The sequence below is a fragment of the Psammomys obesus genome, unplaced genomic scaffold (assembly GCF_907164565.1).
Source record: "Psammomys obesus unplaced genomic scaffold, mPsaObe1.curated_primary_1811, whole genome shotgun sequence".
Classification (NCBI taxonomy): domain Eukaryota; kingdom Metazoa; phylum Chordata; class Mammalia; order Rodentia; family Muridae; genus Psammomys; species Psammomys obesus.
This window is the reverse complement of record NW_026596034.1, coordinates 61,816-133,904: the sequence shown is the minus strand read 5'-3', so window position 1 is coordinate 133,904 and position 72,089 is coordinate 61,816. Positions and strand designations below refer to the sequence as shown.

Genomic DNA, 72,089 nt, shown 5'->3' with positions numbered 1-72,089 from the left:
TTTTATGATAACATGTTTACAGTTGACATTAACCATTGAAAGAGATAGACCTCAACTATACCTAAGCCTACTGGACAGCCACATGCCCATAACACCCAGGCAAGCCTCCAGGATTGGAGCCGCCCTCATCTAGACTTAAGAAAATATTCATTTGAGTTTTAATTGTATTAGAATAAACTATCAGGTTATAAAACTCATGAGATTCATCTTGGTTTGTAATAAAGGAATATTAGGAACATGATCTATAAATGAGAAGAGAGGAAGAGGAAAAGGACAAAGGATAAGAATAGAGCCACTGCTTCCAGCTCATTGCCTTGGGATAGTCCTATGACTACAGTATAACTTGCGCTTTTGGTTACTGTAACAATATACAGGAGGCACAAAATAAGATAAGAATTTTTTTTCTCATAGAATTAGCCTGTAGGAGCGACAAGATGGCGGCACCGGGAGAACACTGTGTCTGAGGAGCAAGAAAGCAGTGTTGGCACATCGACCAGGAGACTGAACTCAGGGACCTAAAACACCAGCATTTGTGATTGCCAGGTGAGAGGAAAGCCTACAGTGTGGAAATTAATTGGGACCAACCTCAGCTCACCCAGTCAACACCTGGTAAATATCCTGGGGACCTGCAGGTGCACCCGCTGCCTGAGATTGGCGCACACAGCCTCCTGTGGCGCCCCCAGCCACCATCCAGGATCAGGACACACAGCCTCTGGCCCAGAGTGAGGTGCTCAGCCTCCGGACCAGAGCCCAGAGTGGAGACCTCAATTGCCGGCCCAGGGCAGAGTGCATAGCCTCTAGCCCAAAGCTGGGTACACAGCTGCCAGCCCAGATCAACGACCCCAGCCATCATTTCAGACTGGTGGGGGGGCACATCCTCTTGCCCAGAGTGAGGCACCAAGCCTCCGACCCAGAGCAGAGACCTTAGTTGCCAGCCCAGAGAGGGGTGCACAGCCTCTGGCCCAGAAGGGGACACACACTGCTAGCCCAGATCAGAGCACAGAGCCTCCGGACCAGATCGGGGCCCCCAGCCGCCATCCCACACAGGGACACACGGCTTCCGGCCCAGAGGTGAGGCACCCAGCCTCCCGACTAGAGTGGAGCCCTCAGCTGCCAGCCTAGAGTGGAGTGCACAGCTTCCAGACCAGAGCAGCGCCCCCAGCCGCCATCTCAAACTTGGGCGCACAATCTCCCAGCCCAGAGCAGAGCACTCAGCCGCTGGACCAGAGACTTACTGGGGCTCCTCTCACCTTCCCAGACAGAACTATGTGCCCCAGAGTACCAGACTGACTTTCCCTGTTGGGAGAAAACTCCACAGCTAGGGAATCAGCAGGTTCTTCAAAAGGGCTATACCTGGAAAACAGTGTAACAACAGCAGCAGCTCACTCAATTCAGAACGAGAAACCCAGCAGCAGGGCAGCAGTCTTGAGGACTTCTACGGGTGAAAGGAGAGCCCCCCTGACTAACAAAGACCACAGCTACTACTCATACAGGGGCAAGCAGCACTGGACACCCCAGCATAATAGAAAATCAGGAAGATGACCTTACATCTATGCTGATGAAGAGGATAATAGAGGAAACAAATAAAATACATAAAGAATTAGAGGAAGATAAAATCAAACAGATCATGGCTACCCATAAAGAAATGGAGGAAGTTAAAGACAAGCAGATTATGGCCATCTGCGAAGAAATACAGGAAGATGCAGCCAAACAGCTTGTGGCCTTCAGAGAAGAAACAATTAAATCACTGAAAGAAATGAAAGAAACAGAGTTGAAGGAGCTAAAAAAAAAAACAGGAAAATACAATCAGACAGGTGAAGGAAATAAACAAAACAACTCAAGATATCAAGAAAGAATTGGAAAAATTAAAGAAAACACAAATGGAGGAAATCATGGAGAGGAAGATATTTAGGGAAGAAAACAGGAACTACAGAGTAAGCATAACCAACAGACTAAAAGAGATGGAAGAAAGAATCTCAGGTGTAGAAGATACAATGGAAGAAATCGATGTATCTGTCAAAGAAAATGTTAAATCCAAAAAATTCCTAACACAGACCATCCAAGAAATCCAAAACAATATGAAAAGACAAAACCTAAGAATAATAGGAATAGAGGAAAAAGAAGATTCCCTCTTCCAAGGCCCAGAAAATATCTTCAACAAAATCATAGAAGAAAATTTCCCCAACTTAAAGGAGAGGCCAGAAGAATACAAGAGGCCTACAAGACACCCAATAAATTAGACCAGAAAAGAAAATCCTCCCGCCACATAATAATCAAAACAGTACGCATACAGAAAAAAGAAAAAAATACTGAAAGCTGTAAAGGAAAAAGGCCAAGTAACATATAATGGCAAACCCATCAGAATCACACCTGACTTCTCAACAGAGCCTATGAAAGCAAGAAGGGCCTGGACTGATATAATGCAGACCCTAAGAGAACACAGATGTCAGCCCAGGCTAGTATATCCAGCGAAACTCTCAGTCCTCATGGACGGAGAAAACAAGATATTCAATGACAAAAACTATTTCAAACAATACCTACCCACAAATCCAGCATTACAGAAGATACTAGAAGGAAAAATAGAACCCAGGGAAACTAACTACAATTCAGGAAAACACAGGAAACAAATAAGCTCACTACAGCAAAACCAAAAGTAGCCAAACACACAAACACACTACCATAGCCAACAGCAAAATCAAAGCATCTAACAGCCACTCTAATATCTAATAAAATAGACTTTCAACCAAAATTAATCAAAAGAGATGGGGAAGGTCATTTCATACTCATGAAAGAAAAATTCCACCAAGAAGACACCACAATTCTGAACATATATGCCCCAAACATAAGAGCACCCACATTTGTAAAAGAAACATTAATAAAACCGAAACCACACATAGATCCTCACACATTAATAGTGGGAGACTTCAACACCCCACTCTCAACAAAGGACAGGTCAATAAACCATAAGTTAAACAAAGAAACAATGACTCTAACAGAGGTCACAAATCAAATGGACCTAACAGATGTCTACAGAAACTTTCACCCAAACACAAAAGAATTTCCCTTCTTCTTAGCACCTCATGGAACCCTCCAAAATAAACCATATAATTGGTCTCAAAACAAGTCTCAACAAATACAAAAAGATAGAAATAATGCCTCGTATCCTATCTGACCACCATGGACTAAAGCTGGACCTCAACGACAACAGAAATAACAAAAAGCCTACACACACATGGAAACTAAACTCAATGCTACTCAATGACAGTTGAGTCAGGGAATAAATAAAGAAAGAAATCAAAGTATTCCTAGAATTCAATGAAAATGAAGACACAACATACCCAAACTTATGAGACACATGAAAGCAGTGCTAAGAGGAAAGGTCATAAGCACTAAGTGCCTTCAAGAAGAAATTTGAAACCTCTCATGTCAGTGACTTAATGGCTAACCTAAAAGCCCTAGAAAAAAAAAAGAAGCAGAAAAACCAAAGAGGAGTAGATGGCTGGAAATAATCAAACTCAAGGCTAAAATCAGTCAATTAGAAACAAATAAAACAAGTCAAAGAATTAATGAAACCAAGAGCTGGTTCTTTGAGAAAATCAACAAGATAGACAAACTCTTAGCCAAACTAACTAAAAGGCAAAGAGACACTATCCAAACCACCAAAATCAGAAATGAAAAGGTGGACATAACAACAGACACTGAGGGAATCCAAACATCATTAGGACTTACTTCAAAAGTATATATGCCACAAAATTTGACAATCTAAATGAAATGGACAGTTTTCTTGATCGATTCTGGTTACCAAAGCTGAATCAAGACCAGGTAAATCAATTAAATAGTCCTATATCCCCCAAAGAAATAGAAGCAGTCATCAAAAGTCTCCCATCCAAAAAAAGCCTAGGACCACATGGTTTCAGTGCAGAATTCTACCAGACTTTCAGAGAAAAGCTAACTCCAATTATCTTCAAACTATTCCACAAAATAGAAATGGAAGGAACACTACCAAACTCATTCTATGAAGCCATAGTCACCTTGGTACCTAAACCTCACAAAGACCCAACAAAGAAAGAGAATTTCAGGACAATCTCCCTTATGAACATTGATGCAAATGTACTCAACAAAATACTTGCAAACCAAATACAAGATCACACCAAAGATATCATCCACTATGACCAAGTAGGCTTCATCCCAGGTATGCAGGGGTGGTTCAACATACGGAAATCCATCAATGTGATCCACCATATTAACAAACTGTAAGAAAAAAAACACATGATAATCTCCTTAGATGCTGAAAAAGCATTTGACAAAATCCAACATCCATTCATGTTTAAAGTCTTGGAGAGATCAGGGATACAAGGCACATATCTAAACATAGTAAAGGCAACATACAGCAAGCCTATGACCAATATCAAACTAAATGGAGAGAAACTTGAAGCAATCCCATTGAAGTCAGGGACAAGGCAAGGCCAACCACTCTCTCCATATCTCTTCAACATAGTGCTGGAAGTTCTTGCTAGAGCAATAAGACAATTGAAGGAGATCAAGGGGATAGAAATCGGAAAAGAAGAAGTCAAAGTATCACTATTTGCAGATGATATGATAGTATACCTGAGTGACCCCAAAAATTCTACCATGGAACTCCTACAGCTGATAAACACCTTCAGCAAAGTGGCTGGTTACAAAATTAAATAAAAAAAATCAGTAGCCCTCCTGTATACAAAAGACAAAAGGGCTGAGAAAGAAATTGAAGAAACAACAGCCTTCACAACAGCCACAGAAGACATAAAGTACCTTGGTGTAACCCTAACCAAGCAAGTCAAAGAGTTGGATGAAAAAAATTTCCAGTCTCTGAAGAAAGAAATAGAAGTATTAGAAGATGGAAAGATCTCCCATGCTCATGGCTTGGCAGGATTAACATAGTAAAAATGGCCATCTTACCAAAAGCAATCTACAGATTCAATGCAATTCCAATTAAATTACCAACACAATTCTTTACAGAACATGAAAGAACAATTCTCAACTTCATATGGAATAACAAAAAACCGAGATTTGCTAAAACAATCCTCTACAATAAAAGATCTTCTGGAGGTATCTCCATCCCTGATCTCAAGGTGTACTATAGAGCAACAGTAATAAAAATTGCATGGTACTGGCATAGAAACAGACTGTTGGATCAATGGTACCGAATAGAAGACCCAGAAATAAACCCACACACTATGGACACACTTTGGACACAAAGATGCCAAAACCATACAATGAAAAAAAGATAGCATCTTCAACAAATGGTGCTGGTCTAACTGGATGTCTACATGTAGAAAAATGAAAATAGATCCATACTTATCACCCTGCACAAAACTAAAGTCCAAGAGGATCAAAGACCTCAACATAAAACCAGACACATTAAATTGGTTAGAAGAAAAAGTGGGAAATACCCTAGAACTCATTGGTACAGGAGACAAGTTCCTGAACAGAACACCAATAGCACAGGCTCTAAGATCAACAATCAAGGAATAAGACCTCATGAAACTGAAAAGCTTCTGTAAAGCAGAGGACACCATCATCAAAACAAAATGACTGCCTACGGATTGGGAAAGAATCTTCACCAACCCTCTATCTGACAGAGGACTAATATCCAGTATATATAAAGAAATAAAGAAGTTGAAAAGCAACTAATCAAGTAATCCAATTTAAAAAGGGGAACAGAGCTAAACAGAATTCTCATTCTCGATAGAGGAATATCAAATGGCAGAGAAACACTTAAAGAAATGCTCAACCTCATTAGCCATCAGGGAAATGCAAATCAAAACGACCCTGAGATTTCACCTTACACCCATCAGAATGGCCAAGATCAAAAACTCAAGTGACAACACATGCTGGAGAGGTTGTGGAGAAATGGGAACCCTCCTCCACTGCTGGTGGGAATGTAAACTGGTACAACCACTCTGGAAAGCAATCTGGCACTTTCTCAGACAACTAGGAATAGCACTTCCTCAAGATCCAGCTATACCATACCTAGGCATCTATCCAAAAGAGGCTCAAGTACAAAATAAGAACATTTGTTCAACCATGTTTGTAGCAGCTTTATTTGTAATAGCGAGAAGTTGGAAACAACCCAGATGCCCCGCAACTGAAGAATGGATACAGAAATTGTGGTACATGCACACAATGGAATATTACTCAGCAATTAAAAATAAGGAAATCATGAAATTTTCAGGTAAATGGTGTGATCTGGAAAAGATCATCCTGAGTGAGCTATCCCAGAAGCAGAAAGACACACACGGTATATACTCACTCATATAGTCATATAATATAGGATAAACCTTCTAAAATCTGTACACCTAAAGAAACTAATCAAGAGGGAGGACTCTGGCTATAATGCTCAATCCCCACTCCAAAAGGCAAAGAGGATGGACATCAGAAGAAGAAGAAAACAGGAAACAATTTAGGAGCCTCCCACAGAAGGCCTCTGAAAGGCTCTGCCCTGCAGACTATCAAAGCAGACGTTGAGACTTATGGCTAAACTTTGGGCAGAATGCAGGGAATCTTATGAAAGAAGTGGGAAATATTAGTAAGATCTAGGGAGGACAGGAGGTCCACAAGGACCAACAGAACCAAAAAAAATTGAGCATGGGGTCTTTCCTGAGACTCATACTCCAACCAAGTATCATGCATGGAGATAACATAGAACCCCTGCACAGAAGTAGCCCATGGCAGTTCAGTGTCCAAGTGGGTTCCATAGTAACGGGAACAGGGACTGCTTCTGACATGAACTGATTGGCCTGCTCTTTGATCACCTCCCCCTGAGAGGGGAGCAACCTTACCAACCCACAGAGGAAGACAATGCAACCACTCCTGATGAGACCTAACAGACTAGGATCAGAAAGAAGAAAAAGAAACCCTCCCCTATCAGTGGACTTGGGGAGGGGAGGGTGTGGAGTAGGGGGAGGAAGGGAAGGATTGGGAGGGGAGGAGGAAGGGAACTAGAGGGGGGATACAAAGTAAAGAAAGTACAATTAAAATTTAAAAAAATTTTAAAAAGTACTAGTCTGTAATCATTTTGCTCTGTTGCCTGGGACCTAAAATGAGAGAGAACATCATGGTGGAGGGAGAACATGATAAACGAGACTGTTTCCCTCATAGCAGCTAGTATACAGAGAGAAAAGAAAGGAAGAGACTGGGCTAAGAATGACTAAGTTGAAGCTTTCATATTCCATACTCTTACTAAGAACTCTACAGGCTGGAAATCATGCTTTCCTCTTGAAGGAGGAAACCTTCACATGAACCTCTTGAAGAAACATTTCATATGTAGGCCCTAATACTATTTGTATTAAATATTAGTGTTATTTGTGTGTGAGGAAGGTGTTACCTAATGAGCCATCCTTTATAAAGCTTTTCCTTATCATCAGCTAACATATTGGTGCCTGTGATGGTTAGTTTTAATTTTCAAATTAACACAATCTAGAATTTTCTGGGAAAAAATCTTAAAGGATTGTCTAGATTAGGTTGGAGCGTAGTCATGATTTTTGAGCTATTATTTTCATTATGTTAATTGATATGGAAAGACCATCCACTGTGAGTAGCACCATTCCCTTGGCAAAAACACCTTAATTATATGTGAATAAAGAAAAATATTGAGATGGCAAGATGACTCAGCGGGTAAATACACCTCTACCAATTCTGATGACTCACTTTCAGTCCCCAGATTCAAAGTAAGAAAAAGAAAGAAAGAAAGAAAGAAAGAAAGAAAGAAAGAAAGAAAGAAAGAAAGGAAGGAAGGAAGGAAGGAAGGAAGGAAGGAAGGAAGGAAGGAAGGAACGAATTCCCTCAAGCTTTTCTTTGACCTCCACATAATGCTATGGCATACACGGGTATATCAGCACACATACCACACACGTATGCATGTGCATACACACACACAAACACTAAAGTGTGTCTTTTTAGTAGAAAGAGTAGGATGAGATGAGCATTAGGAAGCACACGATAATTCATTGCTGTTGACTGTGGGTGTGGCTAGGTAATTTAACTCCCTGCTACCTTGACTTCTCTGTAGTGATAGGCTACAATCCAGAACCATGAGCAAATTAAGGCTTTCTCCGATTTGCTTTTTAAAGGGTTTTTATCATAGCAACAGGAAAAGCAGTTGAGAGTGTGGTTTTAATAAGTTTATAATCTGGTACCTTAGGAATGATAACTTGAATGGTTACTGTAGAGTGTGTATCTTTTAGATAATTGCAAGTGTATGTTTGAATGCTTTTTATGATAATTCATAAAACAGTTAAAAAGGTCAATAAACGTATGCATCACAGTAACAAGTGTTCTGTAGTAAGCAATACTGTTTTGTGACAACCTAATCTTTGAACTATATATTTTTTATGGGCATGACATTATTATTGATAGTATCAATCTTTTTTCTTTCTCCCTTTCTTTTAAATTAGCACACACAATAACAGTTCCTTGAGGCCTTTTTACCTATTGCTTGTTTTAGTTGATCCTCTTCCTCAGCTCCAGCACCCTGCCTCTCATCTATGTCCCTCTGCTCTGGTAGTTCCCTTTCTACTTTAACATTATATGTTCTATTATGCCACCCCCACTCCTTCATTAGATGCTCTTGTTCTCTGTATGTTTATTATAAAAACAATTGTGAAAGAACTAAATGAAAGAGTAACAGGTACTGAGTATGTTGCAGTCACTATTTCTAATTGTTCCTACAGCCATCCTGCAAGACAGATACTATGGGTGGAAGAGAAAAGTGACGAGCCCAAATCTAGGACCTTAACTAAGCTAACCAAGATGAGAATGGCTGGTAGGACCTTCTGGCTCCACAAGCCTGCCCAACCCTGTCTCTTTGTCTTCTCTCTCTTCTGTTTTAACTTTTCTCTGTCCCTCTCTATCTTCCTCACCCATCCTCTTCAGTCTGGAAGGCACATTTATTATTCTGCAATGTCAAACTCTCCTAGGGAGACAATTTTTCTACTGAGGGTTTCCATAGCCCTGATGCATGTGGTAGCATTCTCTTTCCTGCCTGTGTTATTTCTCATACTCACTTCTTGATTTTCTTGTATAGAAGAATATTAATGGAACTGAATAAATTAAGAGCCCTGGTGCTTCATCATCTTAACCATGCAGCTCATTAAATGGATACCTTGGGGAGATCAAGAGGTGCTTGTTGACAACTTCTTCAGCACAAAGGGCTTTTTTGATTGTTTGTTTTTCTTTATTTTCATGCCCTATTAACCATCAGAAACCTCATACTTTTATGGCTCCATATAAATACAGTAGCAAACATGGTAATTAAAGTTTGAAGGAGGACATGGTAGCTTTATATTTTTCTTTTTTAAAATTTTTTATTAATTACTTTATTCATTTTGTATCCCCGCATAAGCCCCTCCCTCCTCCCCTCCCGATCCCACCCTCCCTCCCCTTTCTGCATGCATGCCAATCCCCAAGTCCACTGATAGGGGAGGTTCTCCTCTCCTTTCTGATCTTAGTCTATCAGTTCTCATCAAAAGTGGCTGCATTGTCCTCTACCGTGGCCTGGTAAGGCTGCTCCCCCTTCAGGGGGAGGTGATCAAAGAGCAGGCCAATCAGATTATGTCAGAGGCAGTCCCTCTTTCCATTACTATGTAATCCACTTGGACACTGAACTGCCATGGGGTACATCTGTGCAGGGGTTCTGGGTTATCTCCACAAATAGTCCTTGGTTGTAGTATAAGTCTCTGAGAAGTTCCCTGTGTTCAAATTATCTTGTTCTGTTGCTCTGCTTGTGGAGTTCCCGTCCCCTCTAGCTCTTACTATTTCCCACTTCTTACATAAAATTCCATTCACTCTGCCCATCAGTTGTCCATCAGGCTCAGCATCTGCTTTGACAGTCTATACTGCAGAGGCTTTCAGAGGCCCTCTGTGGCAGGTTCCAAGGTTGTTTCCTGTTTTCTTCTGGCTTTCAGAGGCCCTCTGTAGCAGGTTCCGAGGTTGTTTCCTGTTTTCTTTTTCTTCTGATGTCCATCCTCTTTGCCTTTCAGGATGGGGATGGAACATTTTAGTTAGGGTCCTCTCTTTTGCTTAGTTTGTTTAGATGTACAGATTTTAGTGGGCTTATTCTATGTTGTATGTTTATATGAGTGAGTATATACCGTGTATGTCTTTCTGCTTCTGGGACAGCTCACTCAGGATGATCCTTTCCAGGTCCCACCATTTACCTGCAAATTTCATGATTTCCTTATTTTTCATTGCTGAGTAATACTCCATTGTATAGATGTACCACAGTTTCTGCATCCATTCTTCAGTTGAGGGGCATCTGGGTTGTTTCCAACTTCTCGCTATTACAAATAAAGCTGCTACAAACATGGTTGAGCAAATGTCCTTTTTGTGTACTTCAGCCTGTTTTGGGTATATGCCTAGGAGTGGTATGGCTGGATCTTGAGGAAGCGCTATTCCTAGTTGTCTGAGAAAGTGCCAGATTGATTTCCAGAGTGGTTATACAAGTTTATATTCCCACCAGCAGTGGAAAAGGGTTCCCCTTTCTCCACAACCTCTCCAGCATGTGTTGTCCCTTGAGTTTTTCATCTTGGCCATTCTCATGGGTGTAAGGGGAAATCTCAGGGTTGTTTTGATTTGCATTTCCCTAATGGCTAATGAGGTTGAGCATTTCTTTAAGTGCTTCTCTGCCATTTGATATTCCTCTACAGAGAATTCTCTCTTTAGCTCTGTTCCCCTTTTTTAAGTGGATTACTTGGTTTGTTGCTTTTCAGCTGGTTTAGTTCTTTATATATATTGGTTATGAGTCCTCTGTCAGATAAAGGGTTGGTGATGATTCTTTCCCAATCTGTAGGCAGTCGCTTTGTTTTGATGACGGTGTCCTTTGCTTTACAGAAGCTTTTCAATTTCATGAGGTCCCATTTATTGATTGCTGCTCTTAGAGCCTGTGCTGTTGGTGTTCTGTTCAGGAAGTTTTCTCCTGTACCAATGAGTTCTAGGGTATTCCCCACTTTTTTTTCTAGCCGATTTAATGTGTCTTGTTTTATGTTGAGGTCTTTGATCCACTTGGACTTCAATTTTGTGCAGGGTGATAAGTATGGATCTATTTTCATTTTTCTACATGTAGACATCCAGTTGGACCAGCACCATTTGTTGAAGATGCTATCTTTTTTCCATGGTATGGTTTTGGCATCTTTGTAAAAAATCAGGTGTCCGTAAGTATGTGGGTTTATTTCTCGGTCTTCTGTTCGATTCCATTGATCCACCATTCTGTTTCTATGCCAGCACCATGCAGTTTTTATAACTGTTGCTCTATAGGACAGCTTGAGATCAGGGATGGAGATACCTCCTGAAGATCTTTTATTGTAGAGGATTGTTTTAGCAATTCTCGGTTTCTTGTTATTCCATACGAAGTTGAGAATTTTTCTTTCCAGGTCTGTAAAGAATTGTGTTGGTAATTTGATGGGAATTGCATTAAATCTGTAGATTGCTTTTGGTAAGATGGCCATTTTTACTATGTTAATCCTGCCAAGCCATGAGCATGGGAGATCTTTCCATCTTCTCATATCTACCTCTAATTCTTTCTTCAGAGACTTGAAATTTTTTGACTTGCTTGGTTAGGGTTACACCAAGGTACTTTATGTCATTTGTGGCTATTGTAAATGGTGTTGTTTCTCTAATTTCGTTCTCAGCCCTTTTGTCTTTTGTATACAGGAGTGCTACTGATGTTTTTGAGTTAATTTTGTATCCGGCCACTTTGCTGAAGGTGTTTATCAGCTGTAGGACTTCCCTGGTAGAGTTTTTGGGGTCACTCATGTATACTATCATATCATCTGCAAATAGTGGTAATTTGAATTCTTCCTTTCCCATCTGTATCCCCTTGATCTCCTTCAACTGTCTTATTGCTCTAGCAAGGACTTCCAGCACTATGTTGAAGAGATATGGAGAGAGTGGGCAGCCTTGTCTTGTCCCTGATTTCAGTGGGATTGCTTTAAGTTTCTCTCCATTCAGTTTAATGTTGGATATAGGTTTGCTCTATATCGCCTTTACTATGTTTAGATATGTGCCTTGTATCCCTAATCTCTCCAGTACTTTAAACATGAATGGATGTTGGATTTTGTCAAATGCTTTTTCAGCATCTAGGGAGATTATCATGTGGTTTTTTTTTCTTTCAGTTTGTTAATATGGTGGATCACATTGATGGATTTCTGTATATTGAACCACCCCTGCATACCTGGGATGAAGCCTACTTGGTCATAGTGGATAATATCTTTGATGTGTTCTTGGATTCGGTTTGCAAGTATTTTGTTAAGTATTTTTGCATCAATGTTCATAAGGAAGATTGGCCTGAAATTCTCTTTCTTTGTTGAGTCGTTGTGAGGTTTAGGTACCAAGGTGACTGTGGCTTCATAGAATGAGTTTGGTAATATTCCTTCTGTTTCTATTTTGTGGAATAGTTTGAAGAGTATTGGAGTTAGCTCTTCTTTGAAGGTCTGGTAGAATTCTGCACTGAAGCCATCTGGTCCTAGACTTTTTTTTTTGGATGGGAGACTTTTGATGACTGCTTCTATTTCTTTGGGGGATATAGGACTATTTAGTTTATTTACCTGGTCCTGATTCAGCTTTGGTAAGTCAAATCGATCAAGAAAATTGTCCATTTCATTTAGATTTTCAAATTTTGTGGCATATAAATTTTTAAAGTAAGTCCTCATGATTGTTCGGATTTCCTCAGTGTCTGTAGTTATGTCCCCCTTTTCATTTCTGATTTTGTTGATTTGGGTGGTGTCTCTCTGCCTTTTAGTTAGCTTGGCTAAGGGTTTGTCGATCTTGTTGATTTTCTCAAAGAACCAGCTCTTGGTTTCATTGATTCTTTGAATTGTTTTATTTGTTTTTAATTGATTGATTTCAGCCCTGAGTTTGATTATTTCCAGCCGTCTACTCCTTTTTGGTGTGTCTGCTTCTTCTTCTTCTAGGGTTTTTAAGTGAGCCATTAAGTTGCTTGAATGAGCTGTGTCGAATTTCTTCTTGAAGGCACTTAGTGCTATGAACTTTCCTCTTAGCACTGCTTTCTTTGTGTCCCACAAGTTTGGGTATGTTGTGTTTTCATTTTCATTAAGTTCTAGGAAGACTTTAATTTCTTTCTTTATTTCTTCCCTGACCCAGCTGTCATTTAGTAACAAGTTGTTCAGTTTCCATGTGTGTGTAGGCTTTTTGCTATTTCTGTTGTTGTTGAAGTCCAGCTTTATTCCATGGTGATCAGACAGGATACAAGGGATTATTTCAGTCTTCTTGTATCTGTTGAGGCTTGCTTTGTGACCAACTTTATGGTCTATTTTGGAGAAGGTTCCATGAGGTGCTGAGAAGGTAAATTCTTTTGTGTTTGGGTGTAAAGTTCTGTAAATGTCTGTGAGGTCCATTTGATTCATGACCTTTGTCAGAGATATTGTTTCTTTGTTTAAATTCTGTTTTCTTGACCTGTCCTTTGTTGAGAGTGGGGTGTTGAAGTCTCCCACTATTAATGTATGGGGATGTATATGTGGTTTAAATTTTATCAATGTTTCTTTTACAAATGTGGGTGCTCTTGTATTTGGGGCATAGATGTTCAGGATTGTGATTTCTTCCTGGTGGAATTTTCCCTTGATAAGTATGAAGTGTCCTTCCACATCTCTTTTTATTAATTTTGGTTGAAAGTCTATTTTATCAGATATTAGAGTGGCTACTCCTGCTTGTTACTTGGGTCCATTTGCTTGGAAAGTCGTCTTCCAACCTTTTACCCTCAGGTAATGTCTATCTTTGTGCCTTAGGTGTGTTTCTTGTATGCAACAGATTGCTGGGTTTTGTTTATGTATCCATTCTGTTAATCTGTGTCTTTTTACTGGAGAGTTGAGTCCATTGATGTTGAGAGAGATTAATGACCAGTGGCTGTTAGATCCTTTGATTTTGATGTTGGCTGTGTTCATAAGGCTGTGTGCTTGGTTGCTTTTTGTTTTACTGTAGTAAGGTTAATTATTTCCTGTGTTTTCTTGACAGAAGCTAATTTTCTTGGGTTGTATTTTCCCTTCCAGTGTCTTCTGTAATGCTGGATTTGTGTGTAGGTATTGTTGAAATTTGTTTTTGTCATTGAATATCTTGTTTTCTCTGTCTATGAGGACTGAGAGTTTTGTAGGGTATACTAGCTTGGGCTGACATCTGTGTTCTCTTAGGGTCTGCATGATATCTGTCCAGGCCCTTCTGGCTTTCATAGTTTCTGTTGAAAAGTCAGGTATGATTCTAATGGGTTTGCCATTATATGTTACTTGGCCTTTTTCCCTTGCAGCTTTTAGTATTTTTTCTTTGTTCTGTATACTTACTGTTTTGATTATTATGTGGTGAGAGGATTTTCTTTTCTGGTCAAATTTGTTGGGTGTTCTGTAGGCCTCATGTATCCTTATTGGCTTCTCCTTTAACTTGGGGAAATTTTCTTCAATGATTTTGTTAAAAATATTTTCTGGGCCTTGGAGAAGGGAGTCTTCTTTTCCTCTATTCCTATTATTCTTAGGTTTTGTCTTTTCATATTGTCTTGGATTTCTTGGATGGTCTGTGTCAGGAATTTTTTGGATTTAACATTTTCTTTGACAGATACATCGATTTCTTCCATTGTATCTTCTACACCTGAGATTCTTTCTTCCATTTCTTGTAGTCTGTTGGTTATGCTTACCTCTGTAGTTCCTGTTTTCTTTCCTAAGTTCTTCCTCTCCATTATTTCCTCCATTTGTGTATTCTTTAATTTTTCCAGTTCTATCTTCAGGTCTTGAGTTGTTTTGTTTACTTCCTTCACCTGTCTTCTTGTATTTTTCTCTTTTTCTTTTAGTTCCTTCAACTCTGTTTCTTTCATATCTTTCAGTGATTTAATTGTTTCTTCTCTGAAGGCCACAAGTTGTTTGGCTGCATGTTCCCGTATTTCTTCACGGATGGCCATAATCTGCTTGTCTTTAACTTCCTCCATTTCTTTACGGATAGCCATGATCTGTTTGGTTTTATCTTCCTCTAATTCTTTACATATTGTATTTGTTTCCTCTATTATCCTCTTCATCAGCATAGATGTAAGGTCATCTTCTTGATTTTCTATTATGCTGTGTTGTCCAGGGCTGTTCGCTCCTGGATGGCTGGGTTCTGGAGATGCCATATTGCTCTGTCTTTTATTGGTTGAGCTTTTACACTGACCTCTACCCATTGGGCTGATTTAGGTATTGGCTGTTAGTTTCTGTGCTTCCTGGAGTCCTGAGGTAGGGAGAATCCCCTTGGCCGGAAGATGATTTTTCCTGAAGGAGTCCTTCTCTGCTTTTTGGTTATGGTCACTGTATGGCCAGTGTTTCTCAGGAGTTGCCACTGCTCACCTCAGGTTTATATCCCTGAGTAGTAGCTGTGGTCTTTGTTAGGCAGGGGGGGATCTCCTCTTACCCATAGAAGTTCTCAAGACAGCTGCCCCACTGCTGGGTTTCTTGTTATAAATTTAGTGTGCTGCTGCTCACTAAATTTCCAGGTACGGTCCTCTTGAAGAACCTGCTGATTCCCTAGCTGTGGGGTTTTCTCCCAACAGGGAAACTCAGTCTGTTATCCTGGGGCACACTGTTCTGTCCGGGAAAGTGAGAGGTACACTCAGCAAGTCTCTGGGCTAGAGGTTGAGTGCTCCACTCTGTGCCTGGTGAATGTGCACCTAGGTTGAGTTGGCGCCTGGGTGCCCTGCTCTGGAGGCTGGGTGCCTCACTCTGGACCAGAAGCTGTGTGTCCCCTGTCTGTGATGGCAGCTGCAGGCACTGCTCTGGTCCAGACACTGTGGGTGCAGCCTTCTTGAAGGACCAGGGATTCCCACAATTTTGACAGTCTAGCTAGGGATAACTGGTTGATCCTTGGCAAAGTATCTGAGGGCTGCTGTAATGGCTCTCTGGTTTTTGTAGGTCTGAGGATGCAGCTGTGTGTCCCAGTGCCCTAGGGGAACTCAGTAATGGTGGCTGAGCACAGTGCTCCTGCCTGCATTAGAGCCTAGAGTCTGCGTAAATCCAGGAAGTCTTTTGGTGCTGGGTGTCTTAAGCGTTAGAGCTGATGATCCCCTCTGCTGGGGCTTTCCTCCTGCCAGAGACACTCAGTCTTTGCTTTCGGGACCGCTGTTCTGTCTGGGGTGGCAAGTAGAACCCACAGGCACACATGCCCGCTTGTGGCTCCACCTTTCTGGCCGTTTGGAGCCTTGGCTGCTGCCTAAACTGGGTAATTTTCCCTAAACCTTTTCGGGGTGGGGGTGTCGGCTGAGTGCTCTGAGATCAGACCAGCCGTTTCCCTCCCTGTGGGTTTGCACCTGCGAGTGAAACGCAGTCTCTGGTGCCTGGTGCCCTGGTGCCCACAGTTCTATCTGAGGCAGTGAATCAGGCACACAGGCAGGGCTCCGTGCAGGCACCTGGTTCCTGGCTCTGGCTCCGGGCTGGCTCTTGGGGTGCCGCGGAACCAGAGTCTTTTCCAGGGTGTGTCTGGGTGACCTGAGGTCGGTCCCAATCATTTCCTGCTCCGTGGGGTTATCTCTCGACTGGGAAATCCAGTCTATGGTGTTGTGGGCCCACAGTTCAGTCTAGGAAAGTGACCAGATCACGCTGGCGTGTAGCTCTGGGCTGGTGACCAAGTGCCTGGTGGAACCAGGATCTCTTCCGTGGTTTAGCCGGGTGAGTTAAAGCTGATTGAATCCCCACCGTGGGGTATCCTCTCACCTGTGAAACACAATCACTTGTGTTTTATGGCCACGAGTTCTGATTGCTGGTCACTGTGTCAGTCCTGCTGTGCTGCTCCTCAGAATGAGAGTTCTTCTGGCGCCGCCATCTTGCCCCGACTCCTACATTTTTCAAATTAAAATGGCAATAATTTGTCCTCAAACATCAAATCAACTGACATATACGATCAGTTTCACTGGCAAACTAAATAAGCCTGTGCGGTGTATTGAATTTCAGTACTATGAATATTGTGGAATATGTATAACACTGAACACAAAAATTTAGTAAGGCTGTAATCTCTTTTTAGTCGTGTCTCAAATAGGATCTTTAGTGACTTTATCAATGTGTGCTGTGACCTTTGTGTGTATGTGTGTGTGTGTATGAATGTGTCTCTCTCTGTGGGTGAATATGCTCACACGTGGATGCACACATACATCGTCTTCTCTAAGCATGAAAAATGAAGGCTTTCTGTCCAGTTTGAGGATCAAAGCAGCACTAAGGTTTAAAAAAGTGGCAATTTTGTACATAAGCAGTATGAGAGTAGCATGTGCTTCAGATCCACAGAAGGCAGTTTTCTCTTGCATTTTCTTTCTTTTTTTTGTGAGAGATTTATCAGAAAGCACAGTTCTGAAGGTTCTTCAGGGTTAAAAAGAGAATGCTCTGCCTCAGTACTAAACATGTCCTGAGAGCCCACTTGCTATCCACATACCATGTTTTGATCAATGAAGACCCAGTCTTTCGAGTTGGTAAGGAAGGGATAAGCATATACAGGAATTAGAGGAATTGGCAGAGATGTGGACAGCTCTGATTCATGTGGGTGCTGGTTTATGTTTCCAGCTTGCTAAATTTGGATCTTGGTCATCTTCCAAATGCTTCTTGTTGAAAGCTTGTTTCTCAGGCTGTGGGGCCATTGGAAGGTGGTGGAGCTCATAGGAGGTAGGATCTAGTTGATAGAAGTTATATCAACTATGGAGTGCCTTTAAAGGGAATTTTGGAACTCTCACTCTCTTCTGCTTTCCCTGTGTCTCTGTGTCTCTGTCTCTGTCTTTTTCTCTCTTTCTCTTTGCTTCCTGGCTGCCATGAGGTGGGGAGCTTTCTTTTACCATGCTCTCCCATCATATTGTAATTTGTCAACATATTCCCGAAAACATGAACCAAAATAAACCTTTCTTTCTTATAAACTCATTTATCCCAAGAGTATTGTCATAACGATGGAAAGCTGAATAGCCGTAACTGCCATCTAGGTTAATATTTTAAATATGCACTTATGTGTTTTTTACACCAGGAGAAATATTCCTACAAAGTTGAATATAACTAGACTCTATGTTCTTCCTATTAGAACTGTTAGCTTTTCAGCTTGTCAGTGTGTAATCATTCTTCATGTCCAAGCTCAATGCCACTTCCTACAAGAAATTCTACCTATCCTCTTACTCTAAATTAGGATCTTTTAAATTTTTGCTGTTTATTTCTTTCAAAGAGCCACTTATAGTAAGTATATTATACAGGCTATATGGGATACAATACCACTAGTATATTTTAAGATTGCTTACCTGCTAAAAGTTTGCTTTTTAACATTCAACCATGGCTGTCAGGGCAAGTACTATATGCTGATGATGCAGCCCTTGGTGCGTTGACTGGTAAACATCCAGAGAGAACACATCTAAATATTTCCCCACTTCTTATTGAATTTATGAGATTGTCACAATATTTTATAACCAACCTTCTATTGGCCCAATGCTTTACCACTGCAAGTATTTTGTGGTTCCCTTCTATTGACAATAGGATTTAACATTTAGAAGGACTCAAAAGTTATTTGCCTTATAAAGAGAATCATTCGTTTGCATAAATACTCCATTTTTAAAAAGCTAATGTATTTGATCATAAATATTTCTTTCACACAGGGTTCTCTCACAACCGCTTAAATATATTGTAGCTGCAGGAAAGGGAACTTTAACCTTCCATAATCCCCATAACACTGTTCCATGGAATTTGGGGTACTTGTTTTCTTTTTGCTTCTGGATGACTATAGACAGTAATTTGGTCCCTCGAGATGCTGGACAATCGTTATGTAATGCAAAGCTACGGGGAAAAGAGAGGAAGCTTGATTAGTGCTAATTACCCTGAGTCAGGAGCTGTCTTTTTAGTCCGACAAGATGCAATAAAATTCCTTACACAGTTTGTCAACTAGTTAGAAAGACAGGGTTCCACCATCCAGACCAACACACACTGTCATTTTCTTTCCTGGGAAACAAAACAAAGCCAAGTAAGGAAACCATAGAGTATGTCTTGGCTCTGCTGTCACTGCTGGTTGCCATCCAATTAGTCTTTTTGTCCTTTGGTGCCAAACATCTTAGACAATTGGATATCCAGTTAGAAGACATTCTGCCCCGAATGCCTGGCTAATTATTGCTTAAAAAGTAAGCATACCATAGATAATAAGAGGTCTGGAAGCTGTTGCTTGCCAGTGTGTACAACCCCTCACCAGGTCAGGTGCTTGTATGGCTGTGTCTGTGATGCCCATGTTCCCTCCCAGAAGTCTCTGCTCACACACCATGTTCAAGGGCAGGGAACATGGAAGGCAAGCAGCAGTTTCTCCTTTATTCTCTTGTCTCTTGGCCAGAAGTAAGAAAGCTCCTCATAAGACAATGCAGCCAGTCCTGATGAAACCTGATAGGCTAGGGTCAGATGGAATAGGAGGAGGACCTCCCCTATCAGTGGACTGGTGAAGGGGCAAGGAAGAAGAAAAGGGAGGGAACGTGGGATTGGGAGGGAAAGAGGGAGGAAGCTACAGTTGGGATACAAAGTAAATAAACTGTAACAAACAAAAAAATAAATAAAAATTAAAAATAAAAAAGAAAATTCCTCTTAAGGCCCTAGCTTCTTTTAATGCCTCTTATATTTCATTGGCCAGAAGTGGGTTCCATGGCCACCCTTTCTGAAGAAAAGGAAAGCATTCCATTCCTCTGTCTGTAAGAAACAGAAAGTGGACAAACAGTTCTTCAGGGGTTTGGCTGCTCCAGTGGACACCTGGCAATATTTTTATCATATGGACTGACTTCATGTGGATGGTCTCCTCACTGTCACCAAGTGCTCCATCTGCTGTGGTGCCATGCTTTCTAGAAAGGAGCAGAATGTATTTTTTGTCATAATATTGCATTTTTATTTTCAAATGATTTGTTCTCCAACCCCCAAACATGGTGTTATTTTACTTGAAAAGTGCAGCTTCCCCATGCCAAAGCAATGCTTTCTGTTGTTTTGAGACAGGGTCTCTCTATGTATCCCAGGCTGGTCTTCAACTCTTTTACTTGTGCTCCTCCTGCAGCATTGCAGAGTGTGGGGACTACAGGTCTGTCACCGCACCTGGCTACAAGTTTTGCTTCTATAAATGAAGTCAGATTAGGTGATTTTATGATTTCCGATATTCAAGGGAAGGATTAGTGGATCTTCTTTTTTGTGGTAGGAGGATTGCATTTAGGATTTGTGCATATGAGGTGAGGGCTGTACTATTGAGCTCACTGTCTACTTTTCACCTTGAGATGGAGTCCTGCTAAATTGCTCAGGCTAGCCTTGAAATTGCAATCTTCTTGCCTCAACATTTTCAGTAACTAGGATTACAAGCATATGGGTGCCAGGCTCAGATTTTCTTTGTTATTTCTGAAAAAAAGAGGGAGATAGAAAATCCCCCAACATATTTTCATTAACATCTGTATATTCTAGGAGATAGGATCCTATGTTCTGGGCCCTCAGTCCACAGAGACAGATATCATCAGCCTACCCAGAGGTGTTATTTTGTGTTAGAGAGCTAACACAAAATAGACACACTATCCAGTATTAGGAATGCACTATTCCATCCAGAGAGATCACCTTCCATTAGGAAAGTACCACTCCATCACAGCTTTTCGGTCTCATTCATCAACTCATAGTAGAGAATCTATCTTTGACATCTTACCTGTGGTATTTGGAAGTCACCAAGTGCCCCTGTGGCGTGATGAGATTCACATTTCACATCACCAGCGGAAAAAAAAATAAGTACAAAAATATCCTTGGTTCACAATTCATTATACAATGCTACAGAGTTTCTCAGTACATTAACCTTTCATACGTAAGAAACAAATAGACTGTTTTAATCCTCCTATAACTGTGATTAGTTGAAGAAATTGATTAACCTTAACAATTTCAAGATTTTTTTCATCTGTTCATAATTGCATTCTGCAATTGGAACATTTTTAATGTATTTTTTAGGCAGTCTCGATTTGACCTCTGTGGAGACACTCTGCAGCTCTGGTTTTTATTTGCTTCTTTAATTGGTTTTGGGCAAGCACTTAGAAGCTCCTACTGACTCCCCCCAATGATACTTTCCCTTTTTCATACAAATGCTATCTCTAACTTATTTTTTGGCTGCTTTCACAACAATGCTGATAAAAGAAAGCATTTAATTGGGGCTGGCCTACAGTTTCAGGGGTTTATTCTATTATCATCATGGTGATTATCATCATTATTATCATCATTATCAGCATGGCAGCATGTAGGCAGACATGGTGCTGGAGAATCACTGAGAGTTCCACACCCCAATCAGGAGGCAGCAGGTACAGTGAGAGCCATTGTGCCTGCCTTGGGCTTTTGCTTAAGATTTTACATATATAATATTTCAGTTTGCCTTTTAAGTTATATATGATATGTTGTGATTTGCTACTTCAATGACTAAAGATTAAATTTATGAATTTTTACTATTAGATTACATGGATAGCAACTTAAAACGTTGCTACTAGACAGTGTTACAATTGCCTGTGTATTTCTTCTGTGAGACACCTAGAAAACTGCAGAGCCTTTGGCTCGGCACATAATTTATTTCCTTTGATATGGCTGAATGTTTTCTAGCTCAGATGTAACAATATATACTTTAACCAGATTAAATATTTCAGATTGCCAGTCTTTTCAAATTCTGTCAGTTGTGATGGGTATAAATCGTCTATTAATTACTTCTCTGTTGCTCTGTTAAAACACCACGGCCAAGGCAACTTATGGAAGAAAGCATTTATTTGAGCTTATGATTGCATCAAAAGCCCTTGTCCATATTCATTGTCTATAACTCCTTAGCATTTTATACAGTTTTCTCACCAAGTAGAATTACTTCTCCTGTATATAAATTCTTGTTGTCAAAATTCATGATTCGGCAAAATGGCGGCGCTGGGACGACTCTCCTTCTGACCAGCAGCACTGCAGGATCAGTACAGCAACCAGTAGTCAGAACTCTCAGCCCTAAATCACAAGTGATTGTGTTTCCCAGGTGAGAGGATACCCCACGGTGGGAGACTCAATCAGCTTTAACTCACCCAGCTAAACCTCGGAAGAGATCCCGGTTCCGCCAGGCGCTTGGTCGCCAGCCCAGAGCCACATGCCAGCATGCTCTGATCACTGTCCCAGACTGAACTGTGGGCACTGCAACATCAGAGACTGAGATTTCCAGTCAAGAGATAACCCCACGATGCAGGAAACGATTGGGATCGACCTTAGGCCACCCAGACATCCCCTGGAAAAGACTCGGGGTTCTGTGTGCGCCCAGGAGCCAGCCCAGAGCCAGAGCCGGGAACCCAGGCACCGGCACAGAGTCCTGCCTGCGCCTGACTCACTGCCCCAGATAGAACTATGGGCCCCAGGGCACCAGAGACTGAGTTTCTCTGTCGGGTGCAAACCCACAGGGAAGGGAACGGCTGATCTGACCTCAGAGCACTCAGCCAATACCACCACCCCGAACAGGTCTCAGGAAAAATTACCCAGTTTCGGCAGATGCCCAGGCACCCAATCCCCAGAAACAGAGAAAGGCAAAGCCACGTAAGTCTTTACCTGCGGATTCTACTCGCCATCACAGACAGAACGGCTGTCCCCAAAGCAAAGACTGGGTGTCCATGTCAGAAGGAAACACCACAGCGGGGGGATCATCAGGTCCAACGCTCAGGACACCCAGCTCCAAAAGACTTTCTGGTGTTCTGCTCAGTTCACAAACCCCAAAAGACCAGGAATAACTAGACTCCACTGTAAATACATGAGGTTCTTTTTATTGTAAATTAAAAGTTGCAGCTTGGGCCCACACCCCCCACCGCCGAAGCGGTGGGAGCCGAGCACCCTGTGCTCAGGTTAGTTAGGTGATTTAAAGATTCTGGTCCATCCCAACATGCCCAAGGCAGGGGCAATTCCTGCCTGGCAAGCATCTATTGGTTGGCTATAGGATGGTCCCCAGACTATAATGACCTGGTGTCCCTCCCTAGGGGGATGGGCCAGTTTCCTAAGCAACTGTGTCTCTAGTGGGTGGGGAAAGAATGCAGTAAGGCAGTCCTTCCCCTCAGGGTATTACTAGACTTCTCCCCCCACCTAGTTCAGGCCTTAATAAATAATAGCTGATTTTTAATCTTTTGGTCTCTCATTTCCCCCTTTCCCATGATCATTTGAAGACCCAATCTTGGGTCTTCCAGATATGACCCCTTATATCCTATAGATTTACCTTTTTATAATGGGATCTGAGTACCATTAGTGTATTGCTTTCAAGCATTTCTTTGTGAAAGCCATCAAGCAATTTAAAAAACAAGGCCCAAAGATAAAAATCAAAATGAGTAGGGGTCCCTTCAGGGTGGATATAGGGGTAGTAAGCCAAAGAGAACTATTATCCTTTTTTTTCTAGTGTCTCTCTAGGCTTTTATCCCAGTTGCTGCAATATTAGTTTCCATTTCAGATAAGCAGATGCCCAAGATAATAGCTAATGCCAGGGAGCCAGCCCCATTTGACTTAGCATTTCAGCCTGCTAGGGGGCATTTGGGCAAAGATCCATCTTCTGGAGCTTCTTCAGTGCTGACCATTGGACCGTTGGCATCAGGGGCTAGGGAGGCTGAAATGCCAGGCAAAGGCTGGGCAATGGGGCAGTCAGAATCACCTGGTTAGTTGATCCACCCGAAGAGGCAGGGAGCAATCTTGTCAGTTTCCAGGAAGTCCAGATTTCAGCTTGCAGTCCATAGCTGATCCCGGAACAGAGTCAGACAGGTGAAAATCTGCTGAGACAAATTCAGACTGGAGACAGAAATTAAAATTTGTCTATTAAATGGGAAAAGTGAGGAATCCCAAGACCAGGGAAAAACTCATCTGGGTTAAGTTTGAGCTATGCCAGATCCAGGTCACATAACTTTTTGATTTCCTGAAACTCATGTTTTTTTATTTATTTTTTATTTATTTATTTTTTGGCACACAAAAGTATATATATATATATATATATATATATATATATATATATATATATATATATCCCAGACAAGTAACATATTAGCAAATTGAATATAACAAAATTTTGAGAGTAACAGGTAAAACTGCATCCCACTGAATGAGTATCAGTTAGCTGTTTGTTTTATAACCTTTATAAACAACTTAAATGTGTCCACAGTAACATTTCTTTTGTGGGCATAGCTGTTGGTAATCAGCCATGAATAGAGCTTGGCCATTTTTATACAGTCAGCATCTACTTTTAGCCCCCATCTTCATGTTCACACTGGAAAGTTAGGCAGAAATACATTACTGGCTTTAGTGCTAAACCCTGGATGCTGGGATTTTTCTTTATAAAGTAACTAGAGGGAATAGGTTTACAATATTGCTGTGTCAAAGTCTACCCCAGAAATGGCAGCTATTAAGAATACCATACTAAAAGCTATGACTTTTGGGTCAGATATACACATTAAACAGATGTTTTTAACATGACGAGAAGCACCTTTAAGTCTATCTCCAGAAGACAACCAAAGGAAATTAAAATTTCAAGGTGGTGACTGAAAAATAAGCAGTCAGTGCTCTGTCAACTTATCAGAACTCTATTGATCAATGCCAAAACTCTGAACTTCTGAAATATTATAACATAAGCACAACAGTATCAAAGAGGGGGGAGAAATCTAAAGTATCTCCCATTTTTAATATGCTTTAAATATTTTTATATCATTATAAGTTATATTCATATGCCTTAAGTCATTTACTTAAGACTCCAATCTTTTTGCATTTATTAACCCTGAAACATTTTCCCAGACCAAATAACACTCCAGATTTTTATAACCGAAACTCTTATATCCACAGACCCTACATAAGCTCCATATTTTTTATATCCATTTATTTATCTTAAGGCAAAGGCAACTAACATGAATCCTGTGAGCAAGGCAAACCTATTTTCCATTCTAAATAAGATCTCTAGTACCTAGTAGTTCTAGCTAACTAATGAACTGATCAATGAGCTAACAGTGGATCTAATTGTCTGCTCTTTAGTTGCAAAGCTACCATTAGCTTAGTATAGCCATCAAATTGTTCAGAGACCTGAGAAGGATAAATTATAAGCTAAATAAATATGCCAATCCATGTGCCAATCAAAATGACAGAGATGACTAGTCATAACATCATGGGCAGAGGTGGTCCAGCCAAGCACAGATGAGAGACTGCTTCTGTGGAAAGAGGAACATGAGAGATTGACCTCACCTTGCCTCTCGCAATGTGAAACAATAGCTCTTTAGGTATCCACGCCTTTGTCCACAGTTTAGGCTGGGCCCTACCAGTGGGCCAGTTGGGGTAGTATTGCCCAGTGGTTAGCATACCACAATCCGGAGTCGCCTTCATCTGTTGTGCCCAAATCTTCTCGGACACCTTGAGGGAGCTACTGCCAGGATTTTGGGACTCTCTGTCACAATAAGCTTTCATGTTAAAATGCCATATTTATCAGATCTCTGGCAAGCTTGAGGGCCAGCATATCTGAGTTTCTGAGTTAATCTTTGTCTACCTTTATCTGCTCTAAACTGTGTCCTTTAAAACAGAATGCTATACTCTCTAATTCTGGCAATTTCCTTAAGTGCATCTTTTAGAACTATATTTTAAGTAGCCTAGGCTTAACCTTAAAAAAACCTAAATAAAGAGACTAGGTAAGGCTCAACTGCAGTATAACCTTAAATCTGCTCTTTCTGAACTAAAATCAAAGCAAACCTTTTAATCAGATACAGTTCATAAAGAGGCTAGCAAATCTTGCTGCTCCTACCACTTGCATTAAAATTGAACAGTAAAAAGCTTTGTACTTAGCACTAATCAGAGGCCTGAACATAACTGGTAGACCTACACAAAGATGGTCACAAATTCAATGTCTCCACCCTCTGTATCTCTGGACCAGCATGGTGGCTAGCCATGTGTTAGCACAGGCTGTGACTGACAATACCAAACATAGCCAAACACTGTGGAGCATCCACAATCCCCCACAACCAAAGTTCTAACATAGTGATCAAATAAGTTTTAGAACCAACTGCATAACAGAACAGTACAGAACAATTTAAAACTGCACGAATTATTTTAGCCATACCAAACCTAGCAGCCAGAATTCTTTCCCCTTAAAAGAGCATAAGAAAACAATGAAGAATCACCAGCCTTTTAAATGAATTATAACATATTTTTAAATACAGTTCTTTCTCAAATCATATTAACTCTCTGGCTTTTTATAATATATTCACTAACCTTCTGCAACATTTTATATACCTTCAGTTTCCTAGCTTCGTTCTTCTGGCTTAACCATTCTTATTTTAGACAAGCTATTTTTTAAATATCTCTTGCTCTCTCCCTTCCTTTTCAGACAACACAAAAACTCTCATCAAAATACTTTCCATCCTGACATGATTCTGCTGGAGCCCAGTGTCCATGATTTGCTTTTGATAGGAAAAGCAAAAACAAGTTACATTAATACAAAAAGAAGTTCTGAACCTGCTAAACTCTTTCTCTAAAATTACTTCCCTGTAGCAGATATGGTCCAAAGTCACATAAACAAACTCTAAGGAACTTAGAACAAGTTTAGGGTGAAAACATGTTTTCCGATAAACAAAGCAGCATAACAAGCAAACAGCTTCCTCAAGATACATTGTAAAAACTGCAATTTTCTCAATTAGCTCAAACCATATGGCTTGGTTTCATTTACTAAAATTAATAAAATAAATACCAAAATTTTTTGTTCTCCCCCAAAAGGATCAAGAAATTGTTTCAAATTTTCTGTTATACTACCCAAGATTATTTTCTAAAATGCCTGATAAACTTTAAACATTTTAGAGCTTTAAACATTTAAACATTTTTTAAAACCTGTTTTTGCAATATCAAACTAAAGTACCCCTTTTGTAGGAGAGGAGTCACAAAGCATAACCATAATTTTAAAAGTCAAAACCAGATTTTAAAACCAGAATTTACCAGTGTAAACAATTTAATTTTTAAAACCAATACCAATTTAAAATAACTCTGCCAAGTAGATTCTCCCCACCCCAGGACCCAGCAAGCACCAGAAATTAAAAGACAACGCCAGCATAAAAATCACAACCAAAAAAGGCAAAGCAATATGGGATCCCCAGAACCCAGTTATCCATGGATGAGTAGCCCTGGACACCCTAATATAAGTGAAATTCAAGAAGATGACCTTACATCTATGCTTATGAAGAGGTTAATGGAGGTAGCAAATAAAATGCGTGAAGATTTAGGGGAAGATATAATAAAACAGATTATGGTCATTCATAAAGAAATACAGGAAGATGCAGCCAAACAGCTTGTGGCGTTCAGAGAGAAAATGATTAAATCACTGAAAGAAATAAAAGAAACAGAGGAACATTTAAAGAAATAGCTGAGAAAATTGAAGGAAAATATAATCAGACAGGTGAAGGAAATCAACAAAACTCAAGATCTGAAGATAGAATTGGAAAAATTAAAGAAAACACAAATGAAGGAAATTGTTGAAAGAAAGAACTTAGGGAAGAAAACAGGAACTACAGAGATAAGCATAACCAACAGACTACAAGAGATGGAAGAAAGAATCTCAGGTGTGGAAGATACAATGGAAGAAATTGATGTATCCGTCAAAGAAAATAATAAATCTAAAAAATTCCTGACACAAACCATCCAAGAAATCCAAGACAACATAAAAAGACAAAACCTAAGAATAATAGGAATAGAGGAAAAAGAGGATTCCCTCCTCCAAGGCCCAGAAAATATTCTCAACAAAATCATTGAAGGAAATTTCCCCAATTTAAAGGAGAGGCCTATAAGACTACAAGAGGCTTACAGAACACCTAATAAATTAGAACAGAAAAGAAAATCCTCCAGCCACATAATAATCAAAACAGTAAGTATACAGAACAAAGAGAAAATACTAAAAGCTGCAGGGAAAAAGGCCAAGTAACATATAATGGCAAACCCATAAGAATCACACCTGACTTCTCAACAGAGACTATAAAAGCCAGAAGGGCCTGAACAGATATCATGCAGACCCTAAGAGAACACAGATGTCAGCCTAGGCTACTGTACCCAGCAAAACTCTCAGTCCTCATAGACAGAAAAAACAAGATATTCAATGACAAAAACAAATTTCAACAATACCTACACACAAATCCAGCATTACAGAAGACACTAGAAGGAAAAATACAACCCAAGAAAACTAACTACTTTCAAGAAAACACAGGAAATAAATAATGTCACTACAGCAAAACCAAAAGGAGACAAACACACAAACACACTACCATAGGCAACATCAATATCAAAGGATCTAACAGCCACTGGTCATTAACCTCCCTCAACATCAATGGACTCAATTCTCCAGTAAAAAGAAACAGACTAACAGAATGGATGTGGAAACAAGACCCAACAATCTGTTGCATATGAGAAACACACCTAAATCACAAAGATAGACATTACCTCAGAGTAAAGGGCTGGAAGACAGTTTTCCAAGCAAATGGACATAAGAAGCAAGCAGGAGTCGCCATTCTAATATCTAAAAAAGTATATTTTCAACCAAAATTAATCAAAAGAGATAGAGAAGACCACTTCATACTCATCAAGGGAAAAATCCACCAGGAAGATATCACAATCCTGAACATCTATGCCCCAAATGCAAGGGCAACCACATTTGTAAAAGAAACATTAATAAAACTTAAACCACACATAGACTCCCACACATTAATAGTGGGAGGCTTCAACACCCTACTCTCAACAATGGACCAGTCAACAAAACAGAAATTAAACAAAGAAACAATAACTCTGATAGAGGTCATGAATCAAATGGACCTCATGGACATCTACAGAACCTTTCACCCAAACACAAAAGAATTTACCTCTTCTCAGCACCTCATGAAACCTTCTCCAAAATAGACCACATAGTTGGTCACAAAGAAAGACTCAACATATACAAGAAGATTGAAATTATCCCTTGTATCCTATCTGATCACCATGGACTAAAGCTGGACCCCATTGAAAAAAATAGCAAAAGGCCTACACACACATGGAAACTGAATAAATTGCTACTAAATGACAGCTGCGTCAGAGAAGAAATAAAGAAAGAAAATTAAAGACTGCCTAGAATTCAATGAAAATGAAGGCACAACATACCCAAACTTATGGGACACAATGAAAGCAGTGCTAAGAGAAAAGTTCATAGCATTAAGTGACTTCAAGAAGAAATTCGAAACCTCTCATGCAAGCAACTTAGTGGCTCACTTAAAAGCCCTAGAAAAAAAAGAAGCAGACACACCAAAGAGGAGTAGACGGCTGGAAATAATCATACTCAGGGCTGAAATCAATCAATTAGAAACAAATAAAACAATTCAAAGAATCAATGAAACCAAAAGCTGGTTTTTGAGAAAATCAACAAGATAGACAAACTCTTAGCCAAACTAACTAAAAGGCAAAGAGACACTATCCAAACCAACAAAATCAGAAACAAAAAGGGACACATAATGACAGACACTGAAGAAATCCAAACAATAATTAGGTCTTACTTCCAAAGTCTATATGCCACAAAATTTGAAAATCTAAATGAAATGGACAATTTTCTTGACCAATTCTACATGCCAAAGCTGAATCAAGACCAGGTAAACCAATTAAATAGTCCTATATCCCCTATAGAAAGAGAAGCTTTCATCAAAAGTCTACCATGCAAAAAAAAACAAAAAAAAAAAAACAAAAAAAAAAACAAAAAAACAAAAAAACAAAAAACAGGGCCAGATGGTTTCAGTGCAGAATTCTAACAGACTTTCAAAGAAGAGCTAACACAAATACTCTTCAAACTATTCTACAAAATAGAAACAGGAGGAACACTACCAAACTCATTCTATGAAGCCACAATCACCTTGGTACCTAAACCTCACAAAACAGAAATTAAACAAAGAAACAGTAACTCTGATAGAGGTCATGAATCAAATGAACCTCACGGACATCTACAGAACCTTTCACCCAAACACAAAAGAATTTACTTCTCAGCACCTCATGAAACCTTCTCAACAAAGAAAGAGAATTTCAGGACAATCTCCCTCATGAACATCGATGCAAAAATACTCAATAAAATACTTGCAAACCGAATCCAAGAACACATCAAAGATATCATCCACTACGACCAAGTAGGTTTCATCCCAGGCATGCAGGTGTGGTTCAATATATGGAAGTCCATCAATGTGATCCACCACATAAACAAACTGAAGGAGAAAAGCCACATGATCATCTTCTTAGATGCAGAAAAGTCATTTGACAAAATCCAACATCCATTCATGTTTAACGTCTTGGAGAGATCAGGGATACATGGCACATACCTGAACATAGTAAAGGCAATATATAGCAAGCCTATAGCCAACATCAAACTCAATGGAGAGAAACTTATTCCCACTGAAATCAGGGACAAGGCAAGGCTGCTCACTCTCTCCATATCTCTTCAACATTGTTCTTGAAGTCCTTGCTACAGCAATAAGACAATTGAAGAAGATCAAGGGGTACAACATGGAAAGGAAGATGTCAAAGTATTACTATTTGCTGATGATATGATAGTATACCTGAGTGACCCTGACAATTCTACCAGGGAACTCCTACAGCTGATTAACACCTTCAGCAAAGTGGCTGGATACAAAATTAACTCAAAGGAATCAGTAGCCCTCCTGTATACAAAAGACAAAAGAGCTGAGAAAGAAATTAGAAAAACAACACCCTTCACAATAGCCACAAATGACATAAAGTACCTTGGTGTGAACCTAACCAAGCAAGTCAAAGACTTGTATGAAAACAATTTCCAGTCTCTGAAGAAAGAATTAGAAGAAGGTATCAGAAGATGGAAAGATCTCCCATGCTCATGGCTTGGCAGGATTAATATAGTAAAAATGGCCATCTTACCAAAAGCAATCTACAGATTCAATGCAATTCCCATCAAATTACCAACACAATTCTTTACAGACCTTGAAAGAAAAATTCTCACCTTCATATGGAACAAGAGACCCAGAATTGCTAAAACAATTCTCTACAGTAAAAGATCTTCAGGAGGTATCTCCATCCCTGATCTCAAGCTGTACTATAGAGCAACAATACTAAAAACTGCATAGTACTGGCACAGAAACCGACTGGTGGATCAATGGAATTGAATAGAAGACCCTGACATAAATCCACACTTATGGACATGTGATTTTTGATAATGATGCCAAAACCATTCAATGGAAAAAAGACAGCATCTTCAACAAATGGTGCTTCTCTAACTGGATGTCTACATGTAGAAAAATGCAAATAGATCCATACTTATCACCCTGCACCAAACTAAAGTCTAAGTGGATCAAAGACTTCAACATAAAACCAGACACACTAAACTTGTTAGAAGAAAAAGTGGCAAAGAGCCTTGAACTCATTGGCATAAGAAACAACTTCCTGAACAGAACACCAACAGCACAGGCTCTAAGATCAACAATCAATAAATGGGACATCATGAAACTGAAAAGCTTCTGTAAAGCAAAGGACACTGTCGTCAGAACAAAACGACAGCCTACAGATTGGGAAAGGATCTTCACCAACCCTATATCTGAAAGAGGAGTAATATCCAGTATATATAAAGACCTAAAGAAGTTAAACAGCAAAAAAGCAAATAATCCAATTAAAAAATGGAGTACAGAGCTAAACAGAGAATTCTCAATAGAGGAATATCAAATGGCAGAGAAACACTTAAAGAAATGCTCAACCTCATTAGCCATCAGGGAAATGCAAATTAAAACGACCCTAAGATTTCACCTTTAACCCATCAGAATGGCTAATATAAAAAACTCAAAAGACAACACATGCTGGAGAGGTTGTGGAGAAAGGGGAATCCTCCTCTGTTGCTGGTAGGAATGTAAACTTGTACAACCACTCTGAAAGCAATCTGGCACTTTCTCAAACAAATGGGAATAGTGCTTCCTGAAGATCCAGCTATACCTCTCCTAGGCATATACCCAAAATAGTCTCAAGTACACAATAAGGAGATTTGCTCAACCATGTTTGTAGCAGCCTTATTTGTAACAGCCAGAAGCTGGAAACAGCGAGGGGCATCCTCAGTGGAGGATGCACAAATTGTGGTATATCTACAGAATGGAATATTACTCAGCAATAAAAAACAAGGCAAAAATGAAATTTGCAGGTAAATGGTGGTATCTGGAAAAGATCATCCTGAGTGAGCTATCCCAGAAGCAGAAAGATGCACACGGAATATACTCACTCATATAGACATATAATATAGGATAAACCTACTAAATTCTATATACCTAAAGAATGTCAAAATTCTCTCTTTTCATTTGTATTCATTTTCCTCCCCTACCTATGATGTCTTCGATTATGCAAATTTTATTTCTTGAACTCATTGTTTCTATTGTTTTGTGTTTTATTTAGGCACTATTCCTATTTCATTACAGGCATCTCTTTTCTGTTTCTTATGCTGCTTTTGTAATTTTGCTTTGTATATTTACGTATTAATTTATTTGTAATTTAAAGGTTTTTAGATTTTTATTTATTTTTATTTTATATGTATGAGTGTTTGCCTGCATGTATGTCTGTGTACCATGTGTGTACAGTGTCCATGGATAGCAGAAGAGGGTGCCAGATCCTTTGAGCCAGCAGTTACTGGTTGTGAGCAGCAGATGGTTGTGAGCTGCCATGTGGGTGCTGGGAATTAACCCAGGACCTTTGGAAGAGCAGCCAGTGCTCTGAATCACTGGGCAGTCTTTCCAACCCTTTACCTGGAGTTTTTAATCTGTGTAAAAGGAGGCTTCCAGCCTTATTTTTCCTTATATGGATAGCTGACTGGGTCACCTCATTTATCAATAGTGCGTCTCCTTTCACTGGTAATGCTGTGATCCATACTCTCTCCATGTACCTTACTGCATGTGAATTTTCTTTAATCCTTCTATGCAAGTACACTTGCTTATTTATCTATCTATTTATTTATTTATTTATTTTATTTGTGACTGACATTATACAATATTGTCTTAATTACCATATTGAAGTTTTCAAATACATAATTGTATATCTTTCTGTTTGGGTTTAAATAGTGTGGGCTTTTTGTGACTATCCCTGTAAGAATATCAAATCATCAAATTCCATTTAAAAACCTGTTGTGATTTGATTTGAATTATATCTTGGGGATATTTTACTTCTGTGTAGTTTCTATACCTAAATTTGAATTTTATTGCTTTATGCTTTAGATTTATCTTATACATTTAGCATACTAGATCCCCCTTCTCCTTCTGAGTCCATTCTCCTGTTCCTAAAGCACACCTTGTGGAATTCTTTCATAGAGGTTCTGAGCAGTAGGAGTCGTTGAATATTTATTTTGCAATCAGTGAATGTACTTCTTCAGAGGTGACAGTCTGTACCTGAGTTGCCTGGAGTGTAGCAGGCTGAGCCTAGTCAGCTGTCCAACCTTTTCATTAGTGGCATACTTCAGGACAAACTCTTTCCTTTGGTTGCCTTTATGCAAAAATTGAATGCCCAAGGCTTATCAAGATCCAGTTCATCTACCCTAAGTCAAGACAATACTGAAGAAATGTCTCAGATTCCAACAAGACCTTCACTGACAGTGTTGTTCAGGTCAGCTCCTCCCTCTGTCCAGTCTGTTACCACCCATTCTACACCTGCTGTGCCCAAATGCTTTCCCAAACAGACTGCCTCTGACTGATTCAGAGTGTTTTTCTAAGGCAGATAGTGCCAGGTCTTCTCCATAAAGGTAGAAACTAAGATAGGATTTATGACTTGAACAAAGGCCACTTTACTGCTCTGAGGACCTTTTACGAGGTAACAGTGTAGTGGTTAAAGTCTTCATCAATAACGAACTGGGATGGTATTCTAATAGAAGGTACTTATCTAATGGATACAGTTTATCAAGCAAATATGAGAGAAACAGTAATTTTAAGAACAATGGCAATGCTGTTGCTAAGTAAAATTAATTATTTGAGAACAGAAAAAAAAAGACAAAAGTGCTTAATTGGATTTTAAAATCTAACAGTAAAATGGAGTGGGTTCTGCTAGGAAATGAAGAGGCTTTTTTATTCTTCAGTAGGAAGGCGGAAAAAAACTGAGGAATCAGCCCAACTCTTAATCATAGGTGTGGCTGATCTCCAAAGGAGATTAAGCATAAAACCTGGGGAGCATAGCTGTTCCAAGATCAGGACACTGGTGAGACTGAGACTCAAGTGCAAGCATCTGGCTCGTGACACCTAAAAGTCTTACATTTACAGTTCTTCCAATTAATGTGTCCCATTTCTGCAGTTAATTGTGAGTGTCTCTGCAGCCTTTCTGGCCAGCAGAGGGATGAGCATGGAAAGCAAGGGGGCAATTTGGCTCAACGTGACTCAGCAGCCAGGTGTTGGTTCAAACTTCAGGAGTCTGACCCCTACCCCACCCCACCCAGCTGTTTATTTTAGGCAAATTTAAGCCCAGAACAATTTGGTGAGAACTATTCTAATGATGATAATTAACTCAATCCCTCCTTCACAACGAAGCATACACAACTCTCTTTGAGGAAAAACATAAGCTAAATACAGATCAGATATGATTACATGGAAGCTCTTTCTAAAGTCTACAGAGATAGGTTTTTTAGATTGACTGACAGCAGGTTTACGATTAACTGAGAAAACATATTTACAATAAGGGTCTGAGGAGAATCCAGTCCCTGAAAAGTCTCTGGCTATATATATAGCACAAAGGTCACCAGGCTAGAAAGCAGTCCACTGCAGCCTTCTGGGTAGATATCAGGTTTTTCATGCCTTCCCTTGAAGGGACACATGGTGAGCTTAGAATTTCAGGTTCCCCTCATGTTTATCCATGAGCACAGAAATCTTCATGCCTCCTACAGTTACTAGCTAATCCTCTCTGTTACTTGGAATCCACACAGATACCTCCTTAGAGTCTTTCTCCAGTTCCATCTATACACTGGGCATATGGCTAATGTTCAGTTAGAACATAAGTCGGCACAAATAATGTAATGAATGGTAAGAGCTGTGTGGCTGTAACAAGGCAGATGACCAGCAGAAGGCTAAGGAGATGCCTGCTAGGTATGGAGTTCCTAGAGACAAAGTGGATGGGCAATAAATAAGGATACTGTTCAGTTTGTGCACTTATAAAAAAAAAAAAACAAAAAAAAACAAGAAGCCAGATATGGTGGTTCACATCTATAGGCATAAGGTTACTGTGTAATTCAAATCCTGATTTCTGTACCCTCCCCTATGCCCATGCCTGGTTGCAGTCCTTGTTCTGAGAATCTCCTGTCTCAGTGTTGTGTAAACACTGCTCCACAATTATCCTGATATGCCAGTAAAGCACCTTACAGCTAATTAATTGATAAGCAGGGGAGAGACTAGGACTGGACTTCCTGCCAGCAGGGGAGGAGAAGTAAGAGAAGAGGAATTAGGAGAGGAAGAGGAAGCAGAGATCCAGGTGACATGAGGAGAGGAGCTGAAGCAGGGAAAGCTAGAAAGTGCAAGTATCTTGGGATGTACTCGGGGAGGAAAACAGAATAGCTTGGAGGGTTAAGAATAGAGTAATAACTGCTCAGTTATTGTGCTGTGAAGCTTGTTATTAAACAAATATAAAACAGTCTCAATTATTTGTGTGATGGCCAGGTTAAGAGAGAAACTGAGAAACAGTTTTATAAGACTAACTTTAACACATGTCTGCAATCCCAGCACTTGGGAAGCTGAAGTAGGACTGTGGGCTCAAATGTGTGGGCCACATAATAAGACTAGACTGAAGGAGGAGGTGAAAGGTGGAAGGAAACACATGAAACTCAGAAGCACATGATCAGGAGGATGTTGTTAATACTCCAATTATGAGCCGGGGTTTCTTCACTTATCTATGCATTTTGTATAGGAAAGTATAGTCATTTTCACTTGACAATACTATTTATGTTAATATGAAATAGGTTTACTAGTATCAATTTTTAATGAAGTATTTAAATTTTTTTATCAATTTTCAAGTTATCAGTAGTCCTTCTGACAATAGGGAAACATTCAACCACTGAATTTTGTTACAAGCCCAAGAGAATATAAGGGTTCCTACTACACTCAAGCCAAAATAGCTATGTAATTTTGGGTCAAGTTGCATATTATCTCCCTGTTTCTTCATGCATTAAAATTTTAAGGGCACACAAGCAAAGTGCCTAGAATGCAAGGAGAAAAACCCAGAATGCATATTAGCTGTTACCCCCATTTTCTGTTTGTGAAGGAGTATCAAAGAAACTGGGGACAAATGGCTAACTGTGGTGCACATTGGCATATACCAAACCACATGCTGACCAGCTCACTCAGGACATGGGACTCCACAAAGCTCTTCTCACCTCATCACCTATCCTAAACTTCGCCAGCTCGTGGACTTCCCTTCCCTAGCTTCTCATTCCTACAGAACCCTGCCATTTGGGCCATGAGTTCCCTTGGCCCTTTTGTTCTCTTGATCCCCTCTCTTGTCACTCTGTCCTTTGTTTTCTCTCTCTCTTTTTTCTTCCTTCCTTTCTCTTCTCTTTCTCTCTGTCTCTCCTCTCATGGCTGGTTCAGTCTACTGACCATGCTTAGTCTACTACCTTCTCTCCCTGCTCTGGACTCTTCCAGATGCCTTTGGCTGTTCTCTCTGGTATCTACAATAGAAACTTCTCCTTAACCATACCTTGGAGCAGTCATGTCCTCGTTTTATACAAAGAGGAGGAGGTGGTAATGTCTGCTGAAACTGATAAACGTGGTGGAAGGTTGAGAAAAGGAAGGCTGTTTTGATATAATGTGGTAAACGGGAATGATGCAGTTGATTAGGAAAATAGAGGACAGAAGGAAAATCTTGAGAGGTTTGAGATTAGTGACATAGACACCTGCTTATGCATTAGGCCTCTGGCCAAAAACGAAAATGAAAATCAACCAACCAACAAACCAACCAAAAACCACTGAGAAAATCAATATAAGAAGGAAAAGGTTCATCGTTTAATTATTAAGAGTAGAAAAGAAAACATGACCACAGAATACAGAACAGCAAGGACAGGTTAGGAGCCTTGTAAGCCAAGACACTCAAGTTCGGATTTCACTGATGAAGCAGCTTTCTTTTGGAGCTGAACCTCAAGGTGTGGTCACAAAAGTGGAGTCCTGGAATATAGTAAAGGTGATAGCAAATGGCAATGAAGAAATCAAAAGACCAAGATGAGAAGTCTTCCATGGGATGTGAATGTGAATAAAGGTAAGGGCAAAACTATGGATGGGTATAAAATAGCTATACTCAGGAATAGAAGGTATGACTTTCAGAGTTATTTAAGGCAGTCTTGTGGGAAAGTATACTGAGGGCTCAGCAACAGAGCAGAAGCCGAGAATGTGATTTGCTCACAAAGAAACAGAACACACACAGCAAAGTGCCACCAAAAGACAACCTCCGAACTCAGAACGCCAGTGTTGTGAGATAACCAATAAAAAGCGGGACTTGAGGTCTCTGGTGCGCATGCCTATAATGCCAGCGCTGAGAGAGGGAGGAGGGTCATGGTTCACTGCCAGCTTCCACTTACTATGTCTCAGAAAACAACAAAGAAAAAGAAAATGAGATGTAATACCTGTCAGGTTCACGGATTTCAAAAGTTCAGGCAAAAAATCGCTATCAAATTTATTTTTCTCTTTCAAAAATTTTTTGTGGGTTCATCTTTCTGTTGCTCTTGGTCTTTTTAATTCTCTGTAAATAATAAAATAATAAAATTAGATTAAAATAATAAAATCAGAATACGATAACGCAGGTCTAGAGGTCCTGCAGCTCTCAGTTCCCTATTTTCCTTCTCAAGCCTGGAGTCAAGAAGGCGAGCGCCCCTGCGCGGGAAGTGGCGAGGTCGGAGCGGAGCAAACAGAACGGGCGGGGCAGTCTAGTCACTTCCGCTGGACTTGTACAGTCGGGGAGCGCTGACGTAGGGGGACATCCGGTCTGCTTCCCACTGTCGGAGACCTGCCCGTTCTGCCTTCGAACCGCGGACCGATCTCCCTGGAGTTCTGGCCTGCGGGTTGGACTCGCCTCTGCGTCCTCGACCACTGCGGTGAGCGGCGCGTCCCCGCGAGGCTGCGTGACGTGGGTGGGCCGGGAGAGCGTGGGGGAACCGCGGGCGGCCGGCGGGTCGCGAGCCGCGTGGGTATCCGCGCGCCCCCGCCTCCAGGCCTCCCGCTACTGCTCTGCTGTCGCTGGAGTCCAGGCTTGAGCTGTAAGAATTCCCTCGTCATTGGCACAAACAAACCCTAGAAATAGGCCTGAGATGTCTCAGTGGGCAGAGAATGCATCCACGGTCACCCGCGGTCACTCATTCAGCTATACGCTCCAGACTTCAGTTTTAAATATTGACGGAAGGCCCCGTGGGTTGGCCACGATCATTAACCACCAATTAGCTCTTTCCGAAAGGATCGGGCATTGGAATCATCAAACAGAAGCCTAGTTTTCTAAATTGTAGTTTTTCTGAGTGCTGAAAACCAGTTTTGTAAGGTTGATGGGAAACAAACTCCGAGGCATCTGGCCTGTAAAATTGTTGCTTCTACGTCGGAGCGAAAGGCAGCGAAAGAACTGTATAGTTCCTTAATCTTCAGAGAAAATGGGTTGGCTTTGCAGTCAGTGCTCGGCTTGCTTGATATTTATTTAGAAACCATCAAGGTGAGCATGTATTGTGTAATACTGTGTGTTGGCCACATTAGGGATGTAGCTTATATCTAAAAGTGGTTGTTTCACCTTGGCACAAAGTGAGTGGTTAGTCATTTCTTATGGTGCATACACAGATTTTTTTTTTTTTTTGAGTAAGGGGAGAATAGTTATTTAGAGTGGAAAAACAATTATTCTGGCTGGCTTTTAGGGTGAGCTCTTTGATGCCTATGCTGTTGTATAGTTGTTTGGTAGCACAGAATAGGGTCTTATCAGAAGTCTACAGCTGTGTGTAATGTTGCTAAAAGCTTTAACTGTAGAAGTGATGAGGGGACTTTAGTATTTAAGGAGCGTTAAACACGTTGTAAGTGAATCAGGCAATTATAGCTTTTCTGTTTTCTTGTTTAGAAAAAGGGAGAAATGCCAAAAAAAAAGACTGGTGCGAGGAAGAAGGCAGAGAACCGCCGAGAACGGGAGAAACAACTCAGGGCATCAAGAAGCACTGTGGACTTAGCCAAGCACCCATGCAATGCTACAATGGTAAGAGCTTTGAAAAAAACAAATGGCTGGTGATTCAAAGGAAAAACTATGTAGTACCATACATAAAGTCTGTCAGAAAAGAATAGCAACTACAGTGTGCCCATTTGTTCACTCCATGAAAAACCTGTTAGAGGCATATTCACTATTTTTGCTAAGTAATAGTGATTTTTTTTTTAGTTAGAGTATGTTATTACTTATGAAGTCTGGCCTATTACCTTGTGTACTGCTGGTGATAAGAGATATTGAAGTAGAATGAGTAAGAGGAATGGAGTGAGAGGTTCTAGCTTGTCTATACTCTTTAGCTCAGTGCTGTCTTATTTATTGGGCTTTCATCATTTTCTTTTAGCCATTTTCTCATTCTTCTCTTGCTGAATGCCTTAATTTCTAGACATATCCTATTTTCTTTTTTCTTTTTGGTTTTTTCGGGACAGGGTTTCTCTGTGTGGCCTTGACTGTCTTGGACTTGCTTTGTAAACCAGGCTGGCCTGGTCTGCCTCCCTGAGTGTTGGGATTACAAGTGTGAGCCACCGTGCCCTGCTCATATTCCATTTTCTTAACTAATTTTGCCTGTGCTAAGCAGGTTGGTTTTAGAATGTATGACTTTTAAATACTTTATTTTCATGGCTTAATTTGGCAAATTTTTATTATTTGTGGCAACAGGTATTTGCATAACTCTGTGGGTGCAACATTGATGGCTGATAGAGTGCCTCTTTAATATGTTTGTAGAATTCCCTAGTGTCACGTACTGTGTAGGACTTGTTTGTTTATGAATGACAGAAACACAATTTTAACTTTAGAGAAAAGTAGTTCACCAGAGTAGTAACTCCCAAGTATCAGGAAAGAGAATAGATATAAAGGATGCAGGACAAGTAGATCCTGGGACATTCTTTGCTTTTGCTTTTTTTGCTCCTGCTGCTTCTGAGGACTGTCAAGCTTTATTTGTTTCTCTTCCTGGTTTCTGGTACTGTACATATATCACATCTTATATTGTGGAGGCCACAGAAAGTTCTTATGAGTTGGGAGTCCTTTTTGTTGTTGTTGTTGTTGTTGTTTGTTTGTTTGTTTGTTTTCTTTTTTTGTCCCAGGACTGATTTATGGTGTTCAGGGTCAGGTTTCATGGTACAGATGTGACAGTGGGAACAGTATGGTGAATATCAGATTCTTTTTAGAAAAGAGGAATGCTAAATAGACAAAATGAAGTGACCAGCATACATAAGGGTATGTAATAAGAGTACAAACTGACTATCATACGTAAGTGTATGTAATGAGAGTAGATGTTGATAAGTATTTCAGTAAAGGGAAAAGTGTTAGTGTAAATAAAGGCATGGAGAAAAGAGTGTAGGACATATTGGGAAAAGGCTGGCCAGTAGTGACTCAACTCTAGAGAGTACACCAGACTAGAGAGCTTTGAAAGCCCTATTTAAATGTAGATAGATTATGATCTTTATTATTTTGTGTCCTTCTTTATTTCTAGCATGTGCTCAACATAGGCAAAGAGGAAATAGAAATGGAGCAGGGACTTGTGTCTGTTTTCTGTAGTGCTTGGTTTCTTTAAAGCAACAAAAGCAAATGCAGTATATATAACTTCTTTTGCAATATAGCTTCTTCCATTGTGGAACACGGGGTGTAACTTTTTGTTTATATTTGCTAGTGGAGTATGTATAAGAGCTTGTACACATGGCTGGAGTTGGAATTGGGGTGGAGAGCCAGTTATATTTTAATGTGGGAAAGAAAATAGTCTTTATAATGTAAGTGAAATTTCCATTTTTCAGCCAGCAGAAAATTAATGTTTTCTTTTAAATTTTTCAGGAATGTGACAAGTGTCAGAGGTAAGTTTTTAAAATTTTTCTTTCTGTATGAAATTGTCCTTGTGTGCTTTTTGTTGTTGTGATAACACTTGGGGAAGAAAGGTTGTATTCCATCTTAGAGGAAAGCCAGAGCAGGCGCTCAAGGCAGGGACCTTGGGGCTGTAACTGATGCAGAGACCACAGAGGAATGCTGCTTACTGGCTTGCCTCCATACTCAAGGCCAGCTACCTTTCTTACAGCACCCAGGAGTACCTGCCCTGGATGGCAGTGCCCACAGTGCAGTAGTCCTCCACCATCAATTAGCCACGGAGAAAATGCTCCACAGACACTGCCCACATGCCAATCTGATGGGGGCAGTTTCCACAGTTGAGGCTCCTTTTCTCAGATACTACAGTTTGTGTGAGTTGACAAAAACTAACCAGCACAGCGATAAATTAGTCTCAACCTTTATCTGAAATTGACCCTATTTAAAATTTTTGTTTTCCATGACAAGGCGGCAGAAGAATAGAGCATTTTGCTATTTTTGTAATTCTGTTCAGAAGTTACCAATTTGTGCACAGTGTGGTAAGTATACAACTATGAAGGCATGTCTTTATTAAACGTTTGTCTGGCAGTTATCAAGTATAGATGGAGCTCTTTCCCTAAAATAATTCAAAAATAAAACTAAATGGTATTTCTAGAGAAGAAAGTAGTCCTCTCAGGCTCTCATTGTGCTAACACCTCTGACCAGAAGGCATACACATTAGAGTTGCAGTCTTTGCCATGTCAGTCTTGTCTGGGGGATTTCTAGTGTCTGTTCATGAAGACTTGCGTTAGGGTAATCAGCTTTACTCCCTTGCTTTTCTGTTTGAACAAATAGTATAACAATTTGGGGTGACTGTTGATATGTGCTTGTGCCGAGCTGTAGGGGAGAGTAGGAGAAAAACTGTCTTTGTTTCACTAAATGCAAGTGAATGAAGGGTGAGAAGACAAGTTTGTGGGCTGGTAAAAGGCAACTGCTGCATGTTCAGTGTATGAGGCTTGGACTTCACAGAGCTGTATGTGAATGCATTTTCTATTGCAGAGTCTGCCCTGTGTCCCAAGTTTTTCTTACTTCTTGTTATTTAACTCTGCTTCTCGGGAATCTAGATGCTTGCAAACTGAATATCTTCTATTAGTAATATGTCATTACTAATCTTGGCATAATGTCTGATAAGCAGATTTCCTAGCAAGTCCGGGTTTGGTAATTTCCGGCTCTGTGATTTTTATATATGGTTAAACTTAAGTGCAACAATTTGGGTCCATAATTATTTGGTGCACCTTTTGATAGTGTGTGGCAAGAAGTAACTGGCACATCCAAGGATTCATGAATATAAAATTCATTTGAAAGCCAGTTTTTACAGTGCTTTGATTCACTCAAACCTCATAAGATTTGAAACTGTCAGCATGATCATCAGATTACATGCATAACCTGGAACTTCTGCTTTTATTACAAGTTTGAATTGGAATGTTCCATATAAATTATTATATAACAACTTTTACAGATTAGAACATTTCTAATCTCAGAAAATCTGACTAAGGTAATGAGATATGTTTGTTTTTTTTTTTTTTTCAATCTATGTAAGTGGTTAAATACAGTGGTTTAATATTTTTTAAAATATTATTTCCATAGGCACTTGGGCTAGATCAGAGAGGAACTAGTGAACACTTTCTGTATGTACTAATTTGTAGGGCTAACTGTGCATATATACATTCTTTCCAACCAGGGAAAACAAAGTGTATGATGAAGTCATCAGACTGTGTCATCAAGCATGCTGGTATATACAGTACTGGCCTTGCTATGGTGGTAAGCTGCTTTTCATGTCTTAGTTAGTAGGTTTCCAAAGATAAGGTAAAGCTATTTTAAGCAATATTTTAATGTTTTAAAAAGAATTTTTATTAATTCTTTGAGAATTTCATACAATATATTTCTTTTATATTGATCTCCAGCACTTCCCAGATTTATCCCCATTTATCTACCCAAGTTTGTGTTCTTTTTTTTTTTTTTTTTTTAATCCCGCTGAATCCAATTAATTTTGCCCAAATACTTTTAGGTATAAGGCCTGCCCTGGAGTATGGTCAGCCTTCTAGGGTCACATCCTCCTATCCTAGAAACTACCAAATACCAAGGGTGGGACTTTGTGTTCACCTCACCTCCATGCTGGGATCTTGCTGGCTTTGAGCTTGCACAGGTTTTGTGTGTGCTCTCCAAGTTGCTATGGTTTTCTTTTTGTAATTGCCCCGTTGTGTCTGGGGTACACCTGTTTCCTCATAGTTCTCTACCACCTCTGGCTCTTACACTGTGTCTATGTTAGAGCTCCCAGAGCCTGGGATGGAGGGATATGTTATAGACATCTTTTTGCACTCTGTCGTTCTGACCAACTTCTATTTTGTGTTAATTACCACTTATTGAAAGGAAAGAAGCTTCTGTAGTGAGGTTGAAGAGATGCACTGATCTATGTATATAGCAGTAAGTCATTAAGAATCATTTTAATTCTTTGTCCAATTAGAATTGTGACCTATGCAGCCCTCTTGTCTCTAATAATAGTGCCAGATAACAGTTCCATCTCCTGGAATTGGCTTTAAGTTCAATCAGGAGTAGTTAGTTATTCCTGTAACATTCATGCCACTGTTGCATCAGTGGGCATATCTTGCCAAAACAGTCAATAATTGTAGCTTATAGGATTTGTATTTGGGTGAGACTAATGATTACATTTCCCCTCTGGTAGCGTGCATAGCACTTCTGGCACTATGAAAGCTAGTCAGGATGGAAGAAGCTTTCCAGTCTCTCCCCACCTGAAATGACAGTGCTTTCTTCGTAATTTTAGTTATTTTTAGTAATTTTAGTCATCCAACTAAAGGTACCATGTACCTTGCTAAAATGTTCAAACAGACTTTATTTAAAAAATGTCCTGAATTTAAAAGCTCATCAACATTCAAGCTTTTTGGCTAAATAAGTTTCAAAAGAATTTAGGGTTATTTTTTTAAATATTAAATTTGATAAAAAATATGTATTAGTTATATATTAGATAGGATTTTGTGAGGAATTTTAGTGCCATAAATAAAAATAAATGGATTATTTGATGTGTTTTGCTCTTTTTCACTAAAAGATTTTTAAGTATGAGCTATGAGTTTTGTTATATTCTGCAGTGTGATTTATGCTTCATGTCCAAATTACATTCTGTGAGGAAAATAATATTGGTTTTATGTATATTATTTATGGTAATTTCTCTAACCTGGAATTTTCTCTGGGACAGAGCTTTATTCTCTCAGGCATGAGGCCTTTGCCCATTCTTTCTTTCTGTGCTGATAACTACTTGCTATCTTTCCTTGTCCCTTCATATGTGTGGGGAGGGCAACTAGACTATTCTCTGATGTTTTCTCTGAGCCCTTTGCTGAGTACTGTGAGTTTGCTGCCTTAAAGTCTTCTGGATTACCTAGTTGAGAGTTCCATCTTCTTGCTAGAATCCTGCCTCATCAAGGGGAGATACATGTAAGGTTTTCTGTACCTGGTATATCAAGTCAGCCATTTCCTCCCACTTGCAGGCTTTTGTTTTTTGTTTGTTTTTGTAACAGCCTTCCTAGTTGCAGTGTTCCTGCGATAGCTGATCTGAGTTCCTGTGTCTGTATTGTAGGGTGCAATATGTGACTTCTGTGAAGCTTGGGTTTGCCATGGGAGGAAGTGTCTGAGTACCCATGCTTGTGCCTGCCCACTCACTGATGCAGAGTGTGTGGAATGTGAACGAGGGGTATGGGACCATGGTAAGTGACTAGGTGCAAACATGTCTTAGTTACAAGTAAATGCTCTTTCTCTCTCTCTGTCTCTCTCTTGCTCTTCCTCTCTCCATATGGATACTTTGAGATCTTTAATAACCACTGGTAAAATTTCAGTTTAGTTGGGAAGGGATTATACTAGCAGTATCAGTAAGTTCCAGTACTATTCACTCAAGCAAGGAGGGGAATTTTGGGGAAGACAAGCAGCCTTGTAAGTGGCAGGAGATAGTGGAGGCCCACAGTTTAATAGTTCATTTTGAAGTTCATCAGAATTTTATTTTAGCTGTTGCCACATAGTATTGATATACTTCTGAAATTAGTTGCCATCTTTGACAAGTTATATGAATAAGGATTTTTAAAGTTATTAAGTTTGCCATATTACATTTGTGGGTTTTATTTTATAATCTTACAGGAGGCAGAATATTCAGCTGTTCATTTTGCCATAATTTTCTCTGTGAAGATGATCAGTTTGAGCATCAAGCCAGCTGCCAAGTTTTAGAAGCAGAAACATTTAAATGTAAGTTGTTTGTTAGTCGTTCTTGTACCTAGGATTCTGAATAGTATAAATGTGAAACTCAATTAAAAAGGAGTAAAAATTTTTATGCTACCTCTTAATGTGCTTTTGCACATCTGTAGTGTATGTGTTGTTGTATATTTTGTTTATAGGAAAAAATAAAACCAAACATTAGCACTGAATTTTTTCTATGGGGATAATAATGGTATATTGGCCAAGCAGTTCTTCATTTTGTGGCCTTAACTAGACATTGGTGTTCTTATAGCATTCCCTGTCCTGTGTACCAGCTTGGCACCTTCAGGTTCCTATACCAACCAAGCTTAACCGTCTCCTTCCCTTTCTCAGTGCCTTCAAGTGATCCCACTCCTAGTTCATCTCTAACAATGCAGAGACTCAGGTTTCTTTCCTAGAGAGCTTGTCTTACTTGTGGGTTGGTTATCTGAGATCTGTATTGAACCTCTACCCACACTTTTCCAGTTGAGAACTGCATTTTCCAGTTGAGAACCAATGTTACTGATTGGGTTAGTAGTAATAGAATTATCTTACAAATAATTTCAAAAGGCTAATTGAAAATGAGAATATGCATAAAGTAGTATTCATCAATTAGTAGTTACCATCCTAAAGAAAGGACTAACAATCTCAGCTACTCGCTTCCATCATATGGTTCTTATTCTGGGATAGTTGCTAATTCTATCACTTACATACAGATTTTAGTTGTTCAGTCACTGATGTGACATACCTACTGCACACTATAAAATTCAGTATTTACAAAAAAATTTTAATGAGTATTTCAAAGTAAATTCCACGCCCCACCCCCCTTAGGCTTTTGCAGAATGTATAGGGTAAAAATAAAATTATCTGTGAAGGAAGCCTAGGTGCTTTGTGTGTTCACAGTACATGAACCCTGCAGGTCAGCAAGTGACTGATTCCGCTGTGATGCCATTGAGAGAGCACCCAGTGATTGAATAAGTGGCTCAAGTAATATGCAAGGTCTGAGTAACTGACAGGATTTTAAAGTGACTCTTGTCTCCCACAGGTGTTTCCTGCAATCGACTTGGCCAGCATTCCTGTCTCCGATGTAAGGTGTGTCTGCTACTGTTTCATTGGGAGTTTGATTTGACTCCCTGTGCTCTTGCTTCATCCTTGGATTCTTACAGTGCTGATACATATGGAGCTTAAACCTTCTGTGGCTTTTTCTTATATTTTCTTAATTAATGAACTAGTTAATTAATTGACACTAAGTCTTGTGTGGTCCAGGCTGGCCTGAATTCACAATAATTCTTCTGCCTCTACCTCCTGAGTATTGAGGTTCCTGGCCTAAACTGCCATGTCTGGCTTACTCTTTTAGTTTTGAGATTGTGACATGGAAGTTGCTGATTTTGTAGCTTTCCAATGGTCACCCGCTTTTCTTGTAGTAGATACATCTACCCCAGGGTCCCAGCTCAGTGTTGTGTATGTGTGTATACTGCTTTGAGGAGTGTGAGTGGTAAAGATCTCCATGATGTTAACTTAGGCCATTGCCAGCATGCCTGTTATTCAAAGGTCACTAGACAGATAATAACATCTCAGAAACACTGTTCTTGTCCTTAACCTTTCTTGTCTGTATCCTGTCTTAATTTTTTCCTGGTTCTGCATTAGTGCTACAGAATTCCTTTCAGTTTGTCAACAGTACTCATACTGTAGTGCTTTTAAACACTGTTTTCTGCTACTTAGAACATGTCTGTGCTCACTTTACCATGTTCACCTTGTGATGTCGGCTAAGATCCCATGTTGTTCAGTGGTCCTCTGCATTTCTCTCAATACTCAGGACATTGAAATTGCTTTTCCACCCCTTAGTTGAATGGTGGTGTACTCTAAAGATAAACTACCCACCATTTTGTTATCAAGAACCTCAAATATGAACAAATCAATAAGCCACTTTCTATGTCATCCTGTCTATAAGTGTCAGCCTTGTTGGGACCTGTTTCAGAAGAGTCCTGGCAAAATCCATTCCCTTTAAGAAATTGAGATCAAGAACATGTGACTACTCCCAGTTCAATTCTTAACTCTGCCTTAAGCAAAAGTATTTGTACATTTTCTTGGAATTTTGGATATTATCTTTTTATATCTTTTAAATTAAATATTGCCTCATTTCTGTCTCTATTGAATAGGCTTGTTTCTGTGATGAACATACAAGGAGCAAGGTATTTAAGCAAGAAAAGGGGAAACAACCTCCTTGTCCTAAATGTGGACACGAAACACAGGAGACAAAGGATCTTAGCATGTCAAGTAAGGCTACCAATGAGTGGTTGGCTTTCATGCTTAGAATAAATTTACTGTTTTCTATTCTGTGTGTGTGTGTATGTCTGTACCAGAGATAACTTCGGGTGTCATTCCTCAGGAGGCTACTGAGGCAGAGTTTCTCTAAGCTAGGCTGGCTGGCAGGAATCTTCTAGTGTCTGCCTCCATAATGCTAGGATTATAAGCATGTGCTACTACACCTAAATTTTTATGTGGGTACTGGGGATTGAATATGGGTTCTCTGGCTTATGTGGCAAGAACTGGTTGTCTCAGTTTCTTTTCTGCCACTGTGGTAAAATACTGTAATGAAAGCAATTGAAGGAAAAGGGGTTTATTTTAGCTTTATAGTTCAGGTCAGCACAGCGGAGCTTGAAGCAGTTGTTCACATGTCCACAGTCAGGAGAGTAGTGAATGTATGCTGGTGTTGAGCTTGCTGTCCCCTTCTAAATAGTCTAGGATCCCTGCCCAGGGAAAGGCTCCACCACAATTAAGATGGTTCTTCCTACAGCGTTTAACATAATCAAGGTTCCCCCAGGCGTGCTCAGAGGCCTATCTCCCAGGTGATTCTAAATCTGTCAATGGGTAACTAACAGTCAAATTGATGGAGCTGTCTGTCTCCCAGGCCTGTTGTGTGTGTGTGTGTGTGTGTGTATGAACCCTTTTTTTGTTTAAAAAGATATATGTATTGCCATAGCAAGTGGGGTTTTAAAGCCTTGGAAAATGTGTGGTACAGTTTTCAATTTGATACAAGAAACATACTGATATTCACCGAGGTTTGGTGTTTCCCTCAGTTTTTTGTGATTATCCTGTATAGATTTCTGTGAGAAAATTAGAACAATACTTCTCTTTTCATCTAAGAGTAAGCAGTGTAACAGTATATCCTGTGGCACTGGGATGTATAAGCATTGGCACTAACTGATGACGTGTATATGTCTGTCTCTTATAGCACGCTCCTTGAAGTTTGGCAGGCAGACTGGAGTTGAAGAGGGAGATGGCGCTTCTGGGTATGATGCTTACTGGAAGAACCTGTCATCTGACAAGGATGGAAATACTGGGTACCCTGATGATGAGGAAGAGGAGGAAGAAGCAGAGGATGATGAAGAGGAAGAAGATGGGAAGGACTCTGATGCTGAGTCATCAGATCTATTCACTAATTTGAATTTAGGAAGGACCTATGCCAGTGGCTATGCTCACTATGAGGAGCAGGAGAACTAGGAGCAGTTCCTTGTTGGCACTCATGAGAAGAGCAGACCAAATCATAAGGATGCTCACCAAAAGGCTAGTCACACTGGGCGCAGGACTAGTTTCTAGCAGTTTAATAGGAACTTCTAGACTTCTAGAAGTTTGGACTTCTCAGTGTAAGAAAAATGAATTGAATGTAAGGCATATGGAGTATCATGGATTGGATTATTAACGATTTCAATAATCTGGTAGGTTTTGCCAGTTAGATACATATAAAATACATGATAAAGGAATAGAAAGAAAATATATTTATTTGAAATTATACTGTCTTTATTAAAAGCACTGCTTATAAATTCATGTATCTGATTTTACAAAGTATAATGGGTAAAATTACTGTATTCCTCTTCAATTCGTATAAGGATAGTCATGCTGTATTGTGAATTTCGCTGACTTTTCATGCTGTGTTAAGTAGTCTTTGTGCATTAATGGTTAACCTGTTCATCATTTTCTTACAGTGTATGTCCTCACCAGTGGTTAATGTCTCAGTGACAAAAATCTAGCTGTTTCTGTACACATAATGTCAGGACTAGTATTACTGATGCTTCACCCAGGGAATCTCAATTTTAAAATAAATTTAGTATTATACTTGAATACTTTCGATACTGAGTTCTGGTTATGTTTTATCAACTTAGTTTGGAAAACATGTATTTTTCTACAAAATGATAAAGTTTTGACCTAATATTGGGACAGTAATCTAAGATTAATTACATGCCACAATGATTAGTAATGTAGACCCCATTTTGGTGGTAAGTGGAAAATTGGCAGTCCCTGGCACAGTGACCTAGGCAATCACACTTAAGTGGTTAGCTCAGCTTCTCTTCTGCCACTGTGATAAACTAATCCTACCAATGTGGCTCAAGAAAGGTTCACTCTGTCTTACTGTTCCAGAAGGATTCAGTCCACTGTGGCAGGAAAGCATAGTAGCAGAAGTGTAGATCAGCTGTCATCCTTCACCAGCAGTCAGGAAGTAGGATGAGGCAATAAGACCTTATGGTCCACCATAATGCACTTGGGCTCTTCCTCATAAAGGAGCCACAACCTTCCCAAATAGCACCACCCACTGGGACCAAATTCCAACACAGGTGTCTAGGAGGATTTCACGTGGAAACCACAACATTGGAAGAAGGGAACCTATTAGCCTGCTGAATTATGGGTGTTTGGAGAAAATTTGGGTGACAATTTGTGTGTCACTGTTTTTGTAAGAACAGCAGTGGATAGTGGAGGACGTTATGAGCTACATGGGGAAGCCAGAGAACCTCTGGCTTGATAGGAAAAAGGCTTTTCCTGTCCTGCCAATCCAGAGGAGTGTATTACACGAAGATCAAGGTACTCTGGGAAACCATGAGCAACTCTTGACAGGTTAGGCTGAGGCATGTGGGTGCTGTTGAAGATCTTCAAGGGTTATGAGCCTCTAAGGCAAAGGCTTTCCCAGATAGCATGCCCTTTTAGTATGGGAGCCTGTGCAGCTCAAATGAAACGCAGGGAGGCTCAGGACCTGAGAAAGTACAGAAGCTATAAGAAGCAGGCATTGGAAGAGCCAGAGGAATGTGTAGGAGGATCAGAAGAGAAAATGTGGTGGCATTATCTCTGCCACAGGTTCTAGATTATGCAATAGTTATTTTGTTAGAGGATTTAACACCGTGATTAAGATCCTGGGAGGTGGTCTGAATTCATCCCCAGGATGACTTCCAGAAGCATGGTTAAATCAATAACCCATTTGTGGTTAGGCTTTCTGAGGTGGGTTGGAAAGGAAAGGAAATGTTGACAGAGGGCTAGCAAGGTGGATCACTGGCTAACACCAAGACTGATGCCCTGATTCAATCCCTAGACCCCACAAGGTGAAGGGAGAGAACTGATTTCTGCAAGTTAAGTCTTCTGACCTCCATATGTGTGCAGCATGTGCTCCCCTTACCCCTGTCATGCACACAAAAATGTATTAAAATACTTATAAGGTTGGGTGTAGTGTGCATGCTGGAATTGATTGGCTATCTAGCTGAAATAGCTACCAGATCCTCAAACTCCACGAGAAGGTTCATTGGACATCATTCAACAGAGCAATAGAGACATGCACAGAAAACAGTTTAGAAAGCTCTCTGTAGGCTAATTTGGCTACCGGGAAAAAAGAACGCACTGTACTGAAAGCATGTTAGACAGAAATAGTGGTTAAGGGGTATGCCCAATTGCCCAAAGTCAGGGTTACAATATGACTGTTAAGAACTGCCAAGGAGATCTAACCTATAGGTTGATAAGGCTTAGTAACCTACAGGTTGCTAGGGTTGTGTGACCAAACAAAGGGTAAAATCAAGAAGACCACTTACATCAATAGACAAAAGTATGGATAAAATGATAGGAAGGCTGGGGTTGGATCTCCATTAACATTCTAGTGTGAAGTGGTTCAACTCATGAACCAAAATAAATCCTCAGTTGCTTCTTATCAAGTATTTGGTCATAATGATGATAAATAATTAGTCCATAATAGTGGAGAAAAGACCAAAGGGTATAAAAACCTTTCAAGGTGTTGTATCTGTTTGCCATAATAGAGTCTGCATCAATACTGATACTCAAAACTATCTGTTTCTGTGAGTGTGTGGGTGGAGACCATGACTGGAGGAGTTTTGGCTAAATTTAAACTTAGAATTTTTTTTTTAAACTGGATTTGTAGATGACTGAGAAGGAGCCCCTGAAACTGACTACTTCTGTTAGTTTCTTTTTCTTTTTTTTTATTAATTTTTATTTTTTTATATTAATCACAGGTTATTTACCTTGTTCCCAGCTGTAGCCCCCTCCTTCATTCCCTCTCAATCCCACCCTCCCTCTCTCATCTCCTCCCTGCCCCTTTCCAAGTCCACTGCTAGGGGAGGTCCTCCTTTCCTTCCATCTGACCCTAGCTTATCAGGTATCTTCAGGACTGGCTGCCATGTCCTCTGTGGCCTAGTAAAATTGTTCCTCCCTGGGGAGGGGGAGGTAAAGGAGCCAGTCATTGAGTTCATGTCAGAAATAGTTCCTGTTCCCCTTAATAGGAAAACCCACTTGGATACTGAGCTACCATGAGCTACATCCGAGCAGGGGTTCTAGCTTATATCCATACATGGTCCTTGGTTGGAGAAACAGTCTCATAGAGGGTCCCTGTGCCCTGATAAATTTTGTCCTTGTGGAGCTCCTGTCCTCTCCTGATCATATTAACAACTCTTTTTATTGTAAGATTCCCTGCATTCTGCGGAAGGTTTGGTTATGAGTCTCGGCATCTGCTTTGATCATGTGTTAGTTTTGTATCATTGTAGCAAAATACCTGACATACTCAATAGAGAAAAGGCTTTCTTTGATTCATGGTTTTGGAGGCTCTGGTCCATGGATGGTTCCCTTTGATGCTTTGTGTCTGCAGAGAGGCAGAATGTCATGGTGAGCATGCATGACTGAGCAAAACCTCTAAACTTAGGACTGGGAAGCAAAGGAGAGAGAGGAGCTAAAGTCACATTTTACTCTTCAACATTACTTTCCCAGTGACCTAAAGATGTCCCACTTGTCTGTACCTCTTAAAAGACTCTACCTCGAAAAGTAGCACCTTGAGAGACAAGCACATGAGTCTTTGGGAGATATTCAGTATCCAAATTATAGAACCATTCCTCTATGATCCTGTCACTATAGCCAAGGGTGGTAAAGTGTCACCAAGAGTGACGGTAGAGCATGTTGTTTCTTTTGGGGACATAAATGATGCAGAGATGATGGTCCATTTTATCTATACATCTTGCATCTGGGGTCTGGATACCTAGAATTTTGTGTCTTGAGAAGACCTTGGGCAGAGGACCTAGTAAGTGCTCTTTTTATTAGAAATTGTACCTACCACCTCAGTATTTATAGCTCTTTATGTCTAGGGTATGAAGAAAAATAGAGAACTCAGTGTCTTGGCAGGGGTGAGTGACTATCTCCCAAGGAGTGCAGACCTGGTGGAGGAGGTGGAGAGTGCTCCAGAGGATTTTCAGGTTTTCTACATATGCCTATGAATAGTCATCAGTGGACATGTCCAATGAATCCAGCCTGTGAAAGGCATAATGTTGATGAAGGTTTGAGTCATGGCGCCAGATAAGCCACCAAAATCAGCACACTTGGGGGCCATCAGGCAGCTTCATGGTTGGATTCAGCAGCAGAGTGCTGCCCTGAATGAATATAATGTAGTGTTAGGTGACATATTTGGCTGTTTTGCCTCAATATGGCCAGCTATGACAAATAACTATTAAATTAATAGTTGCACAGCATCTAATCACTGTCACTGGAGTACATGAGTAAATGTATTTTGTGTTTGGTTTAGCAAACTGATTTTTTTCTGAAATATTGTATTGATGTATTTGAGGGTAACCTTCATAACTCACCCATAAGTCTCTGCTCCCACAGAATGTATTAGTCTATGTCAGAAAGTAAATAGACCAAAGCAGGCACTACTGTGCTCTATAGGATGACGCTGTTTACTTATTAGCTATTCAAAGAATGAATATTAAATTCTAAACATATTTTGTGGGATCAGAAATACTCAGTGATAAATCAGACATACTAAATATTCATCATAAGGATTTAGAGCAAAAGAACAACATACATGTATGCAAATGGGGCTTTGAAAAAGAGATTTTGTGCAATGGCAAAATAGTACACTAAGTGCTAACTCATAATCCAACATGCGTAGCAAAGAACTGCAGTTTTACTTTAAATCAAGGTAGGGGTTCAGTTAACATTTGCCAACACCTATTGTCAAAATACAAGAGACACAGTTCCAAGATGTCAGTGACCAGTTTGTACTGTATCTGAGGGGCAGAAGATTAGAGACTGTGAGTCTGTGAGTAGAGAGGTGACTGGATCCAAAACACTGACTTTGGTGTTTCTCAGACCTGAGGGGACATCCAGGGAGTAGGGTACTAATGGATCCAAGGAGTTGGGGGGGGTGAATGGATCCAGGGGGCCCCATGGTTGACTCCCAGGTCAAGGAGTCACAGAACTGTGAACCCCCTTCTTTTTCCAAAAACTTGGGAGAGTACAGGCCTTCCAGACCCAGGTACCCTCAGCTCCAGCAGCCAGACATGAGATCCTTCCTTTTTCCCCCAGGGCAGCATCTAGATTCCTGGGACAACATCCCAACCTCTAAATAATGGTTCTTCTGCTCCCCCTGTGGAGACCAGGTGGACAATAAAATCATATGGATTCAAGACGGCAAAGCCCAGACAAGTCTTGAGTTCTAGGAGCACGGTGTCTGATAGGCCTGTGAGCTGCAACTCAGCTGCCTGGTGAGGCACCAGATCCCCCATAATTGCTATTTGGGACACAACACACTGCCCACCCCCCTCAGCTCCTGAAACTTCCACCTGAGGCACCCTGTGCCCCCTCAGTTATGACCTAAGATGCCCATGACTGGCCCTTCAAGGCACCTGTGCTGGTGCCCCTGCCATTCAAAGTACCTATGCAGGTAACCCATGCCTTTCAAGGCATCTGTCTTTCAGATGCATTCTGCATTCTGTCTTCAGAAATACTCACACCAGTGTGGCTACATCTGAGACACCAGACCTCATTCATCATCCTGAAGACTACTCCAGACGAGAGACAGGTAGACCCAATCTTAGGTGCAGTTTTAAGGAACAAACAACCAAGGCTATGGACAACCAGGTGGCTAAAGGCCACCATAAGAAAACAATCAACAAAAATCAGGACATCATGTCTCTGCCAGAACCTCTCCCCGAAAACAACGGATATTCTAATGCAGGTGAAATACAAGAAAATGACTTCAACTCTATGATTATGCAGTTATTAGAGTCATATAAAGAGGGATCAAATAAACATCTCAAAGAAATACAGGAAAATACAACCAACAAATAGAGGCCATCAAAGACAGACAGGAAATCACAATCAAGCAGGTGAAGGAAATGAATAAAACTGTTTAAGACCTGAAAACAGAATTAGAATCAATTAAAAAAAAGTACAAACTGAAAACATCCTGGAGATGAAAAACCCAGAGAAGAGATCAGGAACCACAGAGGTAAGCATCACCAACATAATACAAGAGATGGAGGAAAGAATCTCAGGTATTGAAGATACAATTGAAGAAACTGATACATATCTCAAAGAAAACATTAAGACTGAAAAGTTCCTGAAACAAAACATCTAAGAAATTAAGGGAATTTGGGGGCGGAGCCAAGATGGCGACTAGCACACACAGTTTCTGAGCTGTGGAAGTGCTAACCATCTGAGTTGGTGAGTGGAAGGACCTCTAACCCAGGAAAACAATGGTGAGGCTTCCTAAACAACAGGGAACATCGCAGGAGGCGAAAACTTTGGTCTCGGGTCACCCAGAGACTTGTTTGGGGAAGGTGAGAAATGATCCTTTGATCTCGCGGCACTCCCCTCCCCCAGACTTCCTTCCTCCTCGGCACAGCAGAATCATCTTTCTCTGCGCAGACATAACTGCCTGGGGTCTGCAGCGGCTGAGGTGGAGCTCCAAGCCCTTTAGCGGCAAAGGCCAGCAGTACCCTTCTCGGAGTCCCAGATCCATGCGGTAGCTGCACCATTCTCCCAGGGCCCAAGTCTGCTAGACGCCATACTAGCTCCGCAGGATCGCGATCACTGATGGTATGGCCTGCTCAATCCCACAGTGACAGAGAATACGCTATACTCACCAAAACCAGGCAGAAACACCACACTAGCTCGGCACACCAGGCGCTGGGAGAGCACAGTGAAGAGACCCCAGGACTTCCCAGAAAGCATTTAGACTAGCAACCTAGTCTCCAGTTACAGCGGAACTTTCTAACCTGGCAGTGGAGCAGCACTGAGCTGGAGGGGCACATCAGCCCTCCAGTTTAAGACTAACCATGGCCAAACCAGAGAACAGAAAGTCTGGTTACCCCGATCCCTACTGATGTGACCACCTTGAAATCTCCAGCTGCAGCAAGACCTCATAACCTGGCAGTGACAGCAGCATGGAGCTGGCGGAGCACATCAAAGAAGCAGGGCCAAACCAGAGAGCAGAGAGCCCGGATACCCGGATCTCTGCCAAGTGACTTGCCTGTAAGTGAGTGCACCCTTGAGAATCTGCAGATCCCCAGATCCTGGGTCCTTCTAAAACAGAAGCCAGGCATTGAACCCCCTCCCACCCATATACCCACTTTGGGAAACAGAGGGGCACTTGGGACATTGAAGTTCCTGCTTTGTGGGTCTAATTGAGGAGTTAAGGCAGTTAATGCCAGAAATTGCGCTGCGATCATCACTAGCGCCTGCGACATATACAGTGCAGAGCCTCTCCCACACACTCAAGGGTTCAACATTAGCCATCACTCTGTCCCTTGAGATACACGTCCATACACACCTACACACACACACACACACACACACACACACACTTGCATTTGCCCCGTCTGTGCCTGCGTACTTCTCTCCCACAGGTACAGCTAGTCCTCAGCACATGCTAAGGACACGGGACCTCTCTCAGCTTGCTGCAGAACTCTCCAGACGTCAGAGAGAGACAGTACCAGTCTGATCTGCAGAATCCAAAAACAAACAGGGAAGGTTTCAGATAAGCCAATGGCCAGGGGTAGACGAAAGAACACTTCCAACATAAATCAGGACAACATGACTTCACCAGGAAACCCCAAAATTGATGGATACTCCAATTCATCAGAAACAGAATAGTGGATCAATGGAACCGAATAGAAGACCCAGAAATAAACCCACACACCTATGAATACTCAGTATTTGACTAAGAAGCCAAATCCATTCAATAGAAAAAAGACAGTATATTCAACAAATGGTGCTGGTCCAACTTGATGTCTACATACAGAAAAATGAAAATAGATCCATATTTATCACCCTGCACAAAACTAAAGTCAAAGTGGATCAAGGACCTCAACATAAAACCAGATACTCTAAATCAGTTGGAAAAAAAGTGGGGAACAGCCTAGAACTCATTGGCACAGGAGACAACTTCCTGAACAGAACACCAACAGCACAGGCTCTAAGAGCAACAATCAATAAATGAGACTTCATGAAACTGAAAAGTTTCTGTAAAGCAAAAGACACAGTCATCAAAACAAAACGACTGCCTACAGATTGGGAAAGAATCTTCACCAACCCTTTATCTGACAGAGGGCTAATATCCAGTATATATAAAGAACTAAAGAAGCAGAAAAGCAACAAACCAAGTAATCCCATTAAAAAATGGGGAATGGAGCTAAACAGAGAATTCTTGAAAGAGGAACATCAAATGGCAGAGAAACACTTAAAGAAATGCTCAACCTCATTAGCCATTAGGGAAATGCAAATCAAAACAACCCTGAGATTTCACCTTACACCCATCAGAATGGCCAAGATGAAAAACTCAAGTGACAACACATGCTGGAGAGGTTGTGGTGAAAGGGGAACTCTCCTCCATTGCTGGTGGGAATGTAAACTGGTACAACCACTTTGGAAGTCAATTTGGCACTTTCTCAGACAATTAGGAGTAGTGTTACCTCAAGACCCAGCTATACCACTCCTAGGTATATACCCAAAATTTGCTCAAGTACACAACAAGGACATTTGTTCAACCATGTTTGTAGCAGCTTTATTTGTAATAGCCAGAACTTGGAAACAACCCAGATGTCCATCAACGGAGGAATGGATACAGAAATTGTGGTATTTTTACACAATGGATTACTACTCAGCAATCAAAAAGGAGGAAATCATGAAATTTGCAGGCAAATGGTGGGATCTAGAAAAGATCATTCTGAGTGAAGTATCCCAGAAGGAGAAACACAAACTTAGTATATACTCGCTTATATAGACCTACAAGATATGATAAACATAATGAAATCTACACACCTAAAGAAGATAATCAAGAAAGTGGACACAGGCGAAGATGATCAATCTTCATTTAGAAAGACAAATGGGATGTGCATTGAATGTATGACAGGAGTCTACCACAAAAGGCATCTGAAAGACTCTACCTAGCAGTGTTTCAAAGCAGACACGAAGACTCATAACCAAACCCTCGGCAGAGTGCAGGGAATCATATGAAAGAAGGGGAGTTAGTATGATATGGAAACGATAGGAGCTCTACAAGGACCAAATATATCCAGGCACAGGGTCTTTTCTGAGACTGACACTCAACCAAGGACCATCTATGGATATAACCTAGAACTTCTGCTCGGATGTGGCCCGTGGTAGCTCAGTAACCAAGTAGTTTTCCAAAGTAAGGGGAACAAGGACTATTTCTAACAGGATCTCAAGGGCAGGCTCTTTGACCCCCCCCCAGGGGAGGAGCAGTCCTGTTAGGCCACAGAGGAGGACTTTGCAACCAGCCTTGAAGATACCTGATAAAACAGGGTCAAATGAAAGGGGAGGAGGTCCTCCCCTATCAGTGGACTTGGAAAGAAGCAGGGAGGAGACCAGGGAGGGAGTTGGGGAGGGGGAGGGAATGAGGGAGCGGGATACAACGGGGACACAAAGTTAACAAATTGTAACTAAAAAGAAAAATAAAAATTAAAAAAAATATTTAACAAAAAAAGAAAAAAGAAATTAAGGACAGCATGAAAAGAAGAAACCTAAGAATAATAGGAATAGATGAAAAAGAAGATTCCAGGGTCCAGAAAATATTTCCAAGAAAATCATAGAAGAAAATTTCCTCAACCCAAAGAAAGAGATTCCCTTAAACATGCAAGAGGCTTACAGAACACCAAATAGACTAGACCATAAGAGAAATTCCTCTTTCCAAAAATTCCTCCTTCCTTCAAAATACTAACTCTACAGAACAAAGAAAAATATTAAAAACGCCAAGGGAAAAAGGTCAAGTAACACATAAACATAGACATCCCAGAATCACACCTGACTTCTCAACACAGACTATAAAAGCCAGAAGGGCCTGGGCAGATGTAACGCAGACACTTAGAGACCACAGATACCAACCCAGGCTACTATACCCAGGAAAACTTTCAATCACCATTGATGGAGAAAACAATATATTCCACTACAAAATCAAATTTAAACAATATCTATGCACCAACCCAACCCTACAAAAGATACTAGAAGGAAAACTTCAACCTAATGAGGTCAATTACACCCAAGAACACATGGGATATAGACAAATTCACAACAGCAAAACATTCAAAGAAGGTCTAACACCAATACTCTTCAAACTATTCCACAAAATAGAAACAGAAGGAACACTACTGAACTCATCCTATGAGTCCACCATCACCCTGATACCACCTGAACAGAATACTGCTTTCTAAGTGAGGATTGATCACCTTACTCTGGGTCTTCTTTCTTGTTTATCTTCTTTAGGTGTATAGATTTCAGTGTGTTTATCCTATCTTATAGGTCTATATAAGTGAGTATATATCATGTGTGTCTTTCTGTTTTTGGGATACCTTACTCAGGATGATCTTTTCTAGGTCCCACCATTTGCCTGCAAATTTCATGATTTCCTTGTTTTTAATTGCTGAGTAGTAATCCATTGTGTAAAAGTACCACAATTTCTGTATCCATTCCTCAACTGAGGGACATTTATGTTGTTTCTAGGTTCTGGCTGTTATGAACAAAGCTGCTACAAACGTGGTTGAGCAAATGTCCTTGTTGTGTACTTGAGCATCTTTTGGATATATGCCTAGGCTTAGAAAGACAAATGAGATGGACACTGGATGTAGGAGAAAACAAGTAACAGGAAAAAGAACTGCCACAGAGGGCCTCTGAAAGACTCTACCTAGCAGTGTATCAAAGCAGATACTAAGACTCATAACCAAATCTTTGCCAGAGTGCAGGGAATCATAAGAACGAAGGGGGAGTTAATATGACCTGGAGAGGACAGGAGCTCGACAAGGACCAAATATATCTGGGCACAGGGGTCTTTTATGAGACTGTTTCTCGAACCAAGGACCGTGTATGGATATAATCTAGAACCTCTGCTAGGATGTAGCCCATGGTAGCTCAGTATCCAAGTGGGTACCCTAGTAAGGGGAACAGGGACTATTTCTGACATGAACTCAATGGCAGGCTCTTTGACCTCCCACACATACTGAGGGAGGAGCAGTCCTGCTAGGCCACAGAGGAGGACTTTGCAGCCAGTCCTGAAGATACCTGATAAACCAGGGTCAGATAAAAAGGGAGGAAGTCCTCCTCTATCAGTGGACTTGGAAAGGGTCAAGGAGGAGATGAGGGAGAGAGGGTGGGATTGGGAGGGAATGAGGGAGCAGGATACAACTGGGATACAAAGTTAATAAACTATAACTAATATTAAAAAAAACTCACACCCTGCTGTTGAAGAAGAAAAGTTGTGATAATATCAAGTGTAATGATATTGTAAGCAAATGAAACATCTTTACATTAAATAAACATAGAACTGAACTCTAGAACTGAAAATATTGTGTACTTGAGAACTTTGAGTAGAAACACTTAACTTATCCAAACAGTTTTTAACAATGTACTATATGTTTCAAAAATATATTTCATATAATATAATTACATAGTCTGTGAAATAAACATATCAGTAGGAAAAAAAAGAATACTAACTGCTTAGGCTCTAAGATCAACAATCAATAAATGAGACCACAGAACAAGGAAAGAAAATTTCAGACCAATCTCTCTTATGAACATTTATGCAAAAATAATAAGATACTTGCAAACCAAAGTCAAGAATACATCAAATAGGCTTCATCCCAGAGATGCAGGAATGGTTCAACACATGAAACTCCATCATATAAACTCCACTATATAAACTGAGAGAAAAAAATCACATGATTATCTCAGTGCAGAAAAAGCCTTTGACAAAAATCTAACACCCGTTCATGTTAAAAGTCTTGGAGAGATCAGGAATACAAGACCCTTACCTAAACATAATAAAAGCTATATACAGCAAGCTCATAGCCAACATCAAACTAAATGGAGAGAAACTCAAAGCAATTCCACTAAAATCAGGAACAAGACTGCCGGGTTGATATTGGGCAGGTGGACCTGAGAGGAGGGTGGCCAGTCCAGCTGGACACCCTCTGTGGCTGAGCAGGATGATGAGTGTCAACGTCCCAAACCTACCCGGATGCTCCAGGGAATAAAACACCACAGAGCTGGGAGATCTCTTGAAGCAGGAACTCTGTTTATTGAATAAAGCGGTCCTTTTTATAGGTGTGGGTCAGGGGGCAGGGTTAAGGAAGTGAGGTAAGATGATGTAGAGGGCAAGGTTAGGTAGTGCAAGGGGAGGTGGGCCAGCGACAAAACTCCACGAAACAGTTACCAGGCAGGGTTGATTTTAAGGAGGATATGCTGAATCACTTTTGCCGGAAGTGGCACCTCTTAAAACAGAAGTAAAAACAGGTCTCCAAACTTGAGCCAGGCTCAGGTAGATGCAGCAGGCCTTACCAGGCCCAACACAAGACAAGATTGTCCACTCTCTTCACATCTCTTCAATATAATGCTAGAAGTTCTAGCTAGCTTTTGGTTGTATAAGACAACCAAACAAGACCAAAGTGAGTATTGCTATTTGCAGATGATATGATAGTATACATACATGATCCCAAAAATTCCACCAGAGAACTCCTGCAGCTTATAAACTCCTTCAGCAAAGTGGCTGGATACAAGATTAATTTAAAGAACTTAGAATCTTTCCTGTATACAGATGACAAATAGGCTGAGAAAGAAATTAGGGAAACCATACCCTTCATAATAGCCACAAATTATATAAAGTATCTAGTGGTAACTTTAAACAAGAAAGTCAAAGACCTATATGACAAGAACTTCAAGTGTCTCAAGAAAGAAATTGAAGAAGATACCAGAAGATGGAAATATTTCCCAAGCTCATGAATTGGTAGGATTAACATAGTAAAAACAGCCATCTTACCAAAGGCAATCTACAGAGTCAATGCAATCTCCATCAAAATACCACCACAAGTTTTCAGACCTTGAAAGAACAATTCTAAACTTCATATGGAAAAACTATAAACCTAGAACAGCAAAAACAATCTTATACAATAAGAGAACTTTTGGAGGTATCTCTTTCCCTGACTTCAAGCTATACTACAGAGCAATAGTAATAAAAAAAACCTGCATGGTACTGGCATAGAAATGGACTAGTTGATCAATGAAATCAAATTAAAGACCCAGAAATAAACCCACACACCTACACATACTTGATTTTTGGCAAAGGAGGCAAAACCATACAACGGAAAAAAGACAGCATTTCCAACAAATGATGCTGGTGTAACTGGATCTCTATAAGTAGAAAAATGCAAATAGATTCATATTTATCAGCCTGCACAAAACTCAAGTTCAAGTGGATCAAAGATTTCAAAATAAAACCAGATGCACCAAATCTGCTGAAAGAGAGAGTGGAAAGAGCCTTGAACTCACTGGCACAGGAGACAACTTCCTGAACAGAATACTAACTGCTTAGGCTCTAAGATCTATAATCAATAAATGAGACCGCTAAACCTGAAAAGCTTCTCTAAAGCTAAGGTCACTATCGATAGAACAAAATGGCAGTCTACAGATTGGGAAAAGATCTTCACCAATCCTCCGTCTGACAAAGGGCTAATATCCAGAATATACAAAACGTCAATAAATTAAACACCAACAAACCAAATAAACCAATTTTTAAAAATGGGATACAGAGCTAAACAATGAATTTTCAACAGGGGAATCTTGAATGGCAGAGAAGCTCTTAAAGCTCTTAAGCTCACTGTCCTTAGTCATCAGGGAAATGCAAATCCAAAGACCTCTGGGATTCCATCTTACAACTGTCAGAATGGCTAAGGTAAAAAAATTCAAGTGACAACACATGTTGGTGAGGATGTGGAGAAAGGGGAACACTCCTCTATTGTTGATGGGAGTGCAAATTTATACAACTACTCTGTCGCCTTCTCAGAAAACTGGAAAAAGCCATACCTCAAGACCCAGCTATACCACTCCTGGGCCATCATACAACAAGCACATTTCATGTTCAGCTTTATGTGTAATAGCCAGAAACTAAAAGCAACCTAGAAGTCCCTCAACCAAAGAATGGATAAAGAAACTGTGGTACATTTACACAGTGGCATACTTTTGTATGTTTTGGTTTTGACATGTAAATATGTTTTTGTTGTAATCCTAAATTGGGGATTTTAGGCTGTCTATACTTGTTAAGTGTCTCATTTGGAGTGTGGTCTTTGCCAGCTGGTATTAGTTGAATTCTGAGGACTTGGAGGTGTATAAATATGACAGCCCAAAGGAAGAAGGCTTCTTGGAGCAGGTCTGCTTGCTGCTGGTTTGTCCTGCTGCTGTGTTTGCTGATTTGCTGGTTACCTGGATGACTGATATTGGTATTGCCCCCAAAAGAAACCTAAGACCTACCCAGCAGGAATAAGCAAGGAGAACTCTGTCTCTTGTCCTCACTAATCTTCTTTCTCTCCTACCCAGTGTTGGGTGGTTGGAAGGGAGGTAGAAGCATTAAGAACCTAACTAAAGTAACGTTGTTAAAAAGTCTATGCCTACAGAACACTACTCAGCATTAAAAACAAGGAAATCATGAAATTTACAAGCAAATGGATGGAACTAGAAAGATCATCATAAGTGAGATAACACAGGCCCAGAAAGACACAACTCACTTATAAGTGGATTTTAGTTATATAGTACAGGATAGACATACTACAGTGCACAGACCTCAAGAAGATAAATCTGATGACTATCTTAGGTTTCATCTAGGCCCAATAGTTAGGGGAGTGGGGGATATCTCTGACCAGACTATGTTGCTTGCTTTTTGATCTTTTCCCCCTAAAGGGCCTTCCCTACAAGGCCATGGGGGTGGGAGGGGAGGCGGGAGCCAAACTCATGTGAATAGATGAGCTGGAGTGTCTGGGTAGGGGGCTCCACTACTCTCAGCAATAAGAGAGAGGTGATTCAGGAGGGAGGGTAGGACTGGGAGGAGAGAGGAAGGGGCCTATGACTGAGATGTAAATTGAATTAATTAATACAAAACAAACACAAGTGACAGGTTTAAGTGTAAACAAGGCTTTATGGAAGCTTGAAAATAAGAGGTGATGCAATGCAAAGGGCAGCTGCTATCTTTTGCTATGTGATTCCTGTGTGGCCAAGACGCTTTCATCATAGGAACTCACTGAACTTATTCTCAGGCAGAGCTTTTGGTCTGGATTTGCCCGGGCCTGCCCGGGGTGTCCAATGGATACCTGAGGAGGGGTGAATGAATGAAGGGACAAAAGGCACAAAGAAGGAGAGTAAGTCTAGAGTCTGATCAAGCTCTCAGTTTATTTGAATTTTTTCATACACCTTTATAGGGAGAAGGCAGGGAGGGGAAATGCATCAGCAGGATAGTTTATGGTACAAGAGATAGCAGGGTGGTTTATGGTTAAAGAGATAGCAGGGTAGTTTATGGTTCAAGATACCACAAGAATGTTAGCTAAGATATCTCAAGATGATCCACGCCCAATGGCAGATGTTCTTACAAGTTCCTGGATCATAAATATTTTACCCATGACCTTAAGGGTTCTGGTGCAGCTGTCGGTAACTTTCCACTAGCTGGCTTTGGCTCTCAGCATTTAGCTTCCAAGGTCAGCCTGACACTTGTGCTTTCCCCCGGAATAGAGAAACTGTAGGGACAAAGTATCCACACTGCTTCTATTGGCCCAGGAGCCAAAGAGTTGCTGGGCTGTTGTTAGGAACTTCAGGATCCACTGTAGAAGTGTCACAGTGGTCCCCATTGCTGTAGTCATAAACCCATAGCATTTCTGGGGGATTGGGGCTTTTCTGCTGCCACGGGGTATGAGATGTCACTGGATTTGCTTAGGGCTCCTTTGGAGTAACATTGAGGGTGGAACATTAAAGTCTTGTAGGATCGACCTGTGATAAAATTCTCACTTGTTTCACAGCAGCTTCCAATATTCTCTCTGAAGAGATTGTGTGAAATCAATCAAAGAAAGAAAGAAAGAAACAAACAAACAAAAAACTAGTTTGGCATAAGCCTCTGGAACTTGGGGAACCAAACTTGTGATGTTTCTATTCTCTCCCTTTACTCTTCCCTCATTCTTGCTCATCTGGGATTGCTCATTTAATAAAACATGTTTAAAAGAAACTGGGCATCCATGGGTAGAAGTCACTAATACCAGGCTAACTATATGCCTAAAAGAAGTACAAGAAAACAAACAAAAAGATACAAAAGGGTGTAAATGTAAATTAGGGTCGCTAGGGAAAGATCTTATAACAATTTGTAGATAGAAGGGTGAGCTATATCTGAGTAAGCAAGACAGAGACCAAAAGAAACAAAATTTTAAATTATTAATGTTTATGTGTCTGTGTGAATGTACGTCATAGGTGTATATGTGAGGGGGTCCAGAAGAGGGTGTCATATCCCCTGGAGCTGGAGTTAACACGTGATTGTGAACCACCCGACATAGATGCTGGGAACCAAACTTGGGTCTTTTGGAAGAACAGCAAGTGCTCTTCACCCATGGGCCATTTGTCTATCTCATTAAAAACATACGTTTCAAAAGTTACTTTCCAGGTTCCCATAAGCAAATACATGACAGGCAGCAACATAGCACAGAGCAGTTTACTTTGGTTTACGGTTTGAAGGTACTGCCTACCAAGGTGAGCAACACCAAATTGTGGTGGCAGGAGCAGAAGGCTCATCACGTGACTCACACGGGGATGGGGTTGGGGTGAGGAAACAGGAAGAAACCAGTGTTGAACAAGAACTATAACATATCAAGCCCTCCCCCCCTCTCAGGATCCACTTCCTCCAACCCAGCCTCATCTCCCCTTGACTCATTTCCTCCCGCTAAGCCCTACCTCCAGAAGGTGTTGCCATCTCCTTAAGCAGCATCAACAGTTGGGGACCAAGTGTTCAAACACACCAGCATGTGGAGTTATTTCACATCTAAAACATAGCAATAAGAAAATCTAAATTGTGTTTCCTAAACTCATAAATAATTTTTAAAAAATTGCTGTGGGGACTACATAAGTTTTAGTCACACTTGTATCACTCAATATTTTTAGAAGTAATTTGTATTTTGTAGACATTACCATAACTTTTATTCTAAATTGATAATACCCTTTCCATTCAGTTCTACTTGCTCAAAATGATTCTTGGCAAGTTCTGGGGATCTGTAGGTTTTTAGCCCCCAGCTCTGGGGTGGATGTTGGAGATTTGAAGTCAGGGTTTCCGGCTTGTGTAGCAAGTAGATTACCTGTGGAGCCATCTCTCCAGCCTTGTGGTGGATACATAAAAGAACAGTTTGCCTTCTTTGTCTCTGCCTCTCTGTCTTTGTCTCTCTCTCTTCTCTCTCACTCTCTTTCTTTCCCCCAACCCTTAGGTATTACACAGCTCAATAGCTACTCTTGATCCTCCACTGTCCTCTCAAATTATTGCTGTTCTTTATGTTGAATTATTACTGTTCTTTATGTTGAATTTAATGTTCAGATTGATAAACTTTTACAAGTGTATATCTGCAAAGCTGCCATGACAGTCACTCCCCAAACTTTTTTCAGTTTTATTCTTATTACAAGTAAAGCTTCTGTGACCATTTCTGCCTTCCACTCTTTGGAGTGAAAAGGCTGGGTAACAGAAAGAAACTGTCAAGCCACATTTCAAAACTAGTCTCTCCTCAACATTTGGTATATATATTTTAAAATTGTAGACACCAGTATTGTTGTATTACCGTTAATTGAACCCTTAATGATTATAAAAGAAAGCCCTGGTCATTTTTCGGGGGATCCAAGATGGCGGCACCAGGAAGATATTCTTTCTGACCAGCAGCACAGAAGGATCTGCACAGTGACCAGCAGACAGAACTCTCTGTCCTAAAACACCAGCAACCGGTGTTTCCCAGGTGAAAGGATACCCCATGGTGTGGGATTCAATCAGCTTCAACTCACTCAGCTAAACCAAGAAAGAGGTCCCGGTTCCACCAGAAGCTTGGTTGATAGCCCAGAGCCACATGCTCTGATCACTGTTCCAGACTGAACTGTGGGCCCCATAACATGAAAGATTGGAATTTCCAGTTGAGAGAAAACCCCATGGTGCAGGAAACAATCAGGACTGACAGTAGGTCACCCAGACAATCCCTGGAAAAGACCCAGGGTCCTGCAGGCACACAGCAGCCAGCCCAGAGCCGGGGACACAGGTGCCAGCACAGAGTTCTGCTTGCATGCCTGACTAACTGCCCCAGATAGAACTGTGGCCCCCAGTGTTCCAGAGACTGAGTTTCTCTGTCGGTTGACACACACAGAGGGGAACAGCAGATTTTACCTCAGAACTGACACCCCTCCCAAAATTTCTCAGGAAAAGTTAGAGTTTCAGCAGACACCCAGACTCCCAATCATCAGAAAGGGGGAGCCATGCATGTCTGTGCCTGTGGGGTCTACCCACCATCCCAGAAAGAATTGTGGTCCCCAAAGCACAGTCTGGGTGTCCCTGCTGGGAGGAAACCCCATAGAGGAGGGATCATCAGGTACAATGCTCAGGACACCCAGCTCCAGAAGACTTTCTGTGTTCATGCAGGCTCTAGGCTCTAGCCTTCTACTGCAGGCATGAGCGCTGTGCTCACCTGCCATTGATTACTGCTAGGGCACAGGGGCACACAGCTGCAACTTCAGACCTACAAAGGCCTGAGAACCATTACAGTAGCCCTCAGATACTGCTCCAAGGTGCAACCGGTTAGCCTTAGCTAAATGGACAAAACTGCAGGACTCCCTGGTTCTTCAAGAGGGCTGCACCCAAAAAATACACCTTAAGAACAGCAGCTGCAGCTCACTAAACTCAGAGCAAAAAACCCAGCAGCGGGGCAGCCACCACCAGGACCTCTCATGAGGAGAGGAGAGCCTTCCTGAACACCACAGTTACCACACAGTTCCATACACCTGAAGTGAACTGTGAAAATTCCTGAGATGCACCACCATTCAGTTGACCATACCCAAAAAGCAGAGGAGAACTTCAGAACCCCACCAAGTGGATTCTCCCCACCCCAGGACCCAGCAGGCACCAGAAATTAACAGACAACACCTGAGACAGAGAGATGGGTAGAGGCCAGCATAAAAATACAACCAACAAAAGGCAAAGCAATATGGCATCCCCAGAACCCAGTTAACCAGGGGCGAGTAGTCCTGGACACACTAACATATGTGAAATTCAAGAAGATGACCTTACATCTATGCTTATGAAGAGGTTAATGGAGGAAGCAAAAAAAATGTGTAAAGAATTAGAGGAAGATATAGTAAAGCAGATTATGGCCATCTGTAAAGAAATACAGGAAGATGCAGCCAAACAGTTTGTGGCTTTCAGAGAGGAAATGATTAAGTCACTGAAAGAAATAAAAGAAATAATGGAATGTCCAAACATACTGGTGAAGGAATTGAAGGAAAATACAGTCAGACAGGTGAAGGAAATCAACAAAACTGTTCAAGATCTGAAGATAGAATTTGAAAAAAATTAAAGAAAATACAAATGGAGAAAATCATGGAGAGGGAGAACCAAGGAAAGAAAACAGGAACTACAGAGGTAAGCATAACCAACAGACTACAAGAGATGGAAGAAAGATTCTCGGGTATGAAAGATACAATGGAAAAAATCAATGTATCTGTCAAAGAAAATAATAAATCTAAAAAATTCCTGACACAAACCATCCAAGAAATCCAAGACAACATAAAAAGACAAAACATAAGAATTATAGGAATAGAGGAAAAAGAGGATTCCCTCCTCCAAGGGCCAGAAATTTTTTCAACAAAATCATTGAAGGAAATTTCCCCAACTTAAAGGAGAGGCCTATAAGAATACAAGAGGCTTACAGAACACCTAATAAATTAGAACAGAAAAAAAAATTCTCCAGCCACATAATAATCAAAACAGTAAGTATACAGAACAAAGAAAAAATACTAAAAGCTGCAAGGGAAAAAGGCCAAGTAACATATGGCAAACCCATAAGAATCACACCTGACTTCTCAACAGAGACTATAAAAGCCAGAAGGGCCTGAACAGATATCATGCAGACCCTAAGAGAACACAGATGTCAGCCTAGGCTACTATACCCAGCAAAACTCTCAGTCCTCATAGACAGAAAAAACAAGATATTCAATGACAAAAACAAATTTCAACAATACCTACACACAAATCCAGCATTACAGAAGACACTAGAAGGAAAAATACAACCCAAGAAAACTAACTACTTTCAAGAAAACACAGGAAATAAATAACCTCACTACAGTAAAACAAAAAGTAGCCAAGCACACAAACACACTATCATAGCCAAGGTCAATATCAAAAGATTTAACAGACACTGGTAATTAATCTCTCTCAACATCAACGGACTCAATTCTCCAATAAAAAGACACAGACTAACAGAATGGATGCAGAAACAAGACCCAACAATCTATTGCTTACAAAAAACACACCTAAGTCACAAAGATAGACATTACCTGAGAGTAAAGGGTTGGAAGATGGTTTTCCAAGCAAATGGACCTGAGAAGAAAACAGGAGTAGCCATTCTAATATCTAATAAAAGAGACTTTCAACCAAAATTAATCAAAAAAGATGGAGAAAAACACTTCATACTCATCAAGGGAAAATTCCCCCAGGAAGATAGCACAATCCTGAACTTCTATGCCCCAAATACAAGGGCCCCCACATTTGTAAAAGAAACATTAATAAAACTTAAACCACACATAAATAGTGGGAGATTTCAACACCCCACCCTTAACAAAGGACAGGTCAAGAAAACAGAATTTAAACAAAGACACAATAACTCTAACAGAGGTCATGAATCAAGTGGACCTAACAGACATCTACCGAACCTTACACCAAACACAAAAGAATTTATCTTCTTCTCAGCACCTCATGGAACCTTCTCCAAAATAGACCATATACTTGGTCACAAAGCAAGCCTCAACAGATACAAGAAAATAGAAATAATCCCTTGTATCCTAAATGCTCACCATGGACTAAAGCTGGACCTCAACAGCATTTCTGTTGATCAAAAAAACCTATATACACATGGAAACTGAACACCTTGGTACTAAATGACAGCTGAGTCAGAGAAGAAATAAAGAAAGAAATTAAAGACTTCCTAGAATTCAATGAAAATGAAGACACAACATACCCAAACTTATGGGACATAATGAAAGCAGTGCTGAGAGGAAAGTTCATAGCACCAAGTGCCTTCAAGAAGAAGTTTGAGACATCTCATACAAGCAACTTAATGGCTCACCTAAAAGCGCTAGGAAAAAAAAAGAAGTAGACACACCGAAGAGGAGTAGATGGCTGGAAATAATTAAACTCAGGGCTAAAAAGAAATCAATCAGAAACAAATAAAACAATTCAAAGAATCAATGAAATCAAGATCTAGTTCTTTGAGAAAATCAACAAGATAGACAAACCCTTAACCAAACTAACTAAAAGGCAGAGAGACACTATCCAAATCAACAAAATCAGAAATGAAAAGAGGGATATAACGACAGACACTGAAGAAATCCAAAAAATCATTAGGTCTTATTTCAAAAATCTATATGCCACAAAATTTGAAAATCTAAATGAAATGGACAATTTTCTTGATCAATTCTGCTTGCCAAAGCTGAATCAAAACCAGGTAAATCAAATTAAATAGTCCTATGTCCCCTAAGGAGATAGAAGCTGTCATCAAAAGTCTCCCATGCAAAAAAAGCTCAGGGCCAGATGGTTTCAGCACAGAATTCTACCAGACTTTCAAAGAAGAGCTAACACCAATTCTCTTCAAACTATTCCACAAAGTAGAAACAGAAAGAACATTAACAAACTCATTCTATGAAGCCACAATCACCTTGATACCTAAACCTCACAAAGACCCAACAAAGAAAGAGAATTTCCAGCCAATCTCCCTTATGAATATCAATGCAAAAATACTCAACAAAATACTGGCAAACCAAATCCAAGAACACATAAACCATGACCAAGTAGGCTTCATCCCAGGCATGCAAGGGTGGTTCAATATATGGAAATCCATCAATGTGGTTCACCATATAAACAAACGGAAGGAGAAAAACCACATGATCATCTCCTTCGATGCTGAAAAAGCATTTGACAAAATGCAACATCCATTCATGTTTAAAGTATTGGAGAGATCAGGGATACAAGGCACATACCTAAACATAATGAAGGCAATATACAGCAAGCCTATAGCCAATATCGAACTCAATGGAGAGAAACTTAAATCAATCCCATTGAAATCTGGGACAAGGTAAGGCTGTCCACTCTCTCTTTATCTCTTCAATATACTTCTTGAGTCCTTGCTAGAGCAATAAGACAATTAAAGGAGATCCAGGGGACTCAGTTTGGAAAGGAAGATGTCAAAGTATCACTATTTGGAGATGATATGATAGTGTACCTGAGTGACCCCAAAAATTCTACCAGGAAACACTTTCAGCTGATAAACACCTTCAGCAAAGTGGCTGGATACAAAATTAACTCAAAAAAAAATCAGTAGCCCTCCTGTATACAAAAGACACAAGGGCTGTGAAAGAAATTAGGGAAACAACACCCTTCACAATAAGCCACAAAAAACATAAAATTCTTTGGTGTGACCCTGAACAAGCATGTCAAAGACTTGCATGAAAAAAATTCCAATATCTGAAGAAAGAATTAGAAGAAACTATCAGAAGATGGAAAGATCTCCCATGCTCATGGCTTGCCATGATTAATGTAGAAAAATGGCTGTCTTACAAAAAGCAATCTACAGATTCAATGTAATTCCGGAGAAACAAAAAACCCAGTATTGGTAAAACAATTCTCTACAATAAAAGATCTTCTGGAGGAATCTCCATCCCTGATCTCAAGCTGTACTATAGAGCAACTATACTAAAAACTGCATGCTACTTGCATAGGCAACAGAATGGTGGATCAATGGAATCAAATAGAAGACCCTGACATAAATCCACACACTTACGGACACGTGATTTTTGACAAAGATGCCAAAACCATTCAATGGAAAAAAGACAGCATTTTCAACAAATGGTGTTGGTCTAACTGGATGTCTACATGTAGAAAAATGCAGATAGATCCATATTTATCACCCTGCACAAAACTAAAGTCCAAGTGGATCAAAGACCTCAATGTAAAACCAGACACACTAAACCTGTTAGAAGAAAAAGTGGGGAAGAGCCTTGAACTCATTGGAACAGGAGACAACTTCCTGAACAGAACACCAACAGCACAGACTCTAAGATCAATAATCAATAAATGGGACCTCATGAAATTGAAAAGCTTCTGTAAAGCTCTGTAAAGCAAAGGACACTGTCATCAAAACAAAATGGCTGCCTACAGATTGGGAAAGG

At 40.4% G+C, this 72,089-nt stretch overlaps 1 protein-coding gene and 1 long non-coding RNA gene across 3 annotated transcripts; one reads left to right on the top strand and one right to left on the bottom strand.

Annotated features, from left to right (window-relative positions):
- Positions 1-21,804: 21,804 nt before the first annotated feature.
- On the bottom strand, positions 21,805-37,685 carry LOC129687240 (uncharacterized). The gene is made up of 5 exons (XR_008721749.1): positions 37,579-37,685; positions 23,635-23,768; positions 22,554-22,742; positions 22,043-22,148; positions 21,805-21,926 (listed from the first exon to the last, which is right to left on the bottom strand). It is a non-coding gene; the product is annotated as an uncharacterized LOC129687240 (long non-coding RNA).
- Positions 37,686-37,902: 217 nt separating this feature from the next.
- On the top strand, positions 37,903-49,400 carry Znf330 (zinc finger protein 330). Of its 2 annotated transcripts, none has more exons than XM_055621461.1 (10): positions 37,903-38,046; positions 39,042-39,173; positions 40,983-41,002; positions 41,475-41,545; positions 42,727-42,806; positions 44,635-44,761; positions 45,186-45,290; positions 46,324-46,370; positions 47,438-47,555; positions 48,514-49,400. In XM_055621461.1, the coding sequence occupies exons 2-10, from the start codon at positions 39,054-39,056 to the stop codon at positions 48,780-48,782; spliced, it is 957 nt and encodes a 318-aa protein (XP_055477436.1). In that variant the 5' UTR covers positions 37,903-38,046; positions 39,042-39,053; the 3' UTR covers positions 48,783-49,400. The 2 variants fall into 2 exon arrangements, with proteins under 2 accessions (XP_055477436.1, XP_055477437.1); XM_055621462.1 differs by lacking the exon at positions 37,903-38,046 and adding an exon at positions 38,109-38,208.
- The last annotated feature ends 22,689 nt before the right edge of the window (positions 49,401-72,089 follow it).

Coding starts and splice junctions, on each gene's coding strand:
- Znf330 (XM_055621461.1), top strand. CDS start 39,054: ATGCCAAAAAAAAAGACTGGTGCGAGGAAGAAGGCAGAGAACCGCCGA. Junction 46,371..47,437: donor ATTCCTGTCTCCGATGTAAG/GTGTGTCTGCTA, acceptor TCTATTGAATAG/GCTTGTTTCTGTGATGAACA. Junction 47,556..48,513: donor AAAGGATCTTAGCATGTCAA/GTAAGGCTACCA, acceptor TGTCTCTTATAG/CACGCTCCTTGAAGTTTGGC.